The 69,615-nt window shown below is 36.8% G+C and overlaps 2 protein-coding genes across 7 annotated transcripts in view; both read right to left on the bottom strand.

Annotated features, from left to right (window-relative positions):
- Nucleotides 1–30,715: 30,715 nt before the first annotated feature.
- On the bottom strand, nt 30,716–55,249 carry LOC131313454 (uncharacterized). Of its 6 annotated transcripts, none has more exons than XM_058341767.1 (14): nt 55,059–55,249; nt 54,810–54,946; nt 50,437–50,580; nt 49,842–49,972; nt 45,591–45,815; nt 41,797–41,975; nt 41,358–41,458; nt 40,197–40,370; nt 39,741–39,796; nt 39,575–39,632; nt 33,163–33,283; nt 32,972–33,076; nt 32,752–32,895; nt 30,716–31,149 (listed from the first exon to the last, which is right to left on the bottom strand). In XM_058341767.1, exons 1-13 carry the CDS (start codon nt 55,066–55,068, stop codon nt 32,777–32,779), a joined length of 1,560 nt encoding a protein of 519 aa, XP_058197750.1. In that variant the 5' UTR covers nt 55,069–55,249; the 3' UTR covers nt 30,716–31,149; nt 32,752–32,776. The 6 variants fall into 6 exon arrangements, with proteins under 6 accessions (XP_058197750.1, XP_058197749.1, XP_058197751.1 ...); XM_058341766.1 differs by having other exon boundaries at nt 32,767–32,895; XM_058341768.1 differs by having other exon boundaries at nt 30,716–31,139; nt 32,767–32,895.
- A 13,114-nt stretch (nt 55,250–68,363) lies between these two features.
- Nucleotides 68,364–69,615, bottom strand: part of LOC131314483 (transcription factor MYB3-like) — a 3,288-nt gene continuing 2,036 nt past the window's right edge. The window contains exon 2 of the mRNA XM_058343127.1: nt 68,364–69,476. Coding sequence (XP_058199110.1) covers nt 68,539–69,476 — 938 coding nt within the window. The 3' untranslated portion in view covers nt 68,364–68,538. The remainder of the gene's footprint in view (nt 69,477–69,615) is intronic.

The raw sequence follows: 69,615 nt of genomic DNA, 5'->3' as shown, positions 1-69,615 counted from the left end.
GTAAGGCTTGTTTGGACTCTGTAGAGCAGATACTTGATTATAAGAGTTTTAGAGATAAAAATTAATTATGACCCTTTAGGATAAAATGATCAGAAATATAAGATCTTCGCACCGGTTTTAATAGATTAAAAATAAGAGCACTTAATTTTTTAACCATTTTTTTAGTATATAAACCTTCTTAAAAAATTTAAGTGTTCAAATTTTCAATTTGATTGGATTGGTGCGAAGATCTTATTTTTTATATCATATTATTGTAAAAGGTCATGATTAATTTTTATCTCAAGGGCTATCATAATTAAAATTTTAATTTTTTATTTGAGACTCTTAAGAGAAAATACTTGATTATTGGAGCTCTAGAAATAAAAATTAATTATAATATTTTAGCATAAAATGATTAGAAAAATAAGATCTTTACACCGGTTTACACGGATTGAAAATCAAAGAGCTTAATTTTTAACCATATTTTTAATATATAAACAATCTAAATTCTATATAAAGAACTCAGTCTTTTAAAGAAAAAAATGTATGTGTCAATCTTTATAAAATGCCTCGCAAGATTTTGATATATGAACCTCGTAAAAAAACAAAGTGCTCCAATTTTCAATATGTTTGAACGGTGCGAAGATCTTATTTTTCTGATCATTTTAACCTAAAGGGTCATAATTAATTGTTATCACTAAGGCTCTCATAATTAAGTATTTGCTTTACAGGGTCCCAATTAGGGCATTACATGACATTTTCCGTTTAAATTTCTAATTTCCTTATGTGACATTTTCCGTCTAAATTTCTAATTTCCGTTATCTACTGGACTAAGGGTCTGTTTGATGAAACTGAATGCTGAAAAATTAAGTACTGAAATCTGAATGCTGAATTTTTTAATCTGAAAAGCTGTTTGGTAAACATATTAAGTTCTGAATTACAAAAATGATAAATTAATTTTAGTTTCGATTCTCTCTTAATTTACTATTAATGGTCACAATGTACTTACAGTAATGGTGGAATATTGATTGTGGTGGTATGTTGGTGGTAATGGAGTGGTGGCGATAGTGGTGTAATGATGGTGGTGGAGTGATGGTGGTGTGTGGTAGTGAGTGGTGGTGGTGGCGGCGGTGGAGTGATGATGGTGTAATGGTGGCAGTGAGTGGTGTCGGTGGAGGGATAGTTGTGCAATGGTGGCATTGTGGTGGCGGCGGCGCGGTGTGGTAGTGGTGGTGACAGTATGGTAATGGTGGTGGTGGTGATGGAGTGATAGGGGAGTGGTGGTGGTGGAGTGGTAGAAATGGTGGTGGGAGTGGAGTGGTGGTGAAATGGTGATAGAGTGGTGATGGTGGTGGTGGTGTAGTGGTGGTGGAGTGATGGTGGTGGGTGTGGTTGTGGTGGTGATATGGTGATTAAATGCAAGTACATAAAAATTCAGCCAAAATTAAGTAGCTCAAAGTTACTTAAAATTTTTCAAATTTTTAGCCTACATATTAAGTAGCATTTAATTTGTTAAGTAATGTAAAATATCGTTATCAAACCTACTGAATCACTTATTACTTAATTGATTCTGTTTTAAGTGCTAAATTTATGTTATCAAACAAACCCTAAGTAGGTAACGGTATGATAGTTAAAGGGATAAAATCGTCAAATTGATAGTTAGGGACTAAGTAGAGAAAATGTGCGTAGTTTGGGGGATAAAAAGAAAAAAAAAATCAAAAATCTTTGTCTAAAAATTAATGCCTTGTTTGCATGGCATTTTGAAAAAAAAAATTCAAATTTAAAAAACACCCATTCCTGTACTTCCAATCATTATTATTGTTTATCTCCTCTTTCCAATTATTATTCTTATTTCTCTCTTTATCTCTATCCACTCATTACCTCTATTTCCAATTATTACTCTAATTTTTCTCTCCACTCATTACTCAAAAATCAAATTCAAAAATTTTCAAAATACCATCCGAACAAGGCAATTTTTTGAAATTTCAAATCATATGAAACTCCTTTCTCCTCCTCAAGAAAGATTATTTCCCATAAATTTCACTTCAAAACTTTCGGCCCTCAATCTCAATCTCATGCCTAGAAGTAATCGAAGGCCACAAATTAACAAATCGCTATTAATTTTTTAACAACATTTTTTTATTATTTAAATAGTCCGAAAAAATTAAATGTTTCTAATTTTTTTATCATTTTATCCTAAAGAATCATAATTAATTTGTGTCTTTCATAATTAAGTATCTGCTCTATAGGATTCCAAATAAATAGCAGATACTTAATTATGAGAGCCGTAGAGATAAAAATTAATTATGACCATTTATGATAAAATAATCAGAAAAATAAGACTTTTGCACCAATTCAAATGGATTAAAAATTGAAACACTTAATTTTTTCACCATATTTTTAATATGTAAACAATCTAGAGAAACCAAGCTTAGTTGAGTTGGTTGTCTCATTTCTCTTTCCAGTGGGGGCCAAGGTTCAAGCCACACGGAAAGTAAGTTTGGGGTTCAAAGCTATGGATCCTCTCAGAACTCTCCGTTGACTAACATACTAACACTCTGCTGATCTATATTGTCTAACAAAGAAATACACAATCTAAAGAAATTAAACAAACGCAAAATATATTTTTTAATTAGTGTTAGCTAAAATAAATAGTATTGATCTAGTTGTAAAAGAAAAAAATTGATAGCTTAACAAAAAATATGCATTGTTCATGAGGTAATTCACCTTTTTTTTTTATTGGTGTACTTTTACGAGAGAGAAGAGGGAGTGAAAAAGTGAAAAGGTTAATTATGTAATTTGGCGTTAAAAGTGCGCATCTTCCCAACTCTGCAACGATAGCAGCTGCGTTGAGGTCAGTAATTATAGTGGTTGGGCCCACATAAGGGATGCTACATAGCACCAGTTAACTTTTGCCAAAACAATATTAAACACTTATTTATAAGAAAAAAAATGAATGGAGCCGGGCCCATCCGGCCCCACAATTGCTCCGCCAATGGGTACGTATACCCACGCTTGGCAATGGAATGTGTGATTAAATTTTCTAATTAGGGGTTCTTTCGTTAGTTAGGCTCCGTTCCAGAACACCTTTTAAAAAATAAATATTTATTTTATATTTTTAAATTCAAAAATAATATAAATGAAAAATAATTTTTCAATTTTTTTTGCACCGTATTAAAAATTTTAATGAAATTTATCAAACAAAATCTATGTTGATAGAAAAATTATTTGCGTAAGCACATAATTTTTAAGTTTAAAATTATCTTTTTAAAAAATAAGTACTTATTTCTCTTTCGGAAACGGGGCTAATCTCCTTTAGTTGTTGCATTGTGAAAAGTAGTCGCCTTGCGAAAACGAAATAGGGTATGGATCCTCCGCAGTCCCAGAGAGACTGAACGGTTCCAGACCAATTTTCATGATCTTGATCGTTTACTTTTTATACTTCAGCAATAATAATAGCATGCATGTCTACAATTCATGTTTTGTGGATATGAAATGACACGTTTTTATAGCACATCTTGAAAAAAATGGGTTTTGCGAAGGGCCGAGCTATTTGTAACTATAAATTCCTTAAACATAACAACATGTTTTAAAATTCTTTTGGACAAAAATGCCCTTAAAAAATTAACAAAAATATCCCTACTATTACTAGACACAACCCCTATTCATCTTCCTCCCCTCCCATTTCAATCATTTATCTCTCAATCTCTTCACGATCCTTCCCCAATCCTTAGAAAGTACTTTCTTTCTTTTTTTATCAGAGGGTTCAAGTATTGAATATTCCATTGATGTTCAGGTATAAAAGACGATGCCGCCGCAGTTTTGCCGTGGAGACAGTGGAAGACGATGAAGCCACTGCTGCAAAACCAGACCCATTGCGCATTTGAGAAATGCATTTTACGAAGCATTATGCAGTTGGAATCTGCGTTTTTAACAAAAAAAAAAGAAGAAGACATGAAGCATCTTCAAGACGCGTTATAAAGGGTTCGGGTATTAGAATTTGAATTTTGTAAACATTTTTGGAAGTTAATTTTAGATTTTGATAGCGATTTTCAAAACTGAAACGGAAAATGGTAGCTGAAACAGAAAATCGTTTCACACGGATCTAAATATGGAGGATTTGGTGGCGGTGGGACAATTAAGATTACATGAAAAACAGAAGAGAGAAGAAAAAACCAAACAAAGGGAAGAGGCTAATGGAAAAAATTACAGAGAATGGGTAGTGACTGCACTTATAGCCACCATAACCTTCGCAGCTGCTTTTGCAATTCCACCGCGCCGCCCCCCCCCCCCCCCCCCCCCAATCACGGTGCCACGGTGGTTATGGAGGATTTGATGGCGGTGGTGGCGGCGGCTGTTATGGAGGATTTGGGTATGTAGGGGCAATTTGGGAAGTTCATAGATATTTGTTATGTTACGTATAACAAATTGTTATAAAATTTGTGGGTTAGGTTTAGAACAGACTATGTTTAGAGAATTTGTGGTTGCAAATAGCTCGCCTTTTTAAGAATATTGGAAAAATAGGTTCGACTAGAAAAACAAACATATTATTGACTTTCCCTCGTCTAATCCATTGTTGTTTGTTTCTCTCCTCTCACATCTCTCATATCTTCTCAATTAAGATACTTTTACTTTAATTTGAGAGAAAATGTTCCAATAAATAGACCCCACAGCCAATTATGATTGACTAAGCTACTTGACTTAATAATAGGCCAGGGTTCTTTTCTCCTACTTATAAATTAAGCCTCGCAAATTAATAACGCTCTGATCTTTCAATTTTCGTCTGGTTATTATCCTGTTGAAAAAAGATGAGTAGTCACGGACTCATACAACAACTGTCCACGTATGCATGTATATATATTAGTCAATTGGGGCAGGGGTCACAAGATTTTGTTGTGTATGAATGAATATGACAACACTTGACTTGGGTGCTCGATCGATCTAGCTACCTAGGTTCACTTCAGCAGATCGATGCTCTCTGCAACCCGTTCATATTACTCTATCTACAGGCTAGCTAGTTCTATGCCTCTATGGTAGTATACCTAACTGGGCACAAATTATAATCACTCGTATATACCCAAATTTATCTCGATCTACATTTACTCTACAGGCTAGCTAGTTCTAAGCTGAATCACGAGTATTCTAGTGTTCTTTATGGTTGTAATTTTTTTTTTAATTTTTTTTTCTAGGTTTTATGATTCGTGTTAGCATGCAATACAATAGATAGCAGAAGAACTAGGGCTGATATATAAATCAAACTACTCAAGTTTGAAATAGTGTTCGAGTTGTTAATAATTTACTCTTTTTGTCCCATAATATTTGTCTGGTACGCAAAATGAGGACGTAAAAATAATACTCACCCCTTCCCTAAATAAGTGTCCGGAGCGCAAACTTAGGACTTACAAAAGATGCATATTTTTCATTAAAAAATTTAAATTTTTTTCACAATCTAATAGAACTCATTGCTATCTATTGATTTGTTAAAAAAATTTAATTTTTTTAACGATACAAATGCAACTTTTTAAAGGCTTAGATTTGCGCGCCCGGACACTTATTTAGGGACCGAGGGAGTATAGTATAATTTTTGCAAGAAATTTTTTTTTTTCAACAATTCAGTAGATATCAATGAAGTCTTTTAATTAAAGAAAAAGTTTGAATTTTTTCTTGAAAGAATCGCATTATTTTTTAGTCCTCGTTTTGTGGAGCGAACAAACATTTTGGGACGGTTTTAGTATTTGAGATCTGTTGGTAACCTAAAGAAGTCGAGGTTAAACATTTTTTAAGCTTGTTAAGATTTTGAACAAAGGATAAACAAATTATTACTCTTTCGGAGTAGTAAAAAAGATTAAGCTACAAGATAGCATCAACTAGATTGACTTGCCAAAAACAAGCAAAACTTAAGTATTATTGAAACTCATTAAGACTTCAAACCAAATTTAAACAATTATTGGTTGGCTACTTTTTATGAGCCTTATAGGTAACTCATATAAGCCAAAACAATTTTTTTTCCCCCAAAAAACAAAGGTGTTGAAGGTGAACCCATAAAAAATCATGCCGATCAGACATTAATAACTTAGTGATCTTCTTCTTGTTAAAATGGAACATAATTTTATAAATTTAAAAATTTACTTCATAATAAATTCTATTTGACCACGATATTTTCGGTTGGTATAGTCTATATAGATGTAGTACTCGTCAAATTTCACAACATCAAGTGTTCAAATCCGCTTTTTGGTAAATGGGATGAATTGGTTAGATTCAAGGAATAAAAGGAATCAAGGACTTCATGAGAGCATATATGACTTTTCATCATTTCCTTCATGGATTTTATAATTTTTTTTGTTAATTGGGTGCGTCTGCATGTTTTCACAAACTGCAGGGGGTTCGGATGCACAAAATTAAGCCTAAGGGGATCTATCCGTACATGACCCAAAATATAGAGGTATAAGTGTACTTTGCCCATAATTAAACAACAAGGATGGTTGGTTTGGAGGATTATATTATATCTATGGTGTGTACGTACAAGGATAGAAGGTGCTTATGCCAAATTGAATGCGACAAAGAAAAATCAGATATTAATAAACCTTGACTTCGACCCTCACCCAATTCACAATAATCTTCTTAGGTGTTGCATGGGTCTATGGGTGCGTCCACATGGGATAATATTTAAGTTGTGTTTATTATGTATTTTGAATATGTGATAAGTTCTAAGTGGACTCTACAACTTTAGATGATAAATATTAAGTGGATTCAACCACTTAAGGTGATGATTGTAGGACTCAAACTACCAAAGTGATAGAGATAAGTAAGTCTTATATCTCTACTCTTCTCATCTATATATTCCCATAGCCTACAATAGAAATACATCGGTTGTATTTCTCCCACATATAAAATACTGTAGTCTCTCTCTCCTAGTTCTCTCTAGGGCACCATCCAGCCCCTAAGGATTTGAAACGTGTGAAGTTAGTGGAGGACTCTAGCAGCCTCTCCACCTGCGAGGAAGGGTTTCTAATATTTCTTTGTGCAGGGTGTGCGTATTGGTAGGGCTCGTAAGACAAGTCTTTGATCCGTTATATTTGTGTAATCCGCAGCAGGTATTTTGTATTACCCGCTTTGTTTTGCTAACAGTGGTATCAGCGCCTTTGATGCTTGTTTTCGCTCTTTGTACGCATTAGCTATTCATACCAGTCGTGTCAATATATACGAAGTCAGTATCTGTTAATTGACTAATATTTTTCTTTTTGTTTTCCGTAAACAAACTTTCATGACCGATTGAATAGTATTTTTTGTGTGTGCATATGATCTAGTTTAATCGGATTAAACTATTCTGACTTGTATGGTGTGCGTCAGATTTGTGGGTGTTTAATTGACATCATTTTGCGTGGTGGCTTGGTTCTAGTGGGGGTCTCGAAGGCACAGTTTTGTTTTTGTTTTTTTTGTGGGTTCAAGCAAGAATAAAACCCATCTCAGAGTATGGTTATTATCTGTTAAAGTGCCACATAGAATTCCACTTTTTTTTGCATGAAGAACACGTTACCTATGACATGTATATGTACTGATGAGAATAGTGGGTAAGTCCCATTAGATGTTTAAGTTGTTCTTATATGCACAAATCTATTTTTTTTAATCCAAAAGGTGTAACATATGTTTGTTATGAGCTACTAGACTAGGGTATTCATCCCTTTGTGGGTCTACCATGTGTAGGTGTGTTTTGACTCGGGTTTTAAAAAAAAATAAAACATACTATAAAATGCTTAGTGCAATAACTGCAAGAATAAGAAAAATTTACTGTTTCGATAATCATCAATAACTTGTACATATGCATTGGCACATGAATCAGTAGCATGTGTCTAGCAACCCAGTTCATGCTTTGTGAATAACGATGCATTAATAATTGTACTAGTAATCAGTTTATAAATATGGGTTAATGTGACTTTGTTGTTCACGTGATTGGAAATCAATCTAATGTTTTAGCTTATTTTTCCCACAACTGCTAAGTGCATATTATGAGGAAAATAGGTTCATTGATGAATTCCTGCTATGTGCACGCAGTAGGTATGGATGTCATCTCAACTGTGTGATTAGATGAATCTAATTTTGTTTCCCCTTTGCAACTGGTTTATCATATTGGGTCTGTACGTATCTCTGGTTGTACACAAACTGGTGGAAAACATGTATCAGTACTAGTTTAAAAGAAAAACCATTTTTTCTGAGACTATCAATTCTGTTTTTATTCCGTCAGCATATTAAGATCTAGTTATTAATTAGTTCAATGTTTCATGGCTAACCTGATCATTATCGATTAGTTTAATATGCTATGTCTATCCTGTTTTGTTATTGATTAGTTCAATCCATTTATGCAATATTTGATGATGTGAATATATGATGAGCTATTTCTTTTGTACTTGAAAAGAAGAAGAATAGAGATATGTTCTGTTTTTCTTTGTTAAGCATGTTCGCATCAAGTTTATTGCTATATCTTGTCTATTATTGATTAGTTCAAGTCATTTCTGCAATATTTAATGATGCATGTGAATTAATATTGAATATTGACACATGTTTAGATAATGTGGAAAGTGGGATTTGTTCTCCATATTTTATTCTAAGTTTAGTAGATATTTAATTCTGTCTCACATTATGGGAGATGATCACTAGCACCTAAAAATGCGAAATTTTTTATTTTATAATGTGGGAAAGAATTTTACGGTCTAATTTTTTTTTTTGAGAATAAAATATTATGATATGTGCCTAATTAATTCCTTGTGCAATGAAGCAGTCAAATGGCATCCAAAAATATTATTGCTGATCTTAATAAGGGAGAGAAACTCAATGGAACCAACTATGATATCTGGCATAGGAAGGTTAGTACATTCTTAACGAGCAAGAGTCGCTTGATCACTTGACCATTGTCATGACCCCGCCCGAGGAAGGGACCACTGCACAGCATCGTCGTGACGAGCAGGCCTATGACGTTTGGTGTAAGAAGGACAAAAGTATGTGCTTTACCTTGCTAAGTTGCATGCACGATGACCTTCTTGGGGAATTTAAGAATTTCCAAACTGCTAAAGCAATGTGGGATCAATTGTGCCTAAAATATGGTGGCACATCAGCAACAAGGCTTCGTGCCTTAACATTGAGGTTCAATCAATACGTGATGGACCCAAAACATACCATGGCTGAGCACCTTAGGGTGATGTCAGCCATGATCCGTGAAATGCAGTCTACTGGCAATGATCTCACTGATGAGCAACAGATTTTGGCTGTCATCAAATCCCTTCCTGATCCTTTGTGGAAAGACATAAAAATTGTGCTAACACACAATGAAGGGATAAAGAATTTTGATGATATCTCTCGGCACCTTGAGCTGAAGGCAGAGCGCATTGACATGAACCGCAGTGTTGCACTTGTCACTAAAGCTGGACAACGCAATGGACGTAGGTCCCAGCGCAAAGGACAACAAAAGGGAGCTAGACAAGGAAGGGCTAAAAAGATGGGGCCAAAAGAAGGTAGGGTAACCAAGCATCAAAAAGGCAAGCGTGTTAAAAAGGATAAGTCGAAACTGAAATGTTATAACTGTGGACAAAAGGGTCACTTCACTCTGGAGTGTTCTGAGCCAAAGAAGGTAAACCCTAAAACTAGCTCTCTAAAAGTTTTTGTTTGCTCACATGTGTTTGTCGCTCATTCTCTCCTCGATTGGATTGTAGATTCGGGAGCAACAAAACATATAGCTAGAGATCGAGCTGGGTTTGTAGATTATCATCGGATACCAGTAGGTAGACATTACGTAATAATGGGCAATGGAGCGTAAGAAGAGGTTTTGGGAGTTGAAACCTATCAGCTCAAGATGCGCTCTGGGCATTCTTTACTTCTTCATGATGTGCTTCATGCACCCACTATCCGATGTAATCTGGTTTCAGTTTTAGCATTATTGCAGTTAGGATTTTCTTTTCAGTTTGAGAATAATAGTTTGTCTATTTATCTTGGTAAAACATTTTATGGACATGGTTATTTGCAAAATGAATTCTTTATGCTGGATTTGGATTTAGATTTTAATAATTCTATTATTTGTGTTGCATCTTCTTCTTCTTTTGATATTGTGTCTGATTCAATAAAATGGCATACGAGACTTGGCCACATTGGCTAAGAAAGATTGGCAAGACTGGCTAGAGAAGGGCTACTGGACCCTCTCGCCAAAGTAAGTCTGCCTACCTGTGAGCCTTGTTTGGCTGGTGAAACATGCAGGAAGCCTTTTGGTAAGGCTTCTAGGGCTACTCATCCGTCAGAGCTAGTCCATTCTGACATATGCGGACCAATGAATGTCAAGGCACGTCATGGCGCATCCTACTTTATAACATTCATAGATGATTTCTCACGCTTTGGTTCAGTATTTCTGTTGTCTCGCCGCTCTGAAGCTTTGAATTGTTTTAAGCGCTTTGTGGCGGAGGTTGAGAATCAGAAAGAGAGAAACTTGAAAGTTTTTCGAACCGATAGGGGTCGAGAATACTTATCTGATCAGTTCAAAGTATTCTGTGTGGAAAAAGGAATACGCAGACAATTAATGATTCCTGGTACTCTGCAACAAAATGGAGTTGCGGAAAGAAGGAATCGAATACTTCTTGATATGGTTAGGTCGATGATGGCGCAAGCCAATCTCCCAATAAGTTTTTGGGGAGATGCTCTTTTGACTGCGGCCTACGTCCTTAATCGAGTACCTTCCAAATCAGATTCTTCCATACCATATGAGTTATGGAATGGTGAAAAGCCTAATTTAGAGGGCTTATGCCATTGGGGAACTGTTGGGTATGTTCACAATACTTCCCACAAACATGGGAAATTGGGCCATAGAGCTAATGAATGTGTTTTTATTAGATATTCTGAGCACTCTAAGGGATACGTTCTGTATGATGACCACCCAGATGGGGGAATGACTGAAATTGAGTCGCGCGATGTGGATTTCCTAGAGTAGGATTTTCCAAGCATTGGTGAGGTTAAGAAGGATCTTGAGCTCTATGAGTTAGAGGAACCACAAAGAGATTTATCTCCATCACATAGGCAAGATGAGGATATGCAACCTCATCCTATAGTTGCTGGAGATAGTGGGAGTGATCCTTCACCTAGTGGGAGTGTACCACTAGCAGACTCTCAAGATCCACAGACTCGAAGAAGCCAACGTGGAACAGTTCCTCGTCGTCTCTTCGAGATTGATGGAGAGTCCTTCATGACTGTTTCGGTGGATGTTGACGAGCCAGCTTCTTTTGAAGAAGCTATCAAGTCACCTGTTTCAAATAAAGTTTGGGAGTTAGTTGATCTTCCGCCTAGGCGCAGGACCATTGGCAACAAATGGGTTCTAAAGATTAAACGCAAGGCTCACGGATCAATTGACAAGTATAAGGCCAGGCTCGTGGCGAAAGGCTATACCCAACGTGAGGGTATAGATTATGAGGAAACATTCTCCCTTGTGGTGAGATTTGCTTCCATTCCCCTCATTCTCGCTATCGTCGCACATTTAGATTTGGAATTGTTCCAAATGGATGTGAAGACAACATTTCTCAATGGAGAACTAGACGAAAAGATCTATATGGATCAACCAGTGGGTTTGAAGGTCGAGGGACAAGAGCGCAAGGTGTGCCGGTTAAAACGTTCCATTTACGGCCTAAAGCAATCGTCTAGACAATGGTACATTCGATTTCATCGAGCGATTATTAGTATTGACTTCACGATGATTGAAGAGGACCATTGTGTGTATGTTAAGAGAGTTGAGAATAAGTTTCTCATTCTCTCATTATATGTGAACGATATTCTGTTGGTGGGAAATGATTTGTAGTTAATCAAAGCCACTAAAGAGTGGTTGTCCTCTACATTTGAGATGAAGGACTTGGGTCAAGCAGATTATGTGCTTGGGGTTAAGATCTTAAGAGATCGTTCTAAGAGACTTCTTAGTATGTCTCAAGAGACTTTCATAAAGAGAATTTTGGAACGGTTTCGTATGCACTATTCCAAACCCATAGATACTCCAATCGAGAAGGGTCAAATTCTTAGCACTGAGCAAAGTCCTAAAACAGAAGAAGAGAAAAGGCAAATGGCAAATGTTCCATATGCAAGTGCAGTTGGTAGTCTGATGTATGCGATGATGTGTACTCGACCCGATATATGTTTCGTAGTTGGGATGGTCAGCCGATATCAAAGTAATCCTGGTACTGCCCATTTGGAGTGCAGTTAAGAGGATATTCCGATACTTGCGAGGGACTGCAGACCTCGCCTTATGCTACCAAGGTGGCACTCTTAGAGTGGTCGGCTATAGTGATGTAGATGGGTCTGTTGATAGAGATGAGCGTAAGTCTGTTTCTAGCAATGCTTTCATACTTGGAGGAAGAGCCATTACATGGTGCAGCAAGAAACAACAGTGTGTTTCTTTATCTACAATGGAATCAGAATACGTGGCATGCACTGCTGCTATTCAAGAAGCGATATGGTTGAGGAGATTCTTACAAAGCTTGAGTGTAACAGGACATCTGGGTGAGGTTGTGGGGCTTCATTGTGATAGCACATCAGCAATAGCTTATGCAAGAGATCCCAAGTACCATGGTCGAACAAAGCACATTGACACCCGTCATCACTTCATTCGTGATATCATTATGCAAAGACAAAGTGGTCCTAAAGCATGTCTCTACGAGCGACATGGTTGCTGATCCTTTAACCAAACCCATTGCTAGAGACATATTTCATAGACATGTTAGGGGTTTGGGCTTACATAGGATTTGATATGCTTGAGTTTGATGGACACTTTTTGATATTTTATGCAATAATGAAATTTGTCTTCAATTATTCATATGAAAATTGGAATATCGTTTAATTAGTGCACATATCTTGTAATCAAAAATTTGTCACCAGGCTTTTGATCGCCCCTCTCACAGGGAGATCGCCCCGGTGCTTAGGTAGCGCGCGGGATGAGACTCAAAATGATCACAATGTGTGATCTCCTTAGCTCTTGGAGAGTAAGCTAGAACTTATACTAAATAATTATTTATCGCCTTAGCGAGGGCTAAGATGAGACTGAACAAGTTGAACATGGAGGGTTTCCAAACTTCCATGCAGCCTGTATAAAGCCGGTGTGAGATTCTTGAGAAGGAACTTTAGTAGAACTTGTCTCAGAAACTCAGGTTAGGCGCTTGAGTAGCGTTTGGACCAAGATCTATATGGTGTACGAGTGTGACATAACCTAAGTGGAAGCTCCACCATAGCATGCAAATCAATTTGTATGTGCTTTGTGTCGACCGTGAAAGGGTGTGACAGATTAGATCCCTACATCGTCACTGTGTGAGCCCTTGGACTATGTAGTCCCTCTACATATATATCCTTTGGGACTTAGAACTATGTCATGAAGTTGAAGCATGATGTTGCTACTTTAGCATGTCATCCAAGGATCATGAGATATACGGTCTAGCGGAGCATGTCTAGGAAAGCAGTCAAGATTAGAAAGATTGACATGAATGTCTAAGAAAAGATCATTTGATATTACACTAATGATTTGTGGCTCTTAGCCCGGGCGATTGTATCGACGATAGTTCGATACAATCTTTGAGCACAAATGCATTAAGAGGTCTTGCATGGCTCTGTTATACTATGTGAGGGATCAGAGGTGCAAGACTTGGTGTGGTTAGATGATTTGGGGTAAAGACAAGATGTTGAGTGTTATGTTAGTTAGATGGTGGCTTAATATAACATTTCTTTTTAGTACTTTTCTCGCTTGGTCGCACGTTTCACTTTCCCGTATGAAGATGAGAATAGGATTAAAAAATTCATTGAACGAGAGATTCAATATACCCACTGTATACGAGTGGGAGATGTTGCATGGGTCCATGGGTGCGTCCACATGGGATAATATTTAAGTTGTGTTTATTATGTATTTTGAATATGTGATAAGTCCTAAGTGGACTCTACAACTTTAGATGATAAATATTAAGTGGATTCAACCACTTAAGGTGATGATTGTAGGACTCAAACTACCAAAGTGATAGAGATAAGTAAGTCTTATATCTCTACTCTTCTCATCTATATATTCCCATAGCCTACAATAGAAATACATCGGTTGTATTTCTCCCACATATAAAATATTGTAGTCTCTCTCTCCTAGTTCTCTCTAGGGCACCATCTAGCCCCTAGGGATTTGAAACGTGTGAAGTTAGTGGAGGACTCTGGTAGCCTCTCCACCTGCGAGGAACGGTTTCTAATATTTCTTTGTGCAGGGTGTGCGTATTGGTAGAGCTCGTAAGATAAATCTTCGATCCGTTATGTTTGTGTAATCCGCAGCAGGTATTTTGTATTACCCGCTTTGTTTTTCTAACATTAGGAATAAAATAAAAAATAATAAGATCAGGTCCTCGATCACAATTAATTGGAAGCATTAATTAATTGAGTAGTACTATATAGCAACTACTCATCAATTCATTCTTAATTTGTTCCCTGGTTTGTTTTTCAGACCCAAATGAAAACTAAAAGTTGCGTGCTCTCTCTCTCTCTAGATCGAAAACTGTTTTACTTATTTGAAAAATACGAAAAATGAAGAATAAGAAGTTCATCTCATTTCGCATGCACATTCAAAATTCCAAAACACAACCTAATTGTTCTCGGTATTAAGAAAACACGTCAATTCTTTTTCCCCCAAGAATGAAAATAATGAGTGTCTTCCATCCATCGCTGTTGTTTAAAAAAAAAAAACACGCATGAAAAGCTTTTTCTGAAAAACAAAATAAATATTAAAAAACACCACCCAAGGGGTTAACTTGGTGATTAAGACATGCATGAGATTTATACATCTCGAACCTTGCCAGTAATTTTTGTAGTCACCTCACTCTGACACATGAACGTGTGTAATGGCTACGAGGCAAGGACTCAGGGATTAGTGTTCCGAGATATATGTCCGTAACGTACATGAAGTGACCCGTGACACTTTACAATTTACATTGCATAAAAATTGATCTATTAGTGAAACTTGCATATAGCTAGCAGAAGTTGAATGTTGGTACATTAATTACATACATGGTCCCTTCCCTATCAATCACCACAAGTTCCAAAGTAAAGAACATTTTTTTTTAATTTTACAGTCCCCCAATAGAGTACTGTATTACGCATGCATGGTCACTATCCTCCATAACATAAGTAGAACAGAAAGGACTTTGGCATTTGTGTAAATATGAAGCCTCGACCAAATTTGTCAAGATGTTACTAGTATTGTCAAACGACCTACTCACAATTTTCTGATGGAAAGTCACACAACTTAATTTGAACTGTTTTCTGGTTGAAATTGCATCTTCCTCCATGCCCGTCTTACTCTTATACTTGCAAGTTTTCACAGCGACTTAGAGAGAAGAAATTAGAAAACTTGACTGTTGTACAAATAGGTATTAATGGGGATAGAATCGAAGGAGATGGATCGATGGAGATGAGTAATAGAATGCAGTCTAGACAACGACCTCGTCTCAATGCACATCTTCACCTATTGTATTGATTTCTTCTTTTGATCTTTTATGATTAAAGAAATTTTCTTCACCGTTAAAAAAAAAAAAAAAAAAAGTGAGAAAGAGAGAGTAATAAAGGACCCAGTTAACCGGTTTAGGTAGTTTAAGATGGTCAAGTTTTAGGTGTTATAATTTAAGGGGTAATTTGAAATTCATTAGAACTTGGAGTAATTATGGTGGGAAATTTTCATTTTAAGGGACTAAAGTAAATCCTAATAAATATTTCAGAGGTGGTGTGGCCCACCTTCATGCCCCTTTCCTCTGCCGCTAGGACATGTTATTTGAAGAGGGTGCATCTCCAATACAATGGCTATTTGAATTTGCAAATGTGGCTATTCATATCTTCATTGCCAAATTTTTCACCATTTCTTTTTAAAAAGACGCACGGTTCTGCTAACGTTTGTCTACTAGGCAGAGGATAATATGTCAATAATTCGAAACAAGTTCGGATATCGATACATTTGTCATGGATATTAATATATTTTCACAGATATCAATATATTTTTTTCGAATATCGATGAATCTTTTACCTATTATCTTTTGCTTTTTGGACAAATGTTAGCATTTTCCTTTTAAAATGTAATTATCAATTCAGTCTTGCTATTGGAAGCAAAACTCAATATACCGGTGAGCTAGACATATGAATACAATTTTGTTCATCCAATTCAGAGAGATTGCAATTCACCCTCTTTTTCAATTTCTCACAATAAAGTAGGATAATGATCTATATATGTTTTGACTAACTATCAAATCCAACAAGCTAGATAGCAACTATAGTATTTGCATAACAAATTTCACTGTGCTCACAAGGTCATTTAATCCTCAACATGTAGTGGCCTAAAATGATACCATCTGCTGCGGTATTATTGTTGCGTTTAAAATGAGAAATACTACTTGAAACAATAATAAAATGAAAGATAAAGTGCATAGCAAAACTTGAAAGTTGGCCCATTTGGTGGGATGTTTGTTCCAAATTCACTGAGATCTCGAGTTCTAGACTTGACGTTTAGTTAGGAGTTGTTTAATAACCTAAATTCAGCACTTAAAACTGAATTAATTAAGTAATAAGTGATTCAGTAGATTTGATAACCATATTTTACATTGCTTAACAAATTAAGTGATACTTAAAATGTAGGCTAAAAAGTTGAAAAAAAAATTAAGTAGCTTTGAACTACTTAATTTTGGCTGAATTTTTGTACATGCACTTGCATTCAACAATAACCATACTACCACCACAATCACTCCCACCACCACCACACCAACACTTTTACAACCATTCCACCACTCCAACCCACCACCACTACCATGCCACTGCCACTACCACCACCACAATGCCACCATTACACAACCACCACTACCACTACCACGCCACCACCACCACGTACTCCAACCCACCACCACCACTACCACTACCACACCGCCGTCGCCGCCGCCACCATTGCACAACCACCACTCCACCGCCACCACTTACTACCACCATTACACCACCATCACTCCACCGCCACCCCACCATTACACCACCACTGCCACCACTCGACCACCACCACGCTCACTCCATCCCCACCCTCACCACTCCACCACCACCACCACCCTCGCTCCATCACCACCAACCAACCACCACCACCACCACAATCACCATTACCATAAGTACATTGTGACTATTACTCCGTAGTAAATTAAGAGAGAATTGAAACTAAAATTAATTCATTATTTTTTAATTCAGTGCTTAATATATTTATCAAACAGCTTTCAGTACTTAATTTTTCAGCTTTCAGTTTCAGTTTTCAGTTTTATCAAACAGCTCCTTACTTATTAACTTTTTAACCTTCTATTGTGTATAAGTTTATTCACTGGCGGCTCCAAGATTTTGTGATAGGGTGTTCAAAAATTAACTTGACTCTAGTAGCTTTAGTAACAAATAACACGTCCACCAAAGCTCACATTTTAATGCGAATAGTGCGATCAAAATTCATAACGAATACTTATAATTTTATAATTGTCCTCGATGACTGTTCATATTTTGAGCCAAATACAAGTAAATCAGGGTATTGATCCAGTAATATCACTTGGAGAGAAACTATGGTGAATAAACTGTTTATTGTCATTCATTAAAGAAAAAGTGCACAGCAAAAATCACGACAGGAATAGGTTCTGTTCAAGCAATAGTTGTTAGCAGGATTAATATTTTAATGAGACACGATTTAGATAGGCCCATACTAACAGATGTGTACCCAAAAAAAGATTGAGATGGGCCCATACTTTCTTTCGATGGCCTATATTCTGTCTAGTCCACTCGAGAAGCCCACCCTTGGAGGTATTAGCTCGGGCTCTCAGGGATATGCCCAAAAAGAGAGTCATTTTTCGGGTGAGAATTTCCAACACCACACGAGAATCCGACATGAACCCAACATGAAGTTAACGGATTAAGATCAGCTATTTCTGATACAGAACAGGAATATAACACGACACGATAATACAAAAAACTAAACAGATTGGGCTAGAGTTAAGAGAATTCTGAAACTAACATAAGATGACACAACACGAACACGATACGACACAACGTGGGGGTGGAAATTTATGAAATGACACAATAAACCGCACACAAAGTTAGCGGGTTAGGGTCGGCTATTTCTAGCACATAACACGAATATGACACGACACGATAATACTAAAAGCTAAACAGAACAGATTAGGATTGAAAAAATTCTGACACGAACACGAAATGACACGACGCGAACATGACACGATGCCCTCCCCTAATTTTTCCCAAAACGGTGGAAGAACATTAATATTCATGTTGGTCTATTTTAGGGGGACGCACTGTCTTCGTAGTTATAGAAATTAAATTACAATGTTGGGCTGTATAGTGGGTTTACAATTTTTTCCTTGCAAGAAAATGGGGCAAATCCATTCCGGGTATCAAAGTCCCCTCAAGCAAGTTTCAAACCTATAAGTTCAGGACCAGATGTCCCAAGATCTGGTGGCTACCCCAAGGGTTAGCATATTAATATTATAGAACCAAATTGACCAATTGGCCCCAGAGTGTTTTTCCAGGGATGCATGTGCCATGCTCTTGTGATCGGCGTCGTTTATTTGTAAGTCATCTTCCGTAGATTGGTAATAAAAGAATTAAATCAATCGGCTCAACACAACCACCCGATTTCTTAACATTTTTATTTTGCATGTCTTTTTGTATAGGTCTTTGATCAAAACAAGTCAAATCAATCTGCTTAGCATAACTACCTGATTTCATGACATTTTGTTCTTCAAAATTAAAAATGGACAAAAAAGTAAGAATTTGCAATAAGACCATGCAATTATTGCATTTTGTCAGACAATAAGCAATTTCAAAGCTGAAATGTGTTTTGGAATTAAAAAAAACAAAGAAGAAGGGTCGAACTTCTGACCTTGGAGGCTGAACCATGCATGTGATGACATTGACCTAAACTTGGGGCCCTTATACTTACTACCTCCATCAATTTGGGGTCCTAATATTGGGCCAAGCCAAAAACTAGGACCCAAGGTGGTGGCTTGGTTAGCCTATTCTAAGGGCCGATTTTGTCTTTGATCCTTGAAAATTTATAAACTTATCTTGGGTTTTTTGATAAGCAAGTGTTCAGGCCAGTATGTACAAGCCTCTACCAATCACTTAGTCCTGAGTTAAACGTAACCTCCAGTCTTAAATACTCAACTGAAATATTTAGGCTCTAAGCACATGCAGGTAGCAGCAAACATAGGACTATTAAAAAAAAAAACCCCCAAATAGGTGCATGCAAATATCGAAAAACGATCGTTTTCTTTATGACCATATAGGGAACTATTTGAATATCTGCTTGAGTAACCATATATGAACTTACCATTTACGAGTTAATTCAATGTGACATTTGTTAGGAGAAAAGGTACTCATTTCGTCCCTTAATGAACCTTTTTTTTTTTTTTTTTTGAACTAAGGAAGCGGATTGCATTCATAAAAAGCCGCCCGATTTAGGGTAAAAACCATAGGGGGGACGGAGGGGAGGGGGAGGGTATTGAAGCAGCGGCTAGGGTTTAGACAGGGCCGGCCAAGGGGTAAGCCCCGCAAGCCGGCCGGCTCGGGCAACCCCCAGCAAGGGGCAACAAAAAAAAAAAATTTTGTATGCATACAAAAAAAAAAAAAAGAAATCCAGCAAAAAATATATTTATGGGCATCATCCAAAAAATTTTGTACAAATTTTTAAAAAAAAGTAAATATGTATGGTTTCCACCTATTTTAAAAAATTATGATACTTGAGAAAATTAGGAGGGTAAAAGAGAGGTTTTTACATACCTGGGGTAAATAACAGATAAAAAAAATTAGAAGGACAAATTATTAAGAGAGAAAATTAGGAGGGCTATCAGATAAGAAGAAAAAAAGAAAAGGGATGCTATAGCCAAAACGAGAAGGGACGGATGATGTAATTTAAGCTAAATGGACAATATAATCTTGTTTTTGTCCCTTTTTTTTGTTGCTTGTATGTCTTTTTTTATACTTAACACTAGTGGGCAACAAGCCCTGTTATTCGCAATAAAGATTTGCAGACAACCACATAAGGAAAAACTCGTTTGGGCCCATTCTAGGTCCCACAAAAATCTAGAAAAATATCCATAAATTTTTTAATATTATTTTATGGGGCCTTTAAAAAATCAGCTTCAATGGACATCAGTAAATGTTACTTTTGAATTCATATGGGTGAATTGAGCAATTTCGCCCCAACGAATCCAAAAGTAATACTTACCGATCGATATCCCTTGAAGCCAATTTTTTACAGGGCCATATAAAATAATATTTAAAAAAAATGGATATTTTTCTAAATTTTTGTGAGACCCGGAATGAGCCCAAACGCATTTTTCCTTGCGTGGTTCCCTGCAAATCTTCCTTGCAATTAAAATTTTCGAGTGGGCAACCAAGCGGAAACTCGGGCTTGGGCAGCCCAAATGTCAGGGCCGGCACTGGGTTTAGAAGGTTAATATGAGAGAGAGAGAGAGAGAGAGAGAGAGAGAGAGAGAGAGAGAGAGAGAGAGGCATGTGCTGTCTAAAAACAACCAAAGATTGTTTTCCCTCAATGAACTTAGACAAGTAAATTGGAGTATAATTCATGCTTCGATCCATTTGTTTTGGGCGGAAAATGAACGCTTTCTAAAAAAGACGACTTCTATAACAAAAGATTTTCCAAATAAAAATCCTCTAATCGCTCATCTGTTGTTTTCATAGAAATGGAACAAGTGAAATCAGATTTGCGATCATAAATAAACTTGCAAACTACAGTACTAGTGTAATTAAATTGATGGATTCTGGTAACTATAAGTACTGCATCTCATTCACATTAGTAGTATTAAGTAGTACGTGTACCTTTTCCTTTGAATTAGAATTGGAAAAGTTTAAAACAAAAAAAAATCACAGGTGGAATTGAAGTTCCTGCATTTGTAAATAACAAATCCATTACTAGCCAGTGACCATTAAATAGTTAGAGTCAAATTAATATCTTGACCAATTAATTAAGGTGGTCCAAATATTGATTGGAGTATTTCTTTAATTAGTCTTGATTTGACTTGACTTCTTAGCTTTCCTATTTGCAAGCTATATATTCCCTTCGTCTCAAATTCTTTGTCCGGTCCGTAAAACGGAGTGTTAAAAATAATGCAATTTTTTCAAGAAAAAATTCAAACTTTTTTCACAAATTAAAAATACTCATTGATATCTAGTAAGTTGTTGAAAAACTTTTGATTTTTTCTTGCAAAAATTGTACTCCCTCCGTCTCTTTTTAAGTGTTCTGCTTCGTAACTTCAACTTATTAAAAAGATATCATCATTATACCTTTCACATCAACTTTTTCATCTACTTACTCATCATTATTACATTTTTACTCACTAACTTTTCAAAATGGAATTTACTTTTAGGGACAAAATAAACAATGCATCAATTTTTATCTACTAACTTTATAAAATGGACATTTATTAAGGAACAGCCCAAAATAGAATACTGGACTCTAAATAAGAAATGGAGGGAGTACTATTTTTAACACTCCATTTTGCGGACCGAATAAAGAATTTGGAATGGAGGGAGTATATATCTGACTGCGCACGGGCCGAACTAATTATATCGTATGCAGAGGTCTGTGAACTTGTGTGTTGATGTGTGTATGTACATTTTGCTTTGAAGTCTAGAAAAATTAATTGACTCCCATCTCTATTGGAGTATCTCTTTCCCCAGCCTTACCATGGGCTCCACTTGTCCTCCTCCTTGGAGACTTAGGCTCGTTCCACAACAATAAAAAAATTCTTATTTTTTAAGAAGGCAATTTTAAGATTAAAAATTATAGGCTTATTGAAATTTAAAAATATACAATATGAATTTTATTTGAAAGATCTATTTTATACGATGCAAAAAAAATTGAAAATTTATTTTTCATTTACATTATTTTTAAATTTGAAAATATGAAATAAACTTTTTATTTTTTAAGAAGATTTCTGGAACGAAGCCTTACGAGTTACAAGCGCTCTCTCATTGTCAAAACTCTAACTCTCTCTCTCTCTCTCTCTCTCTCTCTTTTTACTTGAATCCCTACTTTCACTTTCACCGTCTCCACCACCACCAGAGGAGATAGCTAAAGCAAACTGTCTGTCTCATTCTCTCTCTCTCTCTCTCTCTCTCATTTCCTTCCTTAGCTAGCACTACCAACACCTCCTTAGCTAGCACTACCAACACCTATAGTACTCCAAATGTCAGCTTTAGCATGCGCACTACATACTTTCCTTGCTGAGGTTTTCACTTCTTAGCTCTCAAGTTGTTTCTCCGAAATTATTCAATTGTTGGATGAGCTAGCTCCATTCTAGTCATTTAATTGCTATATATATATATATGGCTATTGATCATGGTGGCATTTTTTCAAGTAAAATGACCCCAAGCACCTCCATTTCTCCACATACCGCAGCCTCCCTGGTCCTTGTCTTCGTACTTCTTCTTTTAGTCCGCACAACTTCTGCAGCCAGATATCACCGTAGCAACACACCGGGCACCTCCTCGATTGATATTGAAGAATCGACGAAGAGAGACATGGCTCTATTTAGTACCCAAAGACCTCAAAATTCAACGACAAACGGAATCGAAGTTCACCAATCGCCGCCATTACCCACATGGAGGAGAGGCCGAGTCTTTAGTGCCAGTGCCCATGAAGTCCCCAGTGGTCCAAATCCCATCTCAAATAGGTAACATAAAAAAAAAAACCCAAGTCACCAAATCAAAGAAAATATCAGTTCCATCTTCTTGTCTCTTGTTTAGGTTTATGATCGAGACTATATATTTCCAGTGCGTTGGTTACAAATTTTAAATCGCTGGTACAAGCTAGCATTCTGATCGCGCGATTCAGATTATTATCTTTCTTGTTATTTGTATTGCAATCAGTTTACCATCCATGATAATGTACATATGATATGGTGATATTCACGTGATGATATTTGGTACCCATATTCATGATTTGGGTGTATGTGTCTAGTCTTGTCTTGTCTTCTATTTGGTACAAGGGCCACACCACCAAATAATTGAATGTCGAAATTTTAACAGCCCAAATAGGTGATTCTAGCTAGCTAGCTAGCATGCTTTATACATATATATGGTTGGGATTCTCTCCGGAGACCGTCCAAAAATGTGAAAGTGTTGTGGGTGACATGGATCAGTGATTATTAGTATGATGCTACAAAAAATGGACAACAATTTAAGAAGGGAGAAAACAACAAGCACACTTATTCACACACACACACATCCTAAGAACCACCTTATTTTAAGGGACCCGGGGACCCTGCCGAGCGGCACCTTTGCTGAGCGGGTACCGAGTGGTCAATCCGGCCGTTCATGTCAAAATCGACGGCCTAGATCAAAACATCTTTTCTTTTTCCTTTTCTTTTTTTTTTAAATTCATTCGGTATCTTTGCATCCGGACCGTCCAAAACACTTTTGGACGGTCGAGATGCACTCGGCACCCCTGCCGAGCACCCCTGCTTCAGTAGTGTGCCTAAGTCCACGGAGAATGGAAGAATAATTCACTACCGCGTAATTAATAAGAATTACGTACAACCCTCCAGTGGCATACTCTCTCTGCTGTATCTATTTGTTTGTGTTAAGTTCTAACTCGAAAGTACAAATATTGCTTCACATATTTATGCCACCAAATTTTCGAGTGGGTTAGGGTTATCCCATGCTCGCAGCTCTTGGCGGCCTCAAGTCGATCTTCCACCTCCGTGAGAAACCTGCTTCTTCGGTATGTTTGATATATATATCACCGACCAGTAAAAATCTATAAGACACGGGTGGGTTATGGGTCATCATCACCATATATGCCCGCCCGTAAGAAACCAGCTTCTTCGGTAACGTCTCTCTCTCTCTCTCTCTCTCTCTCTCTCTCTCTCTCTCTCTCTCTCTCTCTCTCTCTCTCTATATATATATATATATATATATATATATATATATATATATCCCAAGTAAATTAATACAAGCTAGACAAGTTCCTCGATCGATCACAATTAACACAGACATTCAAGACAGTACGTACTCTAATTGTTTGGAAAGGAAGGACACTCAGTTACTGGAAATTAGCCGGACGTAAGTCTGTGTGTGTGTGTCGAATTAATTAATTAATTTATATATATATATAAAGAGATAGAGTCTCATTCTCCTAAAAACTACATTAACTTAATAAAATAAAGACCTTCCTTTCTCGATAGAATTTCGATGATCAAAGTCGCTCAATGTGTTCAGAACGTGATTTTAAGGGTACACGCGAGAAATCAGCAAAAAAAAAGATGACCGGAAAGACTTCATTCGAGCAGTTTTTGTTTATTTTTTATCGAACGGTTCAAATAAAAACTGCTTGGATGAAGCCCTTCTCGATCATTTTTTTTGTTGATTCCTCGCGAATACTCTTAAAATTATGTTCTGAACACATTGAGCAGCTCAGATTATCAAAATTCGAACGGAAAATGGGAGAAATAGAGAGGTCTTTATTTTAACTAAAATAAGGACCTCCTCATTTGAAAATGGCTATATATATATATATATATATATATATATATAGAGAGAGAGAGAGAGAGAGAGAGAGAGAGAGAGAGAGAGAGAGATAAATTTATGCATGCGGGAGGTCCAAAGGTATGATTTTTAGTTTTTTTCCTTTAAACCCATAGTGGAGTATATAGGAGATAAATTTATAGATAGATATCACCGCGCTGCTGATGGATATTATGAAACTAGACGGCAAACTATGTACGTAAGAAAGTTTAACACGGTACCACATATATATTCATTAATTCTTAACCGCACAATTAACTAAGTCCATGGCCAGCCCAACAATTCTACTAATTAACTACAAAGAAAGAAAGAAACCCCATGCATAACAGGAGAGAACAATCAAATCTTACTCTGAAGTAAGTTTTGCAATTTACCCCCTTAAATGTATATACTTTTGCAAAAATATCAATCAATCACACATTTCGATAGCATGAATCAAAATTTCACTAGAGGCTGAGGGCAACCATGATGGATATATCAAGTAAGGCCCAAAGTTGCATGGAGGGGAGGTAGATATAATAACCATTTGGTAGACAAACAATATTTACCTTAATTGTACCTCAAAGCCTAAAATCTTCATCCTGCTACTTTGGCTAGGCCTTTATGAGTTCTGACAATTCAGTAATAGTTTTCATTGAAAGAGGTGGTGGTGGGTTTTTTCAATAGACGACCGACATATCAAAGACCAATAAATGTAACAGTTTGAATCATAAATCGTGATGGACAATGGTAAAGTCGGGATTTGGTTAAGGTGGTAGCTCTGTTGCATGGAAGTCCACTAATATTTGTTCCACGGTGTAAGGATGTAAAAAAGCTATCTTGGGCTTTATTTTATTTTTTTTTCTCCGAAAATAAAAGCTTGATTCAATCATCTTACAGTCTTTGGATGAAAGTTATTTAAATGTTATTTTTTATGATCTGAAAGTTTTATTTTTTAAATTGCTATTTTTCATCATTTATGTAAAAAAAATTAAGTTATTTGGGTATTGATAAGTAACTACTCGACTTCTTTTAGAGCATGGGCGAATTCAGCTAAGGCAAAGGACGGTCACGTGACCCTCCGGAACTATCCGAAATTTTTTTTTTTGAAAAGAAAATGTAATTGGTAATATCTATTAAGTTACACAAAACATAGCAAGGATGGCGTCTTGTCCCAGCGGTAAACGTTTGGTCCTTAGCGCCATTGGCTTTGGTTCGATTCTTGCCAGAGTAAATTCCCAGCTAATGGGAGTTGAATGCCTGCCAAATAAGCACTTACTCTCTCCGATCCGGTTAGTTTGTTTTTTTTTTTTGACTTTTTGAGAGTGTTTGACCTCTCAAAAAATTGTCTATAATTTTCAATTCGTAATGTTTTTAATATGTAATATGAATCTTGTTTGATAGATTTCAATTAGTTTTATTATACAAAATCTTCAAAATCATAAAAAAAAATTGTTATAAAATGTAAGATATAAGTATATTTTTGAAAGACACGAATTTCGCCGATTGGACAAACAAATTGGGACAGATGGAGTATATAATAGTAGTATCACAAAACCACAAGTACCTTCGTATTTAATACGAAATTAACAAGGCGGTTTCGGGAACACTTAAAAAAATACCTAAAATCTCAATCTCACAAGTACCTTCGTATTTAATACGAAATTAACAGGGCGGTTTCGGGAACACTTAAAAAAATACCTAAAATCTCAATCTCATAGTTTTCGATCAAATTTTTATAATCTGAACCGTTCAATATGTGCAAAATGTGATTTTAAAGGTGCCCGCGAAAAATTAGCAAAAAAAAATGACCGAAAAAAGCTTGTTTGAGCAGTTTTTATTTGAACCGTTCAATAAAAAACTGTTCGAAACTATTCAGATCAAACCCTTCCCAGTCATTTTTTTTGCTGATTTACCGCGAGTACCCTTAAAATCACGTTCTGATCACATTGAGTGGCTCGGATCATCAAAATTTGATCGAAAACTATAATGCATTTTTTTTGGTATCCCCGGAACTGCCCCGCAAAACTAAATATAACATATAATGAAGTACAAATACAAAAACATAACATTCCATTAATTTTATTCACTATCCTTCGTTTAAGTATTTTTACTGAGGTTTTGCTTGAGAAGTGACCCCTCTCTATAAAATTTCTGAATTCGTCACTATTTAAGAGTAGAAGTAATTATGTGCCACACAGATACAGTTGACAGTACCCCTCGGTCCCTGATAATGGGGTCCCATTTGCATCACATAATAATAAAGAAGGATCATGTACAGGAGGGGATTATATATGAGAGAGATGATGTTATTCATGAGTTTTGGGGTTAGATATGATATGATATGAAGAAAAGAAGAATAAACACAATGATTAGGATATAGTAAGAAAGTGGATTCTGGGCCTTTACGTGTTACTAGTAAGACTTGACTGCATGAAATAATACTAACAAAAAAAAGGGGGCAAAAGTAGAGCATAATTTAAAGGGATTCCATCAGAAAAGAAAAGAAAACATTGTTCTGCGTGCGTGTGAAAGTGGATTTTATATATATATATATATATAGAGTTAGGTTCCGGTGAGGGATCCCTCATTTTATTAAAATGCGGGACTCTCCTTCCCAATTGAATTTCGATGATCCGAGCCGCTCAAAGTGATCAGAACGTGATTTTAAGGGTCCCCGTGAGAAATCAGCAAAAAAAAGGACCGGGAAGGGCTTCATCCGATCAGTTTTCATTGAACGGTTCAAAAAAAATTGCTCGGATGACGCCCTTCCCGGTCATTTTTTTTGCTGATTTTTCGCGGGGACCCTTAAAATTACGTTCTGCACACATTGAACGGTTCGGATTTTCAAAATTTGATCGGGAAATGAAAGTCCCTCATTTTAACAAAATGAGAGATCCCTCACTTGAAAATTCCTCTATATATATATATATATATATCCGGATCCAATGAGGGATCCCGCACAGTGTTACCGTGCGGGACTCCCCTTTCCCGATCGAATTGCGATGATCCGAGCCACTCAAAGTGATCAGAACGTGATTTTAAGGGTACTCGAGAGAAATCGGCAAAAAAAATGATCGGGAAGGGCTTGATCCGAACAGTTTTTTATTGAACGGTTCAGTAAAAAAGTGCTCGAATTAAGCCCTTCCCGATTATTTTTTTTGCTGATTTTTCACAAGTACCTTTAAAATCACGTTCTGCACACTTTGAGCGGCTCGGATCGTCATAATTCAATCGGGAAATGGGAGTCCCGCATGGTAAGGTCGTAAGGGATCCCTCATTAGATCCCGAGTGTGTGTGTGTGTGTGTATATATATATATTAAGCTTCTAATGCGGACTTCCGCATCCAAGCAAAGTGCGGACCACCCCATTTCTTCCATTTTTTGATTGAATTTTGATGATTCGAACCGTTCAATGTGTTCAAAACGTGATTTTAAAGGTAATCGCGAGAAATTGGCAAAAAAAATGACTAGGAAAGGCTTGATTTGAGCAGTTTTTATTTGAACCGTTCAATAAAAAATAAACAAAAACTGCTCAGATGAAGCCCTTCCCGGATTTTTTTTTTTGCTGATTTCTCGCGAGTACCCTTAAAATCACGTTATGAACACATTGAGTAGCTCGAATCATTAAAATTCGATCGGGAAATAGGAGGTCCGCACTTTGCTTGAATGCGGAGGTCCGCATTAGAAGCTTACTCTCTCTCTATATATATATATATATATATATATATAGAGTCATTTTCAAATGAGGAGGTCCTTATTTTAGTTAAAATAAGAACTAAGGACCTCCTCATTTCTATCATTTTTCGTTCGAATTTTAATGATCCAAGCCGCTCAACGTGTTCAGAACGTGATTTTAAGGGTACCTGCGAGGAATCGGGAAAAAAAAAAGACCAGAAAGGGTTTCTTCCGAGCAGTTTTAATTTGAACCGTTTGATAAAAAACAAACAAAAACTGCTCAGATGAAACCCTTCCCGGTCTTTTTGCTGATTTCTCGCAGGTACCCTTAAAATCACGTTCTGAACACATTGAACGACTCGAATCATCGAAATTCGATCGGGAAAGAGATGTTCTTATTTTATTAAGTTAAGGTGGTCCTTAGGAGAATGGCACTCATATATATATATATATATATATATATATATATATATATATATAGTAGTAGTGCATTCCTGCGTGTACGGATTATAGCAGAGTATCCAAAGAAGTGAGGGGACCGGACCCTATTAGTCTATTACTAGTATCAATAATTCTCTAACCGTACGCACTTATATTTTTTCCCCTTGATTGGAAAGCAGGTTATGTACTCTCTGCCTAGCTTGTCCCTTCCTTTGGAAAGCAGACTCGCCATAAACACAGCTCTGTGGTTTTCTTTTTGGGATTCTCCATGTTTGGCACCTTCTCTCTGTTTGTATTTGTGTTTTTTAACATGTTCTCTTTGTTTGTTTTAGATTTTGTATCATGTCCTTTTGTTTATTCTATTTGGACAACCAAAATTGAATGATATATACATGCTCTGCAAGAAACTGCTGCAAGTCTATCACATTGCTGTTTTAATCCAACACCTTTTTTCTGGTTGATTTTGCGTATTCAAGATACAATAATATTACAATGCTGATATTTGTTACTCCCTCCCTCTATCTCTCGGTCCTGTGTGACATTTTCAATTGTCTATATTTATTAAAAATATGTGATTCAGATATTGTTTGAATGACACGCAAAACCTTAATAGACACTCAAAAAGAGACAGAGAGTAATATTGCTCCTGGGGACCCGGGGGCTCTGCTGCCCAGGAGGCGCAGCAGCCCCTACCCAGTACCAATACCATACCCAGTACCAATAAACGTCGCCGTTTTGGTGAAAAAAAAATCCAACACCTTCCATTTGCAATCATATGGAGCAAAAATGTGATTATGAAAGCCTTAAAGATAAAATTTAATTATGGCTTTTTGGAATAATATGATCAGAATAATAACATTTTTGTACCAGTTCAAACGGAGTGAAAATTAGAGTACTTAATTTTTTAACCATATTTTTAATATATAACCGTCTCAAAAAAATTAAATGTTAAAATTTTCACTCCGTTTGAATCGGTGTAAAAATCTTATTATTCTGATCATATTTTTCTAAAACGTCGTAATTCATTTTTGTCTCTAGGGCTCTTATATGAAGTATATGCTCTTTTATTTAGGACTATGTAGAGCAGAAATGTGATTATGAGAACCTTATAAACAACAATTAATTATGACTTTTTAGAATAATATGATAAGAATAATAAAATTATTGCACCGATTCAAACGGAGTGAAAATTTAAACACTTAAGTTTTTTTAGACGGTTATATATTAAAATATATGGATAAAAAATTAAGTATTCCAATTTTCACTCCGTTTGAACCGGTATAAAGATGTTATTATTCTAATCATATTATTCTAAAAAACCATAATTAAATTGTCTTTAAAGCTCTCATAATTACGTTTCTGCTCCATAGGATTGCAAATGAAAGGTTTTGAATTTTTTTTTCACCAAAACGGGAACGTATTGGTACTGGGTAGGGGCTGCTGCGCCTCTCTGGGCAGCAGAGCCCCCGGGTCCTGCTCCTGGAGCACGGGAAATCAATTGTGAGTTAGGCCAGTCATTTCTTGAAACCTTTTAGTTTCCTTTTTGCTTAGAACTTAATCAGGATCAATTTCTACAAGTTCTTTATGCAGCTTGCTTGTATGCATGCCATGTGCCCCAAAGATGGTATAAGGAAAAGGAAAAGGAAAAGGAAAAGGAAAAGGGAAAAATAAAATAAAATAAATCCAGGGAGTATATTACATTTATTATTATTATTATTATTATACTACAAATCAAGTGGAGTCGGTTAAACTCTTATAAGTTCACTTTAAGCAAGACAAAAAGCCTAAATTGGTTACTTTATTTTTTTTTTAAATAAAGAAAGAAGACAAGCAAGCACTCTCCTTTTTCTTCTTTTCTATCTAATTGACTGGACTAGACCGCTGATGTTTTCAATGTTAGTTTCGGTTTCGCCGCTCCAGACTCTGGTTGGGTTGGGGCCTTGGGGGATAGGGTTGGTGAAAAGTAATTGTCACAAAAGTAGAATACTACTACTGTATATCTTAAAAGGAATGAAACTCAAAAATCAAAATAGTGACAACAAAATGATGTTTTGATTGCCAAAAGCAACCAATTTGTTACTGCTTTATTTAAAGGAGACAAGAAATCCTCTCTTTTTTCCCTGTTGAGGAAATAGGAACAACGTTATATCAGGAATTCCAAGAGTTTACCGGAACAGTCGGCAAGATTAGGTACATAATAGATAGACAGAATAAATACTAGGAATCCCTACGACGGCAAAGGTAAAAAGCCAAAGTGCATGCACCGTATTTACTCCTGGATTCCCGAGGACATGAACAAAAAGTTGGCAAACTCCGGTAACTGGGCATCGAATGTGAGGTGCTACAGCCTGTTTGCTAGATGATGAGCTGGGCGTACCACATCACGAGGAACATTTGAGATCCCGCAACCTTGGTAATGATAACTTGGAGATCTCAACAAAATTTTGGTAACAAATAGACTCTCAGTTCTCCCGCCGTCTGCAGAAAGACGTTAATGCAATCAGAATAAATAAAACCAGTGTTACTTACATAAAGAATGCCCTATATAATTGCTAGATAAGTATCCATAAATTCCATTTGCAAAGGACTAGAGGTGTAGCACAAGCTCGAGACACGACCGATGAGAGAACCATCACGGCAATTGGCAATAAAACCCACATAACTCCAGATATTGTTCTCCCAACATAAACTGGTGAAGTTTGGTCGATGACCTAGTTTAACTGAATCTATATACTTCAGACAACGATATGTCGATAACTACAAGGCTTTATAACTCAGATTGAGACCACAAGTATCAAAGAAACTAGGTACTTCCTTTATAACTATCATACTTTTGCGCCACATGAGCAAGGATGTTCAATGTTTCAAAATAAAAACGTGCCACATAGGAAATTGGATGGACAGTTAATGCCATGTACGGTAGTATTTAGTAAATGAAACAGGAAGAGTAAATTGTTTGGTTCATTGAGTTTACAGTGAACTAGCTAGATTGATTCTTGAATGAAATTCTATATTAGTAAAATATAGATTATTTAGGCAAATACACATCTCAGTAAGCACAGATCTGATTGACTTGAACAACCATCGAACCAAACTTGGACAAAAATTTAACTAGTCTGGAATTTCCAATAAAAAGATGGTATGGAATTGAAAAGAGTTAAAGAAGACCATTGTTACTTCAAACACAAATTTTGTATTAGCAGTTAGAATCTGATACCGAGAAATACCCAAGATAATCCCAAAGGTTGCTTCGATGGTCAAGGCCTAGGACTTGGAGTTTACTCCATCATAAGTCTCAGATTCGGAACTTCCTATGTGCTATCAACTCTCGTGGGACGAGTGAGAGCAACTATGTAAACGTTGAGATGTAGCTAAACCAAAAAACATAGTAATAGTTTCTATTAATTTATAACTAAATCAAAAATCAAAAAAAAGAAACCAATTAAGGATAAACTTCTTTACCTTATTAGTAGAAGTAGAAAATTTTGCATAACAATTTTCCAATGTCTATAACAAAAACCAAAAGACAGCAAATTTATCCTAATTTATGGTGTTAACAAAGATCTAAATGGTAAGCAACACTTTGCTTGCACTATTTTTCATGTTATATGCATGTAGAAGGGTAAAAAGTAAAGCATTAATGATCCTGAAGGCACCAATTTTCAGAGGTATACTTCCTAAAGATGTCTAGTATGTTCTATCCCAGCTATCAGCATGTAGTGTTCTTTGATCCGAAACCAAACCCCAGAAACTGCTCAGTACTTCATTAGAAGCAGTGAGGATGCAAGCCCTGAATTGAAAGGCTCTTGCAATTGAGAACTCTATTTCACAAATTTATGCCTTGGAAAATCGAACTTCACGCAATTGCAGTAAAATTAAAGAGTGCAATGACCAACCAAAACACCTAACCTGATACATTTTTCGTATTCAGCTATTTGAAAGCTACTTTTGGAGAGTGAGAATCTTAATCTTTTTTCCTTTCTTTCTTGGTGGACTTATTTTCTCCCAATTTTGTGTCTTGTTATTATATACATATGTCCTATTTGTTGCTGGTAAAAAAAAAAAAGAAGATAAACTAACCGCTTATTTTGTTACCATTCAAAATTCATGACCAGCGTACATGAAATAGCCCTTCTTCGGATCCAAGCCAAGCTCCCGAACCATGTTCCTGGCCGTACACATAGTCTCTGTCGTTTTCGCTTTGATCTTGCATTCTTGGAAGTTCTGTTGAAAAGTTGAAGATAATATGGTTGGAGAGGGAAAAGAGAGAAGAATAAATGGAGGCCAACAGCTGCAGTACCTCCCGGCCAACACACAACTGAGGGGACAGAACTCATAAATTTATCTTCATATAGAAGTTCACCAGACTTGATACCCCATAACCGTAAATTGCAGTCCTCTCCACCTAAGGTTAATACATCCATTGGTATATAAGCTCATAATTTTAAGATCTGCCCGCAAAGAAAGAGCATAAATTAGCATGAAACACACCAGACATGAAAAATCTCCCATATGGGTCAACTCCAAGCTGTATGCGGGTATGGGAGTTGACATTGCCCTCATAAAATTGGACAGGCCCCCTCTGCATGAGACGATGATCATAAAGCCTGATCTGCATATAAAAGAATGTCCATCAATTAGCAATGCTAAAATTGATGAAATTCAACTCCGAGATATATCAGAAGCAATTAATGATGATCCTACTAAATCAGCAAACAGACCGTTACTACCAGCTTCAGCAAAGAGAAAAACAATTACTGCATCCTCGATTATAACAAGTTTCACAATTGCAAATAGATTTGGGCAATTTCTTTTTTTTTTTTTGGATAAGTAAATAAATATATTAGAAAGAAGGCATTAAGGGAATGCCACCCATATACAAAAAAAAAGCCACACGACAAAAAGACCCTATACACTTCCATGCGAAAGGAAAAGCTAAAACCAATCTAAGAATTGGTCAAGAGATGGATATCAATCTCTCTTGTCCCAACTATACAAGCTATTCACCACAAAACTTTTGATACTATGCAACAATTTTTCGACCCCTTCGAAACATCTAGAATTTCTTTCCCGCCATATGATCCACATCAAACAAAGAGGAATCAAATTCCAAACCCGCTTCCTCTTCTTTCCCACTTTAGCACCTTTCCAAGCAATTAGGAGTTCCATCACATTTCTCGATAAAGCCCACCGAATCCCAAACCAAGAAATCACAGTGGTCCAAAGCTCCCATGCCACCAAGCAATGAACAATGAATAAGGAGATGATCAACCGTCTCCGCATCCCTTGTGCACATACAACACCAATTGACAATAGTAATCCGCCTTAGGATCAAGTTGTCAATGGTGAGAATTTTAACTTGAGCCGCACACCACACAAAAAAGCTCACCTTTAATGGCGCCATCGTCTTCCAAATTGCTTGCCAAGGAAAGGAAGGATTACCCCTCCCACAAAGAGATTGACAGTAGGATTTCACATGAAAAGAACCATCTTTTGATAAATTCCACCGCACCTCATCCTTCCCTTCTCCTATCCTTCTAATATCATACACTCTAGAAATCAAAGCCAACAAATCCTCTTCCTCCCACTCATTAACATCCCTACGCAAACAGATGTCCCAAACTATAACTCCTTGAAAATGGAGATAATCAAATACGCTAGCTTCTTTGTCACAAGCCAACATAAAAATACTTGGGAACGCTTCCCGCAAACTCACTTCCCCACACCACACATGCTCCCAAAACAAAACTCTTTTCCCATCACCTACCGCCAAATAAGTATTCTTTTTAAAAGCATCCCACCCATTCATTATTCCCCTCCAAAGCGCCACCCCATAAGGCAATCGCACTTGCAAAGATGACCAATCCCCCTATTCACAGCCATACTTGCCTTACCCCCTACCCAATCAACACTTATCAAATTTAAACCTAATTGTAATCTAAACATGTCAGTAGTAAAACAAACTTAATTGTAATCAAAATTCAAAGACAGAATTGGTATACATACGCAACGATAGAAGGATTTATGTTTTTTAATTTTTCCGCAACATGTCATCAGGAGTAAACAATGATAGACCTGAACTCATCTAGCTTTCTATAAGGGGTCGGTTCGATACGGAAAATTGAAATGAGAACATGGATGCCTACCGTGCTTTAAACTATATTCCAAAACATGTTCTTCTGAAAAAAGAACTGATTTTTTGATTCACAACCGTTTAAAAAAGAAGAGGAAAAAAAAAAAGTCATACCTGTGGAGAAAGAACTGGTGCGAGGGCGAGAGTTAGAGAGACATGAAAAAGTACCGCAAAGAAAACATTTAGGGAGAGAGAGAGAGAATACTCAGAATAGGAAACAAAAAAATGAAAATAAATCATTAAAAAAATTCGACTTAACTAAATATTCATTTAGCACCGAGAATTCCTTTACCAGCATTCATTACCAGAATTACTTTAGTATTTCAAGCATGTCTTTCAACGCCAATTCAATCGATAGTCAAGCATGTCTTTCAACAATCCAGAATTGCTTCCCGTAAATTAAGTGACTAATATAATGACGGAACATTTCCAAAAATTAAACATTCAAACTGAAAAAATCACTCTCAACTGTCAGATGAAATCAATGTGAGCCATCCAATACCAAGGGTTGAATGAATGGTGGAGATTTGTGTAGGAAAATGTGTGTTAAGCCAACGGTCAAGATTTCTGAAGGAAAAATGTGTGGGTCACCATACCGTCGCGAATTGTATTATAGATATATCCAAAATAAGGTTTGTCATCCCCCTCACATACTCCCACGTCAATTAGGGATCATGGGTACAGTATATTTGTTGATGTGTTGTAAACCATATCTCCTCTTTTAATCCACAAGATATGGAGTAATCATTAGTGGTTGATTACATTTACAAAAAGTACATGAATTTTCTAGAACAGAAAGGCACAATTATTGCATACAATTGTAAAATACACATAAAAGTGTACAAACATTTGCACATAACAAAGCTACTAGAACCATGAGCAAACACATTTGCACAAACAAATGAAGAGTTCTCCTGCGCGTAAATTCGCATCGGGTTTGATTACCTTGAATTGTTGCATCGAATTGTCCCCAAAATCTTATACTAACCTCTCCAGGCAGTAACATGCAAACGGGCGAGGCACGATTCTCTGTGCCGAAAACCCCTTGGCAAATAATTCAACGTCCGGAAAATCTCTCGACATAGAGGTACATGGATTTTTGGGACAAAAGAGATCGGACTCTGCAAATGGCCAGCTACTATCTTCCTCCATCTCTCTCTTTCAAACGCAAATCTCCAAAGCCATTGCCTCCAACAAAGCTTGATTGAACAACTTTAACTTCCTCACACCCAAACCTCCCTCTTTAATGGACGCACAGACGATGTCCCAATCAACGAGATGGTATTTGAATTCCTCTCCCACCCCTCCCCAAAGAAAATCTCATTGAATCTTTTCTAACCTCTTTGCCACCGACACCAGAATAACAAACAAGCAAACAAATTTGAACAATCATATAACAAAGAAGAAATTTGTTGTGCAAGGAAGACCGTGGTTTGAAGATGGGGTGTAAACCCCTTGAAATCATTCCCATCAAACCTATCTACCGTCTGACATGGAACCACTTCATTTTTCATAGACCTGGAATGGCATGTTTCAGCTGTAATGTAAATTGCAGACACCATGAAACTGTGCACTCAAACGAAAAGTGAAAGCTAAATCCCTGGCTTATACCATCCGTCTATGTTTAGACTTTAGGTTGTTTAATTTTGTCATGCACAATGCAATATAATGTGGTTCACCATTTTACCCTTCAGCATCATCATTAGTTTTTTTTTCCCTTTATAAGTACTTCAATTGTTAAAGACCAAACAAAAAATACAAATTCAAAGGGGAATACCCTAGAATCTAACCAAACACCAACTTACCATATTTACACACCCAAGCACCAGTAACCAGAACCAAACTTCCCAGAAAAAGAAAAGACAACACCACCCTAGGACTACTCTAGCTACACAACAAGCAGCACACACCACACCATAGCATAAAAGATAGAAGGATGAGAAACATAAGAAACTAAAACCCCTAGCCAGCAAGCACTAATGACTACACTGCTAGATAGGCTCCAAGTTTAACAGAAGTTGATTCTGCTGAGAGGGCTTAATCTTCCTCAATGAACTGAGATAGTCCCTTATACTGGGAAGAATATGTATAATCTGATCTTGATCTGCAGCCCTGTTTAGGAAGATCTTCAGATTCCTTTCCTGCCAAAATTGATATACAGATGCTACCAGGGAACACTTCCTTATCAAGGAATCAAAACTCCTCCCCTTAACATGATGCCCAAAACCAAGCAATAATCTCATCCACCCCAAATTGGTAAAATGTGGTTCTTAGCCCTCAATTCCTGCCAAATAGCATAGGAGAAGGAAGATTCAAAACAAAAGGTGAGAATGGGATTCCCTAGCATTGTTACACAGCTGACAAATATTGGCACATCCAAACCCAAACAGATGAGAATGGGATTCCCCAGCATTATCTGGGTGTCAACACCTCCTCCTTGATAAACCCCCTCTCCAAGTGCTCCTTGTCCTCATCCGAGAGTGTCAAAATCCATACCATCAACACAAGGTCTATAAGACCAAGACTCAGTGTATAGATTTTCATAATACTGGACCCTTAGTAGCAAGATCCTTCTATCGAGGAGGTGAATCCGTCTCAAAACCTCCAACCACATTCAAATTTAATGCTAAATTAGAAATTTGGAGAGAAGCACTAGAGTCCAAAGGATTTAGGATAAGTAGGAGCAAAACTGAGCATATGCAGTGTAAGTTTAGTGACAATAGAAGAACCTAGGTATAAAAAGTGAGGATTCAAGATTAGGAGATACCAAAAAGTGAGCTTTAGGTATTTAGGTTCAATTATTAGGAAGGGTGGAGAGATTACGGACGATGAAACCCATAGGATCCGAGTTGGGTGGCTCCAGTTGAGAATCGCTTCTAGTGTGTTGTGTGATCGAAAGATACTTATAAAATTGAAAAGAAAATTTAATAGAACTGCAATACGACCAACAATGCTATACGGGACGGAGTGTTGTCAAATCAAGAAGCAATAAGTGAGTAAATGAGCATAGCTAAAATGAGATGAGATGGATGTGTGGTAAGACTAGGACAGATAGAGAATTAGAAACGAAACTATTCGCGAGATGGTAGGAGTTGTATCTATACAGGATAAATTGAGAGAAAATTGGTTAAAGTGGGTTGCATATATTTACCGTAGACCTGCAAACTCAGTAGTCAAGAAGAGTGACATTATAGTATCGAATATTAGGCTAGGGGAAGAGGGAAGACCTAAACTAACTTTGGATGCTGTGATACAGAAGGATTTGGGCGCACTAAACTAAATCTAAGTGAACAGGTAACCCTGGGCCTAGACAGAGCTCGATGGAAAAATAGGATTCATGTAGCCGACTCCAATTGATCAGGACACAAGGCTCAGTTTGGTTACTGGAACTCGTCATTCTCCACCTTGGCTAGGGGCGGCTCCAGAAAAATGTTTCAGTGGGTTCAAATATCTTGGTTGATCTTAATTAGAAATTTGTGTTCATACCTGAATTTGGTTTGTATGTAATTTTTTGTTCTTTAGTCAAACAATATAGGAAACTAATAGTAGAAGGTGAAATCAACTTGATTTTGTCGCATTCAACTTAAAATCTTTGTACTAATTTTATTTTATAGTAGTTATTTTGTGCTATTTGTTTAGTTTGTCAAGGAGCCCAAAATTACGAACTCTAATAGTAATTTGAGATAGAGATGTAAGCAGTACAATTGAAAGGTGTAGGCTAGTAGTGGTAGTGATAGGACACAACCACCTATAACCCTACAAGTTAGATAAAAGAAGGGGGTTCAGTGAAGCTAAGATCCTCATGCGTATTGCAGATTTCATACATACGTGAGAAATATTTGGGGCTCAGGTGACCCTTCCTCAAACCAAGCTAGTGCCACCCTGCTCTCGGCTCTTCTCAACCCATAGCCATATAAGGGATAAAGTTATGCCTCATAGCAATTGGTTACTTCATTGACGAACTTAAGCCTCAAACCCTTGCATTTTCTCCAACTAATCTCGTCGATCAGAACAATGCTACTCAACTCTTATTTTGTTTCTTTTCCTTGACAAAATTTCCTCTTCTGACAAGTCCAATCTCTTTGCGATCCCACTTCTCAATACATTTCGTAGCTTTAGCTTTCCTAGAAGTCTGTCAGGTCATTAAACACCTGTTCCACAACCTTTACCACAAAAGCTTGGGTCCCCTTCAACTAAATAATGGTTCCACCAGTACTCAGCGTTTCAAAACGGAAGGGACTCCTCCCGCCATGTATAACACCGTAATCATTAGTATTTTTGTTCAAAATAAATACTAAAAACTTGTCCATGCCTATCACCCAACCAGTTTGAGATGCAGAAGAATCCTTTTCCAACATTCCACTCTATGTAGAACCATATACTTCAATTATCATGCCAACTACAGAATCCGAGTTCGCTGAACCTTCAGTGGTAGAGCAGCAAAAATGAAAGGGAGAGAGTAGATAGTTATAGGAGAGCTCGCATAGTTATTTTCCACGTTGGCACAATCTAAACCTCTGTTTTGGGTGACAACTAAGATTTCGTCAACGCAACTGCCGAAGTTGAAACTACAAATTCAGCAAACCAAGATTCCCAGTTAAACCCTCCTCAAAGAAAAGGCTGCGGGAGTGGGAACCATCCGTAAGCCCTTCATTTTCAAAACCATGACTCCATGTCAAATCCTAAAGACACTCCATAGTAAAATGGATTCCATAATTTCTGACAGAAGTAATCACAGTTAAGTAGAGGTAATTGGAATAACAGACTTACTGATCCATCCATAGAGCTTGCCAGGAAGCACTGATCATACAACTGAAGTGATGCCAAACTACAATTTCAGAACCATATGTTACGATGAAAGAATTGAAATAAGAAATAAAACATAAACAATGGAAGGAAAAACAAGCCTACTAAACTGGTGCCAACAACCACTAACCAGGAGATAGATGAAGGCATAGAGGTGATATGCGACTGCGATATGTTGCCTCGCAGCTGCAGAACATGAGATTATAGAGACATTTCATACACAGAGTTTCATATAATAGACAGATTGCATCAACATTCACAAGCACTAGAAACTTTAGAAATTGGGAGAAGAAAGAAAGGTGTTATTTGAATATGTTATAGATTTTGCTGCTTTTAGGAAACTAGCGTTGGATAGTAGTATCCAGCAGTTAGACCATTAGATGTGAAGATGCACATAACAAACTAATACCTGGAACAGAGTTGCCATCTCCAATTAAAGAATTGTAATTGCCGTGATAACTCAAAACTCAAGATTTAACTTGACCATATGACAATTGGACTCCTCAAAAGCCAAAATAATGTTACATGTATTACAAAACAATCTGAAGAATAAAAGACTAAATAAAAATAGACCAAGAAAAAGTACCTCAAAACATCGTTTAGTTAAATTTCGAGGAGTTGTACTTGAAGGCTTACAAGTTCCTTGAGAAGCGTATGGAATTTGGTGTCTAGCAAGTCTAGCAGATAATCCTTCAGATTTTTCCCGAGTATCAACTGTCACAATTGCTCCATTTCTTAGACCACATAAAACAATCTTTCCCTGCAAGAAGAAAAACAGTTAGCGAAATTGCAGTTCTGTGCTAGTTAATTAGCAAATCCTAGACAAAGAAGATGCTGATTGATATTTCATGTGTGTTTAACGTGTTTGAGGCACGATGCCGGGGGGGGGGGGGGGGGGGGTGTGTGGTGGTGTTTGTGGAAAGAGGGTTAAAGCGGAAAGGAAAAACATGGCGGGACTTGGGAGCAATAGCAGCATGTAAGGATGCAGTAGCTATACTTAGTACGGGTGACAATACATAGCCCACCTGAAAACCAAAATTACTTTTTCAGAGATGGCATCTGGTTCAGCCTCCATTACTGATTAATGTGACAAGGAAAAACTTTAACTTCAGGCAACAAGGGCAAAAGCAGCAAAAGACGGTTGGAATCATGTTAGTCAGGATAAGTGAGCTAAAGCACTCTATTGAAACTTTCAAAACTTTAGTAGAACTTGTTATTGTTACCTGCCAAGTTCTCTTTTCTTCTACAAAGACAACTCGTCTGACCTCTAATGCATTTCTATTTTTCAAACCAATATATGTTCGTATAATGGTAAAAGGCTGCAAACATTTTAGCTAAACCCATTGCCTATTCATGCTACAAAAACAACCTTTTCATCAGATTGTCAATTAACCACAGTTAACACAACCAGTATTCATGAGGAAGCAAGTACTAGGTTGTTACTTTTGGACATACCAAAAACGAAAAAGAGTGATCGACTAACAAAATCAATAAAATGGGGGGAAAAAGTGTAATTGGCAGTGTTATAAAAATAGGAATTCCTCGGCGATTAATAATCGCTGGCGGGGATTATCCGACTAGATCAGACTAATTGCTATACGCCGATTAATTGCCAATTACTAATTGCTATGCACTGATTAATCGCCAATTACCAAGCCTCAAAGCTCGAAGGTGGCTGACCGCCCAACTAGTGCCTAGAGATTTTAGAACATTGGTAATTGGTACCTTAAATATCCTGCATACTTACCGGGTGATCAAGTTGAAGTGAAAGAACATCACTTTTACAGCGAAACACCCATGATGGCACTCCAGTTTCCAGATTTACCAAGGCAGCTCCAAGATTGGTGCCTATACGTGCCAAAAATATTAATGAAATAGGTTGATTAGTACAGGGTCCCAATTGTCATTTTCACCCCAGCAGCAACCTGGTAATAAGTGCTTATCACTTCTTAGACGGGACCAAGAATGAAGAAAAGATTAGCCAATTCAAACCCCAATACCAAATTACTATGACAGGGAAGAGTCTGGATTAGTACATGATATGAGCATAGGCATGCCATACTAAGAACTTGAAAGATTCACTATAGTAGAAAAACATAGTTTCAAACCAATGGAGGAAAGGTGAAGAGAATATAATCTCAACATAATAGTAAATAACCAGACAAAAGTAGCGGTAAAGAACTTGCCAACCACAGCTTGGCTCCCATCAGAGTTGCAATCAGCAGTCCAAACTGTACAATTGAACGAAGCAGCTTTATATATTCTTCTTCTTAGCATAAGGCTGCTAAGATCATAATCCAAGGGTTCACCAAGGTTCAAAGTATAGACAGATCCACCAGATGTTTCTGAACCCAGAGAAGTTATCCTGTACTTAAGTTAAAGTATTCAATATCACCTGCTTTCCTTTATCAACTTGTACAACTAAAGGACAAATGCAAAAAGAAAAAAGAATTAAGGGTACACCATTTTCCTAAATCTAAAATATGGAACATGTATGAATCAATTGAAATGCCAGGAATCGGGGATCGGGGGGGGGGGGGGGGGCAACAAAAGAACCTTTGCAATTAGTAATACCATATATATACACACACACACACACAAAGTTCGGATCCAGCCAGGGATCCCGGATTTTGGTGAGGACCATTAGCATTTAGCTCAGCCGTTGGATTGTGTTTTCAATGGTCAAAAATCGTCCGCGGATCCGAACCATTGAAAACACAATCCAGTGGACAATTTTTGAATGGATTGTGTTTTCAATGGTCAAAATCGTCCGCGGATCCGGACCAATGAAAACACAATCCAACGGCTGAGCTAAATGCTAATAGTCCGCACCAAAAGCCAAAATCCGGGGACACCCAAAAAAACACCTCATAATTTCCGATCAAATTTTAATGATCCGAGCCGCTCAATGTGATCAGAACGTGATTTTAATGGTACCCGCAATAAATCAGCAAAAAAAATGACCGAGAAAGGCTTGATCCGAAAAGTTTTTTTTTGAACGGTTCAAATAAAAACTGCTCAAATCAAGCCTTTTCCGGTCATTTTTTTTGCTAATTTCTCGCGGGCACCCTTAAAATCACATTCTGCACACATTGAACGGTTCGGATCATAAAAATTTGATCGAGAACTATGAGATTGAGATTTGGGGTGTTTTTTTAGGTGTCCCGTGAACCGTCCCGTATATATATATATATATATATATATATATATATATATATATATATATATATATATATCGGGGCGGTTCCGAAGACCCTTAAAAAAACCCTCCAAATCTTAATCTCATAGTTTCCGATCAAATTTTGATGATCCGATCAACTCAATGTGTTCAGAACGTGATTTTAAGGGTGCCCGTGAGAAATTGGCAAAAAAACTAACCGGGAAGGGCTTGATTTAAGCAATTTTTTATTGAACCGTTCAATAAAATTCAATAAAAAAACTGTTCGGATGAAGCCCTTCCCGGTCATTTTTTTTGCTGATTTCTCTAGCACCCTTAAAATCACGTTCTGATTACATTGAGCAGCTCGGATCATCAAAATTCGATCAGAAACTTAGGGGGGGTTTTTAAGGGTCCCCGGAACCGCCCCGTATGTATATATATATATAAGAGAGAGAGAGAGAGAGAGAGAGAGAGAGAGAGAGTCCCCTTCTTATAAGGACTACCTTATTTTAATAAAATACGGACCTCCCTTTCCTGATCGAATTTCGATGATCCGAGCCGCTCAATGTATTCAGAACGTGATTTTAAGGGTACACGTGAGAAATCGGCCAAAAAAAATGATCGGAAACAATAATTGCTCAAATCAAGCCCTTCCCGATCATTTTTTTTGCCGATTTCTCACGGGTACCCTTAAAATCACGTTCTGAACACATTGAGCGGCTCGGATCATCGAAATCCGATCGGGAAAGGCGAGAAATGGGAGGTCCGCATATAAGGTCCTCATTTTAAGATCCTTACCTAAAGATTTCTGTATATATGTATATATATGTAGATGTATATATGTACATCTATACATGTACATATATACATCTATACATGTACATCTATACATGTATAGATCTACATATACAGATGTACATATACATATATATATGTACATACGTATATCGGGGCGGTTCCGGGGACACCCAAAAAAACACCTAAAAAAACTTCTCATAGTTCCCGATCAAAATTTGATGATCCGAGCCGCTCAATGTGATCAGAACGTGATTTTAAGGGTACCCGCGAGAAATCAGCAAAAAAAATGACCGGGAAGGGCTTGATCCGAACAGTTTTTTTTACTGAACGGTTCAAATAAAAATTGCTTAAATCAAGCCTTTCCCGATCATTTTTTTGCTAATTTCTCGCGGGCACCCTTAAAATCACATTCTGCACACATTGAACGGTTCGGATCATAAAATTTTGATCGGGAACTATGAGATTGAGATTTTAGGTGTCCCTTGAACCGGCCCGTGTGTGTGTGTGTGTGTGTGTGTATATATATATATATATATGTATATATATATATGTATATATATATGTATATATGGGGCTGTACAAATTCCATTCCAAGAGGGATGCTTCTACATCAAAATAATCTGGATTGCATTTTTTTGTTTTTTAAAAGCAACCAACTGTATATTAGAGAGGAAAAAAGAGGACAGAAAATTCAGGGGATGTAAAACAACAGAAAGAAAGCAAAATCACATATCACACCCATGGCTCTCCAATCCCTTCCAATAAAAAAAACAAGGTAAGGAGATCGGAATTATAAAAAGCGGTCAAAGAACAATCTTATCCCAAAAAACTTCCTGTGACTTCATATATATCCTCAACAAGTACTATGTTCCCTCAAAAAAAATAAAGCACCACAAAGGCCCTCTTTTCAGAGTTATATCATTAACATGAGTTTTCTGGTGAACCATTGACCAAGAAAAAAGCTTTTTCTAGGGAACAATGTGCACTCCAATTCAACTGGTGAGGAACTAAAATTGGAAGGGGTCATCAGTGATAGGAATAAAAAAAAAAGGACTCACAAGAAATGGACTCCAAAAGAATGAATGGACCGCTTTCTTTCACTAACTGTACTCAAAGAAACACCCGAGAATAGATAACAGATGAGCAAACTCATTTGGCTTACAACCATTGGGGTTTTTGGGAGATGTTATTCCAAGATTGGAACAGAGTTCAAAAAAAAACCTGGACGAAAGATGCATTATTTTTCTGGGATAAATGAAAAAACGTGGGAACAAGTTCGAAAGAATAATTTACTCCCAAAAAAAAAAAAAAAAGTCCAAAGAATCCTCACCCCTCCATATATTGACCCAAAAACGGATATTTGCCACATTTCCAACAATCATTTGAAGCTTTTCATAACAGAGTGACATAAAGTAATCATGCTCAAGGGGAAACCTACACCGTGGTTAACCCTATCAATGAGAGATTCTCAGCAACAATGCTCCCTATGGCCTAGTCTCAAACCCTCTACCTCCTATGGTAAGTCTTCCTCCTTGAAGGTATCACCACCCATTTGGCATTATTTGTAACTGAGAAATTACAGGAAGACTTAAGTACACCAAACCCCTTTTTGTCATAATAGAACTCCAAGAACCCCAGTCCATACGATGATTAACATTTTCCAGAATCAGCTTTCAAGAAACATTACCTTTTGGGGTTTCCAGCCCAAACTACTAATCTGAAAACACTACCTTTTGGGTTTCCAGCCAAAAGTATGGATCTACATAACACTACAGAAGAATGGAGATCGGAAATCTGATTTTCAATTTGGGAATTCATTTCACAACTACAGAAGCAACAATCAACAAGGCCCAATCAACTGTATATCTCATTCGGACATGATAGACAAGCTGAGAAACCTCCAGTGTCAAAAGATGGGCTGACAAATAGAGAAGTAAGAAGCTTTCTGATTAAACTAAAAACAGAACATCCATCAAAACCAATAACGGCAATGATATACATGAAACGTTTCAGAAAGGATACATAAGATGCTGCCTTGGTAAACCATCTGAATCAGAATGTTTTCCATGCATCTTCATACAAGATATATTCGATGACATATTTACTGAAGCTCCTGAAGGTCTCCAAAGATGTCCAGGTAATTCCACAAACCTTTCTCGTTCTTCTATGCTGAGCGGCCATACACGATCTGGCATGCATCCTATCCCGTAATCAAATTGTTGTTGAACTTTCCCAACCACATAAAAACTGCAAGATCACTGAACTTTAAAGACGATAACTTATAACGAAGTCCTTGGAGAAAAAGATGTGGTTACAAAAAGCATTTTCCAGGAAAAACATGACATAACATTGATAGGAAAACAATTGCAGCAAGAAATTTAGATATTAAAACAAGAGACAAGAAGAACAGAATTATGTTATTTCGAAAGAACTAGAAGCAAAAAAAGAAAAGAAAAAAAGAGCAAGTCAATAGGGAGTGGTTTAGATAAGTGGTAAAAATGAATAACTATGACGATGATCATTTGTTTTCCTCCATCTGCACTTGTTGGTATGAAATAGAAAAGAACTGTGCTGAAAGAGCACTTGCAAACTACGCTACCTAGAATCCGAATGTGGCTCGACAAACGGGAATGTGGAATGATGCGTGTCCTACATTAAGCTATAATAAAAGTAGGTTTGTATACGTCAATTTATTTGAAAGGAAACCTCTTTCAAGCAATAAACACCCAATGAATTTAAGTCTTTCTATTTACCATGCTTTGGACACCTTGTATTTTTTCAAAATACTAATCACGTAAAAGTAGGTTTCTGGGAGCATTACAAACCCAAGTTTTTACATTTTCCTTTCAAACCTCCTATATATCTCTTGATTTTTGTTTATTTGAATATTTCCCCCTAGATTAAATGACACAAAAACAGAGTTTTAAAAAACGGCCGTTACGTAACGTTTTTCAAAGGTCCGACACCATTTACGGGGGTGAAAACGGTGTTATGAAAATTCACATGCGTATCGGCCGTTATGTATCGCATAATGGCTTTTACACCCCATTACGGGACAATTACGCCTACAGAACACTGAGAACAGATTTTCTTCTATTTTGTCGGTTCCTTTCTCAGACCTCCATTTGATCCTACAATGTATTATTTGTAACTTTGTGAGATTCTCCTGCCCTCACGTGCCAAAACAGTATTTTGAGAACCAAACTCTCATTATTTCAAAATGGGTCAGAGAGAATTTGATTAAAAAAAACAAAAAACTTCAATTTCGTTCTTAAAACACAACATTTGATCAAATCTTACTTAAAACTACTTCCAAAAGTCAAATATTGCTTAAAAAAAATTCAATTTAGTCATAAATAAGGTTACGGCATGTGTATACCAAACCGAGCCTTGTATTCCAATCAATTGGAGTCAGCCATATGAATCCTGTTTTTCTATTGAGCTTTGTTTATGGCTACCTCTTCACTTAGATTTAGTAAGCCCAAGTCCTTCCGTATCACAGTATTCAAAGTCAGTTTAGGTCTTTCTCTTCCCCTAGCCGCATATCCCCTACTATCATGTCACTCTTCTTGATTACTGCATCCACAAGTCGATGATAAATATGTCCAAACCACCTAAATCTATTTTCTCTCAACTTATCCTGTATAGGTACAACTCCTACCGTCTCACGGATAGTTTCGTTTCTAATTCTATCACTCCTAGTCTTACCACACATCTACCTCTACCTCCTCATTTCAACTACACTCATCTTACTCACTTGTTGCTTATTGATAGGCCAACACTCCGTCCCGTATTGCATCACTGGTCGCATAGTAGTTCTATAAAATTTCCCAATCACACAACACACCAGAAGCAACTCTCCACTTGAGCCACCCAACTTGGATCCTATGAGTTACATCATCCGTAATCTCTCCATCCTCGCTAAAAATTGAACCTAAATACCTGAAATGCTCACTTTTTGGTATCTCCTGATCCTAAATCCTCACTTCTTCTGTCTCGTCACTTTTACTGTCGCTAAACTAATAGTGCGTATGCTTAGTTTTACTCCTACTTATTCTAAATCTTTTGAACTCTAATGCTTCTCTCCAAATTACTAATTTATCATTAACCCCCCTTCCAGTTTCATCAACTAAGACAATATCATCTGCAAACTACATACACCAAGGAATATCATCGTGAATATGTCTAGTCAGCTCATCCATAACTAAGGCAAAAAGGTAAGGGCTCAAAGTTGACCTTGGTGTAGCCCTACTGTAATTGTGAATCCACTTGTTTCCCCTAGTGCTGATCTAATAGTAGTGACGGCACCTTCATACATGTCTCTAACCACATCTATATATCCTTTTGTCACTTCCTTTTGCTCCAAAACGCACCATATGATATCCATGGGCACCCTATCGTAGGCTTCTTCTAGGTCTATAAAAAACATATGGAGATCTCTCCTCTTCTTCCTATACTTTTCTACCAACCTCTTTAACAAATAAATTGCTTCCATGGTCAATCTCCCCGGCATAAATCCAAATTGCTTCTCTGATTCCGTTGTCACCATTCTCAAGCGATGCTCAATAACTCTTTTCCACAACTTCATTGTATGGCTCATCAACTTAATGCCTCTATAGTTGTTGCAACTTTAAGGTTAGGCCCGTTAGCGCATATGTATCAATGATTTTTTCAACATTTGCTAGTGCTTGAAAAAAATTCACGAGTGCGGTGTCTAATTCCCATTACAAATTGACCAATACTCCCGTTATCTGTTACTCGCGACCGCGACCGTTACCCCGACCGATACCACAATTTAAATGCAAAAACAAATGGAAAAACTTTCGGGGATTGCATTGGACTGCTAAATATGCGTTTTGGATCTAGAGTGTACCATGATCCCTAATGTGCGTTCCAAGCAGTAAGTTAGTGGGCCATTCGCTTTCTCTAGTAACACAAGTCCTACCACACCGCTTCCCCAATGCAATTCAACAAGATTGGATGGTCTCGATTGCGATAAATAGCACAACTGCACAAGTAGTTAGGGTTTACTCAAACTGAAAAGGTCTTTGGAGGAAAGTAGTTAGGGTTTACTCAAACTGAAAAGGTCTTTGGAGGAATGGATGTTATAACAAACCGAAGAGACCGATATTCACAAGTATACATGCTCAAAAGCATAGAATTATATTATAAAGGTTATAATGATAGGATGATGTCGAAACCTTGCAACGAAAACAGAGTTATTGGAAGAGATCAGAAATTCCAATCATAAGGCCTTTCTGCCCTTATATCATGTGTAATAAGTGCTCAACTTATACAGGATGGAGTAATCTCCAATTGATAGTCTCTACTCTTCCCATTCAACAATCCTCTCCCCAATCCCCGTGTTAGACACCACGTAACAAACCCTATGACCTCACAATACAGGATCGCGTCAACTTGAAACTGATGCCCCGTCAAATAGAACTAGGGATGGCAATCCTACCCGCCCCGCCCTGAACGGGGCGGTTTTCTACCCCATTTTCAGGTATCGGGTCGGGTCGGGTAAAATTTTTCAAACCCGCCCGGGTTCGGGGCGAAAGTGCCCTGCCCTGAAATACCCACCCTGAACCCGCCCCGGCGTATTTATATATATTTTTATTTATATATGTATATATACTTATATACACGTCCATTCATTTTTTTAGCATTAATTCAAAAAACAATGTCTCTTCACTATAAGTAGGCTAATTAAATTTAAAAAAGAAATAAAAATTGATATTTATTGGTGTTTAGTGGATTTTTTAAAAAGTTTTCTTAAAATATTTATAATAAATTCTACACATAAAGAAATGGAATGAAGTATCTAAAATATTGATTGCAATTAAAAGTTTAGATAAAACCGCGATACCAAAAGACACAAAATAATTTCAAAAGTTTTATTTTTTGGATAATTTTTATTCTTATTTAGCATTTTTTTTTACTTTTTTACTTAATACTTTGATTTTTTAAATTTTTACGGGGCGGGGCGGAGCGGGTAAACCCGTTCCCCGATCGGGGCGGGAATGGGGGTACCCCAAAAAAACCCGGTCGGGGTCGGGGCGGGGCCGGGGTCGGGAAATGATTTTTGGGACAGGGTCGGGGTATGCAAAAACCCGCCCCGCCCCGCTCCGTTGCCATTCCTAAATAGAACATATAATTCCCAGAATAAATAGTACAAATGATCCCATTCTGCAAGTTATTAACTCTATCAATGCATAATTCTTAAACAAGGCAAATATGAATGGCAACTTCCCACAGCAACCTTAAATATACCTTAAGCAGCCATTCGCACTTGCTGCAAATAAAATGTCTGTTCCAGTTATGCCAATTGGCCTGTCTATATTCACATGTATCAGTTCCATAGCACTATCGCCGATCCTTTCTGTCCCCTGGAACTTCCAAACCTGTGATGTTTAGAATATCATTAACAAGATAAATATTGTCAGACAAAACAAGGAGACGGGTATATATTTCAATTATCAATCTGACATCACCAAACACTGACGTCGGCAATAAGAAATGAAGACAGTGCAACAACCATGTACTATTCAAGGATAAATTAGAAAAGTGTTCAAGGAAAGAAAAAGGGAATTGATTTTGGCACTCCCCAAATTGATAACCACACTCCCCAGGGGAGTGCCAAAATCAATTCCCCTTTAGGAGTGTGGTTATCAATTTGGAGAGTGCCAAAATCACTCCCCAAGAAAAAAGCGTAAATGAGAAACTCTACCTTCGCCATCGACGATTTAATGAAGATTGATCTCAATACTTGAAAGAGGGCATAATGTAATGTTTTCTAAGTTAAAGGGAGTAAGTGTCATGCACTATTTTAAGGGGGTAAAACAAAATTTATCTACAACAAACGTACAATAGGCTGAGATGCTTGTATCTTTTGATATTCCTCCTGAAAGCTGCACTTCCCTCTACTGCAAGGAATTAGATCACCACACAACTCCCTGAGCTGGAGTAACTTGGCAGTCTTTTTCCTGATTCTCCTACATGACTTATCAACCTGCAATGAGAGAGAGAGAGAGAGAGAGACAAAGCCTTCACGACATAATTGAGGCAGAACTCAAGTCAAAAAATAAATCAATAAACGTTGGATGGACAAGGGTATGACTATCAGGTTAGCCTGAGTAATAGGCGCCAGACCTCATTTAACCTACATCTAATTGTATATAGTATGTTGTACAGGTACGTGCATACAGCCTAAACATATAGCTTCATAGTATATTACTATCTCATATCGTATTTCAATATTAATAATGATTATTGCTTAGGAATTTAGTTCAAATAAAGTAAGTCGCAGGGGCAAAAGGGCTATTTAAATTACCCGTCCACATGAGAGGTAAAAAAAAACATTCTTTACTACTAAATGTGAGCTTCTTCTACCACTCCTACACAATTAGGGATAAGTGTCTAACTTTGTTGCGGGGGTTGGACAAATACTTCATAGCCTTACATTTGCCATACCCTAAGACTCGGAGGAACAATCTCCTCATAGGTAGACACAAGTACTTAGAAGGACTTCGGTAAATTTTGCAGATTTAGGTAGATAAATAAAAGTGGAAGGCACCATAACTTCGGAAAGAATTGTAAACATCATCCTGTAAATATTAGCATAAACCTTGAGATCAATGGTGAGTAGCATCTTCAAATGCATTTTCTCTTGTGTTATCTTCTCTCTCTAGTATCATATTTTGAACACTAGAGGTTGTCATAACAAACTGATAACTATGGATTAGAGTAGAGGTTGGAATTCATGACAACAAGGTAACCAAACCGTAAACAAAGATAGCAGGATAGAATGGATATCTACGATAGAAAACAAGCATATGGCAGGACTGACAACCCAGTTATTAAACAGAAGCCCGGAGTAGACGCAAGTAACCCATTTACTACTTATGTGTCACCGGTTAACAAAAACATGACACAAGATCGACACAAGCAACCTACTGATTTCACATGTTTTATGTTTATAGGCTAACTATGTGTATATGTCTTACAGTGCATCATGCTTTATATGTATAATCATGTCAACAGTGCCATATTCACGTTAACACAATTACTAACACATCGTGTTAGGGTCAGCATAAGTAAAACATCTAGCTGAACAGCTCCGTTGGTGTTGAGGATTTTTTTTTTTACACCAACTGACTTGACACGACTAAGCAAGATGCCCATCCCCAGATAGTCTGATTGGAGAAGTAAATTGCAATTCCAGACTGAATAAATCTAAGGATGTGTTTAGCCACAATGTAGATAGATTTCACAATAGTCTAGTTGTGCAACATCCTTGATGCAAACTTTCTTATCTTCTTAGGGCAAATCACTTTCATTCTCCTTGTAGCAAGATCCATTCCATTGGTCTCCTCTCCTTTAATGCAGAACCATAGTTGTTAAGGGCGAGAGGCGCACCGAGGCGCAAATGTTGGGGCCTAGGCAAGAGACACAAGGCGAGGCGCGCGAGTTTTGAAGCGACGCACACCTAGGGGGAAAAAATAGGAAAAATAGCATGCACCAAAACTATATAGCCTAATACACATAGAAAAACATAAAAAGTGTACTGTTTCTGAAAGCATAAAGAAGAAGCTTTTCATTTTCATATGCACTATAATCATATGTATACACAAACAGACACACATCATGTATATATTTCTGAAAACATTAAAACGAAAAAAAAGCATATCCGATATAATACATGTCGACTATATACGTGAAGAGAGAATATCGACTGATGATCGAGAGAGGAGAGCAGAGAGAGGAGAGATCAACCAATCATCAAGGCGATACATGTGCTGTTTCGTTTTGGTGATCAAGAGAGGAGAGATTAACGATCGACTGAAGTCAAGGCTAAAGGAGCGAAAGTAATAGGTTTAACCTAGCTTGGATCCAATGGTTTTGATTAAAATTGATAGAGGCACGTCTTTTCTCACCTTTGCGCCTTTCTCGCCTAGGCGCGCCTTGGTTGCGCTGCATTGAAGGCGCCTGCTCTGCGCTAACCCTGCGCCTTGATGCACCTCGCAGGCGCGCCCTTGACAACTATGTGCAGAACATAGGAAAAATTTATTCTCCTCAAACTCTAATTAATTGTTTTTCAAGTCAATGAACATCACTTCATGAATCCCTTCACTTGGGCATGATTCCTTTAAAATTCAAATTTCCCGAACCCCAAGAAAGCTACACCTCCACCAAATATTCTCCATCAATTGTATAGAACTCTTTTGGATTGATCATCCCAACAACACAAGTATCGAATGTTTACCATTTTCAAGTTTTGTCTAATACATTGCACTAAAGCAGATCCACTCCAACATATACCAAAGAAAGACACAATAGATATCAACAAAGTGCCTTATGGTCCATCCATATTTAAATCCAAACCCATTATTCCTTAGCACAAATAAATGCTAACTTTTTACCATAAAACTTCTATCAAAGGCTTCAAACTAATTCTACAAATATATCGAAAAAGCATTAGTCACTCGCCTAATCGAACTTGGTAAACAACTACAGGATCCAAGATTCTTCAAATTTGAAGCCTTCATAGGCATTCCTGCATGAAGGAGGCATTAAGTTTATGCTCTAACTCCATGTGCTTAAAGAAGCAGTGCAATGCCAACATGACACCGACTACCAGGCCACTGCAGTTAGTCATTCTTATTTGAGCAATTGAGCCTTCACCTATGAATCTCAACTGATTGATTCATCAATATACTACATCACACAAACTTTAAGTTACCAAATTCATACAACAAAAGTGGCAATCTCAGTCTATAGTAATCCATTTCTCTTCATAGTAAAAGTTTACAAGTTCACTTTACTACTTCAGAGATGAAGAATAAAATTATCTTAAACGATCACTCCCATTGCTTAATCATAAAGCCTACAAAACAACTTAAAAGGAATGTATTCTATACTCCAATCCACTCCACATTCTAGTAGTTTATTCATCTCCATAAATTCCTATTTTTTGTTTTTTCCCTCAAGAGTACTACTTCTTGTCCTTTTCAATACACACACTCATCAGCAATAGACACCTAACTTACATCATTATTGATCCCAAGTTCCCAACTCGTAGGCTCCGTTTGTTTTTTTCAATGTAAACTATTTTACAATGTAAAATGCTTTTTCAAAAAACAAACTTTAAACTTTTATTTTCCGATGATTGGTTGGCAGATTGTTGGTTTAGAAATATTTTAATCGAGTAAGCTCTCTCTCCCTTCCTCCTCTCTCTCGTTTTGGATCTAGGCTCCGTTTGGTTGAATGTAAAATATTTTACATGAAAAAACAAGTTTTACATATATGAAATTGGTGTGTGCAGGAGAGAGAGAGAGAGAGAGAGAGAGTATTCACGTGGAACGAGGGAATGAGAATCTGGTTCGAAAAAAAAAAGGAAATGAGAAGTGGTCGTGGAATGGGAGGACCGATGCCTGGATGGAAATTGGAAAACAACTTACCGGGTTTTCTGAGGTAAATCATTTTACCACCAAGGATGTAAAAGATTTTCCCCAAAAAATAATTTCCCCGCAGTTTCAACAGCCAAACACCGGAAACTATGTAAAATGTTTTTGGCAAAAATATTTACATCCAAACAAACGGAAACGTAGCCGTAGGGGAAAATGAAATGCAGAGAATCTTGCTTTCCATCTCGTTAGTGCCTCAAAACCGTGAATTCAGTTAGACTGAAAGGTCTACACTGTATCCCAAGTGGATAAATTAGATAAAGCACACCAACTAGAACAACAGATTTTAAGAACAAAACAGCCGCTATATCTTTGTAAGTATTATGCAAACATCCAACTGATATACAGAAATCCCAGGTAAAACATATAAAAAGTACCATGTGTTGGGCTTGTGAAGCCCAATTCGGTATGGGTTGCGCTTTGCTAACTATTCGTGATTACAAATACTTGCAATACGTAGCCGATGCAAACTAATACTTGCTATACGCACTGATGTAACTTGTACTTCATTCTCCATTCGATACACAGTGGAAAATGGTGTCAGCCTTCGATATATACCCAACACAGTTTTAGAAAATCGCATAAAAATTCTTGTGTCTTCTTTTCTTGATTGTTCTTCGTGCGTCGTGTTTGTTGGTTTGGCCGATTTCTAACACCATGTTGCGAGATAAAACAAAAATCCCTTATTCAACTGTCCAATGAGTTCAGTGGCCCTAAGTACTCCCAGTTCAACTATTGATAATATCATAAATTGAGTTTAGGGACAAGATATTACCAGGTTGGGCTTGGATATGGACTTTTGAGTAGTGGTGGAAGTCGAAGCAGGGGAAGAATTCCGAGAAGAGCCCGGAATAGGGCCTTTGATAGGGAAGTACCTGTTCTTCTCCGCATCGAAGTAAAACCCTGGAAGATCTGCACAAACACACCCCAATAAATGGTAGAAGTATTGGTTTTAAACGAAAATTACGTTGTAGGATATACTTGTATGCATATGTCGTCGATAAAACAGAGAGAGAAGTAGAACCTTGTGGCATCTTTGGAGGAAGAAGGAGAATGAATGGTAAAGTACACAAACAGAGAGAGAGTAGGGTCGGGACTGAGGCGGTGGCGGTGGGCGGCGATTTTGAAAAAGTTCCGAGCCGCTGGCGCCGCTTCCCTCGAAGTCCCGACTCCCGAACCAATTTTACAGTACGTGAAATTTTCACCTCTTTTCACAAGTTGCACGGATAAGATAGGAAATGACAGAAAAAATAATTTCCTTTATTTTTCGTGTGTTCAATTATTAGAAATGTTCTGTAACCACAGCTTCAACTTCCTTATTAAAAAAATATATATATATTCTGATTTTCCACTTAACCAAAAAAAATATTTTGTAAAATAAGTCTTGTCAAAAGAAAGAAATTCTTATAAATTTCATTTTCTTTTCCTTCACATTTGAAGCCTAAATATTGGTTTGATTTTAGGAGTAATTTAAATAATCTCCCTATAAGTAGGCATACCATGTAAGATTTCATCATGTCTACTTTTCGTGATTATGTTTGCATCCTTCTCGTGGGTGAAAAATATTTTTTGCCCTTTTTTAATGATACATGTATGTGTAATTACATTTTCATTTCCTATTTTAGTGGAATTCCATTAAGATTGGATATCGGTTTTTGGAAATAGTTCTTAAATTAATGGGAGTCATTGTTATCTATCATTAATGACTTTTTGAAATATTGGGAGGAATTCAAATAGTGAGACTGATATTGTTTCTATAGGGACGTGGGGGCTCTGCTGCCTCTATGGCACAGCACTCCCTACCCACACCCACCAAACAACACTATTTTTTGGGAGAAAAAACCCTTACATTCTTTATTTGCAATCTTATGGAGCAGAAATATGATTATGAGAGTTCCAGAGACAAAATTTAGTTATATCCCTTTAGGCTCCGTTCCAAAACACCTTCTTAAAAAATAAGTACTTATTTTACATTTTCAAACTAAAAAATAATGTAAATAAAAAAAATATTAATTTTTTTTGCACCGTATCGAGATCTTTTAAACAAGATCCATATTGCATATTTTTAGATTTCAATAAGCCCATTATTTTTTAACTTGAAATTGTCTTCTTAAAAAATAAGGACTTATTTTAAGTTCCACTATGATCAAAATAATAACATTTTCGCATTGGTTCAAACGGATTGAAAATTAGAGCACATAATTTTTTAATCCTATTTTTAATATATAAATAATGTCAAAAAAAAAGTGCTCAAAATTTTAATCCGTTTGAACAAGTACGAAGATCTTATTATTCTGATTATATTATTCTAAAGAGATATAATTAAGTTTTGTCTCTATGGCTCTAATAATTATGTTTATGCTCCACAAGATCCTAAATAAATAGAAGATACTTAATTATAAGAGCTTTAGAGACAAAAATTAATTATGTCGCTATAGAATAATATGATCAGAATAATTAGATCTTCACACTTGTTCAAACAGATTAAAAATTGAAGCACTTAAAATTTTTGAGACTGTTTTAATATTAAAAAATTAAGTGTTCCAATTTTCAATCTGTTTGAACCGGTGCGAAAATCTTATTATTCTGATCATATTATTCTAAAGAGACGTAATTAAATTTTGTATTTAGGACTCTCATAATCACGTTTCTGCTCTATAGGATTACAAATTTGGAAAGTAAGGATTTTGTTTTTCCTAAACGCAACCGTTTTGTGGCGTTTGGTGGGTGTGGGCAGAGGTTGATGTGCCATGGAGGTAGCAGAGCCCCCGCGACCTTTCTTTATATAACGGATTGCATACAAAATTTAAATTGTAATCCACACATCAAGTTCATCAATGATTGCATCCACATACCAAGTTCATCATTCCAACACAATTCTGCAAGCTCGTTTAGCCCCTTCTCATGTCTGTTCCTAATTTAACTCACAAAAATACCACGTATACTATACGTAACTCCACCATCGAATTGCTAATAACAAAAAAGATTTCAAGCATTGAATCGATCTCATAAACATGACATATTTACCAATCAAGATTTCTGTGTGTCGGAAACCTCCTTTTCTCTCTCTCTAGGAGCTCTCTCTCCTTTCTCTCTCTACTTCACCAGTTAGTGTTTTCCTAGGGGGGGTGGGGCTGCCGCCCCTTGCTCCACCTCCTCCCGTCCTCCTTTGCCCACCACCCCTCTTCACCTCGCCATCCGTAATATCCCGTCCCTAACCAGATCCACTTCCTTCTCACCTCTTCCATCCCATCCTCCTTCGCCAGCTCTCCTCCGCCTTCTTTCAACCACCTCTGCCTGCCACCACCTTCTCCTCACCACCTCCTCTCCACCTCTGCCTCCTCCTCACCTGTCCCCTCTGGTTCGGTGCTTTTCGGGATACCTCTGACGGAGAGATGAAGTAGGGTGGCTCGGCTCCCTCCGGCAATAAGTCTCCAACCTAATGGGTGGCGTTTAGCTGGGGACAGCTCCATGGCCGGAGGCTCCTATACCGGCTAGTCTCCCTAGTCCGGTTACTGTACTGGTCTGGTTTTCTTAGATCAGGTGAGCGTGGTAGGTGGGCGAATAATTTTTCAGTCTATTTAGGTTATTTTGTTTTAGTTTGATGTTGATTTCATCCTGTGCTTATGGCTATGGTTTGAGCTGGGTGTCCCTTTGAGCTCTATTGCTAAAATCGGAGACGGGCTCGATGCCCTGCATTTATGTATGGTCTGCTTCGGCAGTATGTGCTTTGTCTAGGTTTTGGTAGTTTTGGTTCTTTCCTGTATTTTTTTGATGAAATCGCTGTACGTTCGGGCTTTTACCTTCGAGTATTGTGAAATGGATTGATTGACTTATCAAAAAAAAAAAAAACATGACATATTTCAAAAACATGAAAATCAATCATACACATGACAAATTTTAAAAACATGAAATATTTCATAACTCGGTAGATCCCCCTAATCCCACCATGATACCGCAAGTTCACCATGAAATCGATCCCATAACATGACATATTTTTGAAAACATGAAAATTGACAAGTCTCTACAAAAATTAAGACCTAGGTGTTGAGGATTTGGGGCGGTGGAAAAATGGGCATGGCGAGAGTTTCACACAGAGCTTTCCCTACACAAAAAAAATTTGGGCTCTCCTTGTTTACAAAATTAAATAATTAAAAAAATTCTAAATTAATTTAAATGGCAAAGAATTACTGTAATTTACTAGATTTGGTCAGTTTAATTTGTCTCTCCCCTAGCTTGTCGGAGACAATGGAAGAGCAAGTGCTGCCGATGACGATGACTTTTCTAGAGCTGTTTTGAGCCCTGCGAAGACGCCGTCTTTGGGAGTTTTTCAAATGGTGTTTTGATTTGAACCATAAAAATCGACGAGTCTCTGCAAATCAAGACTTGGGTCTTGAGGAGGACGATGTAGTCGGCTATTTCTTGGAACAGCTAGTCGGGGTTTATCTTCCCGTCGACGTGGGTGGGTATGAGGTTTTTGAGGGCCTCTAGCTTGTCGGAGACAACGGAGAACACACGCCGCCGGTTACAACAATAATTCTGGAGTTGTTTTGTGACTTGTGGAGATGCCACCGTTGGGAGTTTTTCAAATGGCGGGTTTCCATTGCAGATAAAGAGTTTGATCAAAATCTTGGGCGAGATCTTGGGTATTGAATGGCGAAAACTACGAGGACGATCGCCTATTTATAAGTTGGGATTAGTGGTGTTAACTTTCCATACCAAATTTTGATGCTATATATATGATACACAATGTATTATTATATTATATTATATTATATAAGGGCACTATTGGGTTTAAAAAAGATTGATGATGAAAACATATATAAATGTTCAAAGTGGGTGGGATGGAAACATTGGTCGGCTAGGATATGAGGATGAATATTAAGTCTCCCGGATTTTAGTCCATCAAAGTATTTTATGGTTTCAGTCAGAAATATATACAGTACATTTCCTCCTTATCCATTTTTTAACATAATTACTTAAATATTGGTCCTCCGACCTAGTATATGAATTATGTTTTTATATCATCCATATTTTGGAAAATATGTTTTCATCCTCAAATTTGAGTAAACTAAGTTTTGCGCATATTACACTATGTTACATTTTAATTTTTTTTTCCTTTGGATACTGTATAAGTAAAAAAAATTGAGATTAAAAGTTACCTACACATGAGGGTCCTCCACCGAAAATTCTAGATATGGACATACAACAATCCTTATGTTTCTCCCTTTTCCATTACCGATTTCTAGTATCAAATATTTTTGTAAAACCAGACCCTCTCTCTTTTGGAAAACCGAACCAAATCGGTTCAATAGCGGTTCATGTAGTTAAAAATCGTATGAAACCAAAACCGACCGAATATAAGGGAGATCTATATATATTATTCTAAAGGTTTTGTGGACTATTAATGTTTAACATTTTAATTTGGCCTATGTATATACGGCTTGAGTTTGAGGTTTTTTTTTATGGTTTAATAATTATTTTTTGGGGTGGGGATCTTCCAAGTCGGCTCTTTTTTATCACCCATTAACTATTTAGACCCTACGCACGTCAAGCCTATCCCTCACAAGTTCTTTTTTCCTTACACCCACGCGCCTTTTGATTTTAGGATATGAAAATTATCTCATGCGGATGGAACATTATATTGTAATGTCTCAACTCACGTATCATTGGTTAATATTGCGGGACCCATTACTTTTTGTTAGTTATTTAATAAACAAATTGACATTTGGCATTTGATGAGTGGTGAAGTATTGTTTGAAAACCACCAAATAATATTTTTAACCATAACTTTTTCTCTTTCTCTCCATAATTGTCATATGTTTTCACGTACAGATATACTTGTCTATACATATACATACATATATATATAGTCCCTTTCTCCTAGGACTACCTTAACTTAATAAAATAAGGACCTCCCTTTCCCGATAGAATTTCAATGATCTAAGCCGCTCAATGTGTTCAGGACATGATTTTAAGGGTACCCACGATAAATCAGCAAAAGAAAAAATGACCGGAAAGGCTTCATCCGAGCAATTTTTGTTTGTTTTTTATCAAACGGTTCAAATAAAAAACTGCTCGGATGAAGCCCTTCCCATTCATTTTTTTTGTTGATTCCTCGTAAGTACTCTTAAAATCACATTCTGAACATATTAAGCGGCTCGGATCATTGAAATTCGAACGAAAAATGAGAGAAATGGGGAGGTCCTTATTTTAACTAAAATAAGGACCTCCTCATTTGAAAATGATTGCACACACACACACACACACACACACACATATATATATATATATATATATATATATATATAATTAAAACTTTAACCAATTATAACTTTTGTTGAGCATAATCAATTTTGAAAAAATATATTTTTTTGAAGTCTACTCGATTAGATCTTTCAAATAAGATCCATTTTGAATATGAAATTATGTACATATAAAAATATTATTTTATACCTCTTAATTAAGAATTCACACCACTTCTAAACAAAATCACATCCTCCAAAATGAAAGAATTCACACCCTTCAAATGCAAAATTCACACCCCAAAATGAAAATTCACACCCCCCATAATAGGCAATTCACACCCTCTATCATACACATTTCACACCCATTATAATAGACAATTCACACACCCCTTAAAACTTATTGTGTACATAATTCACACCCCTATTCAACAACTCACACCCTTGTGTTATACACAATTCACCATTACCAATAGTTCACATCCCATATAACAGACAATTAACACCCTTTAAATTTCTCTTGTACATAATTCACACTCTTAAATGACACATGATTTAGTGTTCACATAAAAATGCACAATTCACACCCCTTGTAATAGACAACTCACACATTTGTTATACAATTCACACCCCCTATACCAGACAACTCACACCCATATGATAGACAATTCACACCGCTCTTAAAAGTGTAAACGTAAAAAAAAGTTATTAACACCACTTAATGAATAACTCTTATCCCTTTTGAACAATTCACACTCTCCAAAATAAAAGAATTCACAACTCGCAAATGCAGAATTCATACCCTCTTTATACTGTTCACTTTCCAAAATACATAATTTACACCCCTATAATAGACAATTCACTTCCCTTATTATATACAATTCACACCTTTTATTATACACACTTTACACCTACATACAATAATTCACACTCTCATAACAGACAATTCACACCCTATATATCACATAGTTCACACCCACAAAAAATAGACAATTCACACCCCTTTAAAACTCTTGTTGTACACAATTCAAAATCCATGTTGTACATAATTTACATTCATATACAACAATTCACACTCATATATAAAAATCACCCCTCAGCAAACAAGTCACATTACACTTCACATCCAAAAAATAGACAATAATTCGCACCCCTATTATAGACAAATATAACAGATAATTCACAATAAAAAAAACGATAATAATTCATACATTCTATAACAAACAATTCACACCATTTAAACTTGTGTTGTATACAATTCACACCTCCTATAACAGACAGTTTATATCCCTTATGACAGAAAATTCACAATTCACACTCTCTGTAACACACAATTTACACCTCGTATTATACACAATTCACACTCTCTTATAGCAAACAATTCACACCTCAAAAATGCATAATTCACACCACAAAAAATTAATTTTTTCTGCACATAATTTCATAATCAATATAGATCTTATTTGATAGATCTTGTTGAGAAGATTCTAAAAATATAAATTTTACAAAAAATAGATATATATATATATATATATATATATTAAAAGATATTGCATTTTAAAGTTTGTAATGCAAAAGATAAAGTTTGTAATGACCCGGTATTTTTAATAAATATTAATAAATATCAAAACCAAAAAATATTATTTCGCTCGTTAGTTTATTTAATGCAAAAAAATTATTTTCAACGTCGCACCAAATTTTATTCCATAATCGATTATGTGTGAGCGTGTTCGATGAGTTAATTCCTTATTGTGTGTAAGTGTTTACACTGAATCATTTTACCCTAACTCTAACCACTTCTAGCCAGCTAAATCCATCTCTATGACCATCACCACCCGAAAAACCCCATGGGTAATCACCTCCTCCCATCATCAAGCCATCCATCCATCATATATCCCACCATCAAAAATTGTCCCTCCATTTTTGGCACTTCCTTTCCTCCAACCAATGGGAGCCCAACACACCACCTAAACACAATCCTTTACCACTAAACTAATGCCAAACTCACACATTATATTACCATGAGACTTCTTCCTAATACTAATCACACCTCTATATTGCTCTCCATTTTCCACCTCCTCCTTTTCGGCAACAGAGAGAGTGAGAGAAAGGAGTATTCAGTCCCCTTTTCTTCTTTGATTTTTCGAGAGAAAGAGAGAGTACAGAAGTGAACACTACTTTCTTTTTCCAACTTCCTACCATCTACAAATTCCACCATCTCTTCTTTATAATTTTTGCAACTTGGACCATCCAATTTCAGTCCAAAACAACCAGAACACCACTACTCCATTTCAGCTCTAAAACTGTATAGAAACCACTCCAAAAATCAGCCATTTGGGTCCCGAGTTGCCGCAACCAAGTCACCACCGAACAGCCGTTTCACTCAATTTCTTTTTCTTCAAACCACCGCTTATTCTTCGGGAAGAGAGGTTTAGAGGTAGTTAAAACTTATCTCCCTAAATATATTTGTCTATATTTGGATAATGTAGAGATTCGAATGTTGTATGTAAAGGAAGTCAATCTTATGTATTTTATTTTCGGAACAAACAGAGAAGAACGAAAAAGGAAAAAGAAAAGAAGGGGAAAACCGTGGAGTAATTAGAAAAGAAAAGATGATTTGTGTTTGGGGTAAAAGCTGGTTTTTGAATCAGGTAATGTTATTCACTAGTTGATAGATATTTTACTGTACACATATGTTGGAGTTAATAAAGTGATCAATTAGTGTTTACCGAAGAAAAAAAAAGTTGTTGATCAGTAATCTACTTCCATTTTTTTCCAAATAAAGGAGTGGGGAATTGGTATGCTTCTTTTGAGTATAGTTAAATGGCTTGAACATCTAAATCTACAGTTAGTCTTGTTCTAGTCTTGTGATTGATATGAGAACGTGGCTTTGAATCCTTGTGAAACATAATTCATTTTGTCGTTTCGTTTAATTCCTATTAACCGTTGACATGCATTATTTCGAGAACCTAGAAAGGACTTAAGGGTTCACAGAGTGGTATACGATTAGAGGATCACATAGACGTTGATAAGTAAAAGATAAATGAGAAAGTTATTGAGTTATGGTTTGATGCCTACAGGCGGATTGCTGGGTGCTAACAGGGGCCCGATATTGAAATGGGTGCTAGCAGGGCTTGTTATTGAAATGGGTGCTAACAGGGGCCCATGTTGTTTGAGAAACGTAACCCTAGGTAGGCCACATGGGTGATTGGCTGCGAGAACATGTTTGGTTCCTTCCTTGCGTGGCTGCGTCGACTATAGATCCGAGTAAATAATTTGGTAGCTATCAGCAGAACACATCAAGAAGCAGTCTGAATCACACTGGGTTGTCTTACGTTGGAGGTTGAGGGTAGGACGGATCTCGAGGTGGAGATCTTAGACTTTCATATAAGTTGAAGGATAGTAACGAAATCAAGCGTCGTCATTTGCCTTGCACTCTTTATCTTGTTTTGTGTAAGTTATGGGTTTCGGGTGAGTTTTGGTTGCTGAGCGTCATCGCTCACGGTACTATGTTGCATTGGTAACTCGAACGCCAGATACTGAAGACGGAGCAAAAGGGTCGTATGAAAAAGTGAAATGATGATGACTGATTGACGCGTAAATGTTCACATTAGCGCCTCTAATTTATCTTTGTTAAGTCTCATTTATATTATTATTCGGAGTTTTATGCTTTATTTTTGTTTTGTAGGTATTTGAAGGATTTGATACGAAAAGTGCAAAACTGGAATATTAAATGGTGCTCGAAGATTGGGTTGTTCGAATATAATCTGATTAGCAATATGAAGTTTAACAGTTTAGCGTTGATTGGCCAATGAATGGATATTCACCGAAAGTAAATAAAGAATTGGGCTTGGATTTATTCTATTACATGGTGTTCCAATGGTTACGTGGGCCCAATGGTTACATTGGTGGGCCAAGGCTTAATAGGGAGGGTCGGTTGGGAGTAAAAGAAAAAAAAAGAAAAACAAGGGTTTTGGGAGGATGATATATCAGCAGCTTATAAAAGCTGCATCACTTCTTCCCACGGAAAAGAAGACAGAGGAACGGAGCTGCCGACAACGGGGCGACGACAGAAGTTCTGGAGTAATTATTTTACAGTTTTAGACTTACATTAATTCAGAGTTTTCTTTTCCTTTCAATTTTATTTGAAGTTTTGTTTAATTATTCGCACTCCGATAATTCGTATTGATTTTTTGCTCTTTATCAAAGTTGTTCGTTGGAATTTATTTGGTTGATATCTTTGGTTTGTTTTCCATTCCAAGCAATAGAAGCATGATTCAATCTAGGGTTTCTTCTGTTTTTTGTTCAATGTTTAGTGAGTAATCGTTTAGGTAGGGTCGCAGGGTGATTAACACGCCGTGACCAGTTCGGGTACTGCTTCTATTTTCAAACAATGAAAAAACGATTTTAGATTGGAAAAATACTTTCCGTAGACGAACTTGGGCATTGTCGGAGCCTATGTGAAAGGGGGAATGGGGGTCCAAAACTCGTTCTCCGTTGCGCATAGGTAAACGGCGACCATAAGATCTCGCATCTTGCGGGGTATCTTTTTCAATTCAAAGTTGAATGTTTTGAAGAACACTGAGTGGAGCAGATTGATCCGAACTGGCTGCGAGTGCTATAAACCCTACGACTATACCTCCTTTAATTATTTAAAAAGTACAATCAATTTCTTAGTTTTTATTAATCTCAACAATCGACAAGGGGTGGCTACCTAAGAGCCTGTTTTTAATAGTAACAACCCGAGTTTTTAGTCAGCACATATCACCGTCTCTGTGGATTCGACTCCGGTCTTACCGGATATTATGCTGCGTCGGTCTCCGCCCTACGTTTGGGGCAACCCGTTATTTTAGGACTAGGAAATCGTCAAGCAATGACCAATGAAGTATTTGCCAAAACCTAGATGTTGTACCCTTAGTTGCTCTGTATTGTAAATTAAGTATTTTGATAATATACGACAAAATATTTTTATAGAGTACATTTGTAGTTGATATGTTGTATTGTGATTTGAATTGGCGAGGCTTTTGAAATTTTAATCCCTCGAAATAGAAAACTATTCTCGGAAATCTTTTTTAATGTTTAAATAATGTCTCTGAATTTCCAGGGCATTATAAAGTTCCATCCGCATGGGATAATTTTCCTATCCTAACATCAACAATAGTCCACGAGCCAGGACTAAGGCGGCAAACGAACCGAGCCGCTTGACTCGTTTGTGGCTCGTTCAAGCTCGGCTCGGAAGTTAAACGAACGAGCTCAAGCCGATTTTTTCAGCTCGTTTTGTAAACGAGCCGAGCTCGAGCTAGGATAAGCTCGGCTCGAGCCGGCTCGCGAGCCGGGGTATATATACTTAAGTTTAGGATTTTTATTGTTATTTCATAATTTGTTCTTTATGTTTTTACTTTCTAGTCAACCAAGGGAAGCGAGAGCACACGCACACCAGTACACCCCCGCTCCATAGAAAAATGAAAGATATATACATTCACAATTAAAATATTTTTGGTTGTATTAGGCCTATGCGAGGATATATATACATTTTTCGTTGGTTCGTTAAGGCTTGTGAACAAGCTCGAGCTCGAGTCAAGCCAAGGCCTGCTCGGCTCGAGCTCGACTCGTTAAGTTTTCACTGAGCTCGAGCTCGTGTTCGTTAAAAACTTAATAAACAAGCTTGAACACCGTAAAGTTCGGCTCAGCTCGTTTGCAGCCCTAGCCAGGACCTATGTGGAAGGCAAATACAATAAAGGATTTCTATGGGACAAAGCTCTAACAGCGAGACCGGTTGGGAATTTTCCGTTGTTTTTTATCTAGAGAGTTTGATTGATTATTGTATACACGGCTTGGTTTTGTTTATGATAAGAAATTGGCCAATTATGTAAAGTCCGATAAATCATACCAAACAAAACAGACTAAATATAATGTGGTTCAGTGCCGTTTGTGTGTGGTATCGGTCCATTGTGGTACATAATAATTAAGAAATGAATAAATTGGTTCGGTTTATTTTTTCATAAAAATCAACCTTACCGAACCGCTTACATCCCTACGGTTATGAGACTTCCACTTACAAAACGTAGTGATCCTAGGCCCGTTACAAAAACTAGGCAAACCCAGCTTCTCCAAAACTACATTTTTATTCCTTATATATTATTCAGCTTTTAGGAATTTGTAGATTCTCATAATCTGTTGATAAGAATTTTAAAAAAAAACCTCACAATAGCCTTTTAAAAGTTAAAATCTCAAAATTTGCTCCAAGAATTTTTCTTGAAAACCCACTATGTTGATTTACCCATAAATTTTTTTTTACTATGTTGATCCATTAGATTGGGCTGCTTAAAGATACTAAGGGTATCCACAATGCTATAATCAAAAATTGATAATTAAAAAGTTATCACATCAACTTTTGAATTATTCATTTAAGAGATTGCTAAGGTTAGTAATGTAGATGTCTACAATGACATAATCAAAATTGGATAACCAAAACTTGTTACTTCATTTTTTCAAACTGCAAAAAACTAAAAACTGTGAACAGTAGAAAATAGTTTTTTTTAAAATAGTTTGAAAACTAATAAAAACTATTTACTAGAAATAGAAAATAGTTTTTGAAACTTTTTTTGGGAAAATATTATTTTTTAAAGATGTTTTCTAAAAAAAAAAACTTTTTTTAGTAAAATATTGTTTTTCAAAAATATTGTTCGAAAAGAAAGAGAGTGAGGAAAAGGGAAGAGAGATAGAACATTTTTGTATAATGATTGGTGTATTTGATTAAGAATATGTAGAGTCTATTAAATTTGGTTATTGTCAAAAGGTTGCAAATTTTGGTTATCCAAAGTCCAAAATTTGATTATTTCTAAAGAGTTTGTTAAGTTTGAATATAGCATTGTGAGCCATATTTTATACCAATATTGTTAGCTTTAAAAACCTTTTACTTTTGATTATAGTATTGTGAATACTCTTAATTCTGTATTCAATTGAAGTTAATAATTTCCACACTTCTTTAATAAATGCACTATGAAACTTGTCTTTTATTGTGATTTGGGAGTTCTGTATTTTGAATATAAGTTTATAAACTCCAAGACAATTGTAGAATATTTCATTAAGAGGAAAGTGTGAAAACCCATATTTCCATTTATTTGGTATAGCTCCCATGGAGCACGTTTTAACTAATTTTTTATTGGCTGCAAAAATTAATAGGAGATGACATGAAAATTAATCTTGGTGCATTCATGAACTCTATTTGTTGTCGCTCAATGAGGACCATTGAAAAACTTGTTTCGAAGGAAATATAGTGAAAAAGAGGGAGAATCAACGCTTGTGCTAGTAATAGACACTTGCGAAAGCCAGTTTGTGCTATTTGCAAAAGAAGAGGGAGGAGACGATCGAAGAGTTATAGCAACAACCACGCACTTGTCCTATTATTAACTCAATAAATATCTTCTAATAAAATGTTTTGAAATATAAGTTAGTTGTATGTATTCTTTAGTTTTAAACACATCTAGAATGAGGCGGGTTGCCGTTCATACGTTTTAAAAGCGTCATACGGAGTAATATATAGGAGATTTTATTATAGTAGTCTTAAATCAAAAACTAATAAAAAGGTTCCAAAAGGCAAAGGTTGACTAAGGTCATGAACGTACATAAGTGTACAATTAATTAATTTGAAGCCTATATAAATGTTTGCATGCACTTGGATTCCTGTATTTAGCTCTATACAAAAAAAAAAAAAAAAAACCCCCCTTTTCCTCTACTTCTCTCCACCAATTATGATCACCCACCTTAATTAAATTGGAAAAAAATAACAGCCGCCAAAACTGAAAAAAAGTATAAGGACGGAAAGAAGGTGGAGGCCACAGAGAAACAAGTCAATTAACTCACTCTTTGGTTCATCTTGCTTTTGCTAGCTTGTCTCTATAACGTACGTACGTATTCAACTTAAAATTTCATCGCTATTTTTCTCAAACATTATCCGAAATCAAAAATCAATTACTGTCTCCTTAATTACGTACGAGAATATGTTGCCGATCAAAAATAAATAAATTGTGTACGAGAATATATTTCTAATTAAGCAACAAAACAACCATGAAAGAGGGACATCGAGAGGAATAGATATTGGCCATTTATAATAATTAAGATAAAGATCAGTTCTAGCTATTAACACACCACACTAATTTTTTGAAGATTAATTATGAAGACTCAAAAGTAAAATGTAAGAATATGAACAAATTAAAAGGGCAAAAGAATACATGAATGTGAAATATTGATCAACAATTAATCCCATGCAAGTTGATCATCCATGGGACTCACATTTCCATACAATCCACAAGGCATAAGTGCAGACTCAACAAAATCAAAATCAAAGTTAGAGCTCATGTTTCCAATCAATAAATTCTCCATGTTAGTGTTTTGCTGCCCTTCAAATTTAGCCCTTGCTTGTTGTGGCTCTTGTTGTTGATCCTGTTGTACCTGCATTATCATATCTCGCCGCGTCGGTTCAAAGCCTTCCAATCCAGTAGTACTATTATTACAACTCCATATGCAATTCTCATCAAGAATACCAAACCCGGACGGGTTTAAGGAATAGGATGGAAGCGTTGCCATTTCCATTGAACATCGGCTGCCAAACTCCATCAGAGAATGCGTGTTTTGATTTCTGAAACTTGAAGCAAAGTTAGGGTTTGGGTACTCTAAGGCGGTGGAGGTACCAGCAGTAGCAACAGTAGTAGTTGTAATAGTTGAGTTTTCATACAATGAGATAGGAATGTGATTGGTAGAATTAGTACGATGAGAAGGCGAGAGACAATTAGGTAAGGTTACAAAAGGTGTTTTCATGTCCAAATAAGCATCATTATTGCTATGTGAAGAAGTACTTATGGAGAAAACTGATGAGGTGTTTTGATGGGACATTTTGGTTGCAGAAGTACTGTTGCTGTGGCCATTGATTTTGTGGGAAGAGAGGAGATTGTGAGTGTTGGGGTCTAAGCCTTGTGCAATGAGCTTTTTCTTGATGCATGAGTTCCAAAAGTTCTTCACCTCATTGTCAGTTCTACCAGGCAAGTGTTTGGCTATCTGAGCCCATCTATTGCCTAGAATTCTATGAACATCGATGATGACTCTTTCTTCTTGTTCGGTAAAAGATCCCCTTTTCAAATCTGGCCTCAAGTAATTTATCCACCTCAATCGGCAACTCTTTCCACACCTTTGGAGACCTGCAATATTTCAAAAATAAATAAATAAATAAAAATGTTTTACTTGAAAGCATTGAGTACAAAGTAATGCTCATGTTAATTTTTTTTTTCGACGGAACACGCGCGTTGTCCTCTAGGATATATTTTCATTTTCTGTTAA

This window comes from Rhododendron vialii, chromosome 13a (assembly GCF_030253575.1).
Source record: "Rhododendron vialii isolate Sample 1 chromosome 13a, ASM3025357v1".
Taxonomy (NCBI): domain Eukaryota; kingdom Viridiplantae; phylum Streptophyta; class Magnoliopsida; order Ericales; family Ericaceae; genus Rhododendron; species Rhododendron vialii.
The sequence above is the reverse complement of the archived record's forward strand: the minus strand, read 5'-3'. Positions and strand labels throughout refer to the sequence as shown.

Excerpts from the sequence above, each read along its gene's own strand:
- LOC131313454 (XM_058341767.1), bottom strand. Across the intron at positions 50,581-54,809 it reads CCATATCCAAGCCCAACCTG|GTTGATAAGTCATGTAGGAG; the intron begins GTAATATCTTGT and ends CTCTCATTGCAG. Across the intron at positions 49,973-50,436 it reads TACAAGCATCTCAGCCTATT|GTTTGGAAGTTCCAGGGGAC; the intron begins GTACGTTTGTTG and ends TAAACATCACAG.